Genomic DNA, 72,089 nt, shown 5'->3' with positions numbered 1-72,089 from the left:
AGTTAGACTATACCATATTGAAATAAAAATGAATTATTTGGTATCTCAGTCTTTAGTCTTCTCAGTAATATCACTATAATAGGACTGAAGAAATAAATTAAGCTTTTAGTACCCTTGGAATGAACTCAAGACCCGGACGTAATACAATGTGCAAACACTGACATACTGTATAAATACTGTGAACAATAAAGTAAATACATGTTTTGCCAATTTATACAAACCAGGCCATAGAAACTAAAAAGGGCACATAACTTCAATAAATAGATGACTTTAACAAAAAAAAAAACTTTAAAGACTTTCTGGCAATACAACAAACTACTTTAAAACAATGCGCAAGTTGCAATAAAAGTTACATTTCGCTGAAGTTGTACTGACTCTAAACTGAAGTTTACTTCTCTAAACTGACGCTCATTATAATTTAACTATGCATTACAGATGTGTCAGGAGTAGTAAGGAGAGGACCCATTAAAATTTTAAAAATCTGTTTGGGTTCTGTTTTGGGAGGATCGTCACTCCCAATGACATCAACGGAGTGCCAAAATGGCGGCACCCTGCCCTGCGTGCATGCATAAAATGTACATAGTTTGAGGGTCATGTCATCTCTGTCTATGAGCAATCGCCCTGCCTGGAAGTCAGATTGGTCATGAATGGTCAGAGATCACAAGACCCTCCATTTTAATTTTGTAGAGGGGTAATTCTCTATGTAATGCACTGATGTACATAAAAAGATGTAACAAGTGTCTTCTCTTTCTGTACAGTTCTATATATTCATCATTCATTGTATACATAAAATATATACATAGTAAAGAATTCAGTAGCCTTCAAAATACACCCTGAATAAATATATATATATAATAGGTAATAAATAGAGATGAGCGAACATACTCGTCCGAGCTTGATGCTCGTTCGAGCATTAGCGTACTAGAAACTGCTCGTTGCTCTGGCCAGATCAGGTGACCCTGGAATAGACCAGCCCCTGCCCGCGCTGCTCGCGTCATTCTCTGTCTGGATGCCGCTAGGGAGAGAGCTGCTGCTGGTCAGGGAAAGCGTTAGGGTGTTCTATTAGAATAGTGTTAGGCAGGAGTGATTCTACAAGAACCCAACAGTCCTTCTTAGGGCTACAATAACGTTTTATTTTCCTTTTTTTGGTTTGCTTGTGGCTGGGCTTGCTGGCATTAGTAGTGCAGCTAGTACCATATTGTGAGGAATTTGCAGGGAGACTTGTGTTTAGCTCTTAGTGACACACATATCCACCTCAAACACCGAAGTGGGACAATTTATTAGGGGTTTGATTTGAATTACGCCGAGTCTGCTGATTTATTTTTTTTTTACGTTTATTTCTTTTTAGAACTCACAGTAATCTGCCAAAGCAGTGTGCTTTGAGTGTGGGCTAAAAAATAGCCATAGGAGAACCCCAACGGCTTACTTAGGCCTACAATAGCGTTATATTTTCCTTTTTTTTTTGGTTTGCTTGTGGCTGGGCTTGCTGGCATTAGTAGTGCAGCTAGTACCATATTGTGAGGAATTTGCTGGGAGACTTGCGACCGTTGTGTTTAGCTCTTAGTGACACACATATCCACCTCAAACACCGAAGTGGGACAATTTATTAGGGGTTTGATTTGAATTAGACAGAGTCTGCTGATTTATTTATTTTTTACGTTTATTTATCTTATAACTCAAAGTCATCTGGCACAGCACAAAATCCAGTTGTGTGCTGTCAGTGTAGGTTAGAAACTAGCCATAGCAATAGGATAGCATCGTTTTGTTTAAAAAAAAACCCACAAAAAACACAAAAAAAAAAAATTGAAGTTTACACTTTAATTTTGAAAATGTTTAACCCGAGGGCTGGGGTAGAGGACGAGGGCGTGGACGTGGGCGTCCAACTACTGCAGGGGTCAGAGGCCGTGGTCCTGGGCGGGGTGAGACACCACCTGCTGATGAGGGAGCAGGGGAACGCCGCAGAGCTACACTCCCTAGGTTCATCATGTCTCAAGTTACTGGGACTCGTGGTAGACAGAGCCGGATCATCATTGGCGCTATTGGAGCGCTAGCGCCGGGCCCCCGGATCCGGATTTATTGGTTGGGGGCCCCCGGCCTGGCGCTCCAATAGCGCCGATGTTCATGCTCCTGCTGGGGCCCCGTCACTTGCCTCGGTAGACAGGCAGGGGCCTCTGTCCATCCGGACAGGAAGCTCCTGCCCGTCACTGTATAGTAATAGTGCTCGGCCGCTCGAGCACTATTACTGGAGCGATGTGCGCCGGGGTTGTCTTCCGGCCACATCGCTCCATGAACTAGGATGCGCGGCCGCGCACCCTTTTGCTGCCTGGCCGCGGGCTGAAGAAAGAAGATGCGGGAGCCTGAGGTGAGTACAGGTTTTTTTGTTTTTAATCAAATAGCAGTTAAAACATGGTGGGGGCTTATTAAAACATGGGGGCAGAACATTATAATTTTCATTGTGGGGGGGGGGGGGCAGCATACAATTTAATTCCTTGTGGGGGGGCAGCGTATCATTTAATCCATTGTGGGGGGGGGCAGCATATTATTTAATTCCTTGTGGGGGGGCAGCATATCATATAATCCATTGTGGGGGGGGGGGGCAGCATATCATATAATCCATTGTGGAGGGGCAGCATATCATATAATCCATTGTGGGGGGGCAGCATATCATATAATCCATTGTGGGGGGGGCAGCATATCATGTAATCCATTGTGGGGGGCAGCATATCATTTAATTCCTTGGTGGGGGGGGGGGCAGCATATCAAATAATTCATTGTGTGGGGGGGGGGCAGCATATCATATAATTCATTGTGGGGGGCAGCATATCATTTAATTCCTGTTTGGGGGGGGAGCATATCATTTAATTCCTTGGTGGGGGGAGGGCAGCATATCATATAATTCATTGTGGGGGGCAGCATATCATTTAATTCCTGTTTGGGGGGGAGCATATCAAATAATTCATTGTGGGGGAGCAGCATATCATTTAATTCCTTGTGGGGGGCAGCATATCAAATAATTCATTGTGGGGGGGGCAGCATATCATTTAATTCATTGTGGGGGGAGGGCAGCATATCAAATAATTCATTGTGGGGGGAGGGCAGCATATCAAATAATTCATTGTGGGGGCAGCATATCATTTAATTCATTGTGGGGGGGCAGCATATCAAATAATTCCTTGTGGGGGGCAGCATATCAAATAATTCATTGTGGGGGGGCAGCATTTCATTTAATTCCTTGTGGGGGGTGGGGGAGCATATCAAATAATTCATTGTGGGGGGGGGCAGCATATCAAATAATTCATTGTGGGGGGGCAGCATATCAAATAATTCATTGTGGGGGGCAGCATATCATTTAATTCATTGTGGGGGGGCAGCATATCAAATAATTCCTTGTGGGGGGCAGCATATCAAATAATTCATTGTGGGGGGGCAGCATATCATTTAATTCCTTGTGGGGGGTGGGGGAGCATATCAAATAATTCATTGTGGGGGGGGCAGCATATCAAATAATTCATTGTGGGGAGGGCAGCATATCAAATAATTCCTTGTGGGGGGCAGCATATCAAATAATTCATTGTGGGGGGGGGGCAGCATATCATATAATTCATTGTGGGGGGGAGCAGCATATCAAATAATTCATTGTGGGGGGCAGCATATCATTTAATTCCTTGGTGGGGGGGGGGCAGCATATCAAATAATTCATTGTGGGGGGGGCAGCATATCAAATAATTCATTGTGGGGGGCAGCATATCAAATAATTCATTGTGGGGGGCAGCATATCATTTAATTCCTTGGTGGGGGGGCAGCATATCATTTAATTCATTGTGGGGGGGAAGCATATCATTTAATTCATTGTGGGGGGGAAGCATATCATTTAATTCATTGTGGGGGAGCAGCGTATCAAATAATGTGTGTATTAACCCCATGTGCTGTGACATCACTGTGTGTGTATTAACCCTGTGCCTAATAAATTCCTAAGGGGGGCTTACCTAATGATTTATTAAAGGAGAGCCCTGCCTAATACATTTCTAAGGGAGAGACCTACCTAATGAAGCTCTATGGGGAACCCTTTGTCTAGCATTATGGGTGCACAGTGTGGTCAGTTGTGGTGTGAGCAGTATATATGTAAGGGGTACAGTGTGGACAGTTGTGGTGTGAGGGGTATATATGATATATGTGGGGGCACATAGTGGTCAGTTGTGGTGTGAGGGGTATATATGATATATGTGGGAGCACAGTGTGGTCAGTTGTGGTGTGAGGGGTATATATGATATATGTGGGGGCACAGTGTGTACAGTTGTGATGTGAGGGGTATATATGATATATGTGGAGGCACAGTGTGGTCAGTTGTGGTGTGAGGGGTATATATGATATATGTGTGAGCACAGTGTGGTCAGTTGTGGTGTGAGGGGTATATATGATATATGTGGAGGCACAGTGTGGTCAGTTGTGGTGTGAGGGGTATATATGATATATGTGTGAGCACAGTGTGGTCAATTGTGGTGTGAGGGGTATATATGATATATGTGGAGGCACAGTGTGGTCAGTTGTGGTGTGAGGGGTATATATGATATATGTGGGGGCACAGTGTGTACAGTTGTGGTGTGAGGGGTATATATGATATATGTGGGGGCACAGTGTGGTCAGTTGTGGTGTGAGGGGTATATATGATATATGTGGGGGCACAGTGTGGTCAGTTGTGGTGTGAGGGGTATATATGATATATGTGGGGGCACAGTGTGTACAGTTGTGATGTGAGGGGTATATATGATATATGTGGAGGCACAGTGTGGTCAGTTGTGGTGTGAGGGGTATATATGATATATGTGTGAGCACAGTGTGGTCAGTTGTGGTGTGAGGGGTATATATGATATATGTGGAGGCACAGTGTGGTCAGTTGTGGTGTGAGGGGTATATATGATATATGTGTGAGCACAGTGTGGTCAATTGTGGTGTGAGGGGTATATATGATATATGTGGAGGCACAGTGTGGTCAGTTGTGGTGTGAGGGGTATATATGATATATGTGGGGGCACAGTGTGTACAGTTGTGGTGTGAGGGGTATATATGATATATGTGGGGGCACAGTGTGGTCAGTTGTGGTGTGAGGGGTATATATGATATATGTGGGGGCACAGTGTGGTCAGTTGTGGTGTGAGGGGTATATATGATATATGTGGAGACACAGTGTGGTCAGTTGTGGTGTGAGGGGTATATATGATATATGTGGGGGCACAGTGTGTACAGTTGTGGTGTGAGGGGTATATATGATATATGTGGGGGCACAGTGTGGTCAGTTGTGGTGTGAGGGGTATATATGATATATGTGTGAGCACAGTGTGGTCAGTTGTGGTGTGAGGGGTATATATGATATATGTGGAGGCACAGTGTGGTCAGTTGTGGTGTGAGGGGTATATATGATATATGTGGAGGCACAGTGTGGTCAGTTGTGGTGTGAGGGGTATATATGATATATGTGGGGGCACAGTGTGGTCAGTTGTGGTGTGAGGGGTATATATGATATATGTGGGGCACAGTGTGGTCAGTTGTGGTGTGAGGGGTATATATGATATATGTGGGGGTACAGTGTGGTCAGCTGTATGGGATATATATGATAAATGTGGGGGCACAGTGTGGTCAGTTGTGGTATGAGGGGTATATATGATATATATGGGGGCACATAGTGGTCAGTTGTGGTGTGAGGGGTATATATGATATATGTGGGGGTACAGTGTGGTCAGCTGTATGGGATATATATGATAAATGTGGGGGCACAATGTGGTCAGTTGTGTATGTGAGGGTCAGATGTGAGGAGTATATAGGATGATGTCAACCATGTCTGTTTTATAAACCCGCAGAGAGTCATGGATGGAAGAAGTCTCCAGGAAGATCAGAAAGAAAGGAAGAGACAACATCAGGGACGTCACCTGTAAGTCATTGGATGACACTGCGGTCTCTGTGCAGGACGGGTATCTACTACTATATGGTCACTATATGCTGGTACATACTGGTCTGTTTGTAGGGTATCATTTAGTATTGAAGTATTATCCAGTTATTATGTAGTGGTGACAATCCTGATGTAATGTTATTATTTGGGCCTTGTACTGAGGTGTCATTAGTGATATTGTCCTTTGCTCGTGGTGTTTGTATAATAATATGGCAGTAAAGATCATCAGTAGGTGGAGTTTATATGTGGTAAATTATTGGTAATACTGCTCTGTGTATAGAGTCTTGTGCTCAGTATCAGGATGTTGGTATTTTCTTTATGTTGTGGTGATGCTGTGTGCTGCATTTTGGAGGGATCATTTATAAATAGTTGCGCTATTGTTTGGAATATTGGTCTTATGGTAGTTTTAATTGGTAACAGTATTGTGGTATCATTTTAAAATAGTATGGCGGGAGTATTTTTTGGTTTCTACTATCTCTAGAGCTTTTAAACAGTATAACTATGAGGAACCTTTTTACTTATATCGTTGTGGGAGGGGGCCCCGTATTGGCTGCAGAGCTGGGGGGGGCCCATCCTAAAGGAGGTGCTCCATACCACTGAGACCCTTAATCTGGCCCTGGTGGTAGAGCACTGTTGAGGCCAGAACAGTGCGAAGAGGTGATGTCGTGGATTGCGGACAATGCTTCTAGCCATTTTTCCACCAGTCAGTCTTCCACGCAGTCCACCCATGTCACCGAAATCAGCACTCCTCCAGCTCCTCCACCTCAGCCTCCTTCCCCCCAGTCTGCCCCCTCCCAGCAAAATTTGGCATTTGAACCGGCATACTCTGAAGAACTGTTTTCTGGACCCTTCCCACAGTCACAAACCACTTGTCCGGTTGCTGCTGAGCAATTTTCCGATGCCCAGGTTTTCCACCGGTCGCAGTCTGTGGGTGATGATGACATTATTGACGTAGTGGAAGAAGTGTGTAAGGAGGTGTCGGACGATGAGGAGACACGGTTGTCAGACAGTGGTGAAGTTGTTGTCAGGGCAGGAAGTCCAAGGGGGGAGCAGACTGAGGGATTGGAGGATGATGAGGTGACAGACCCAAGCTGGGTTGATAGGCCAGGTGAACACAGTGCTTCTGAGACGGAGGCGAGTCCTATAGCAGAACAGGTTGGAAGAGGCAGTGGTGGGGCCAGACGGAGAGGCAGGGCCAGAGCTGGTGCATCGGGCGAGGGCTATATTTTCAGAAGTCTGGACGTTCTTTAAAGAAACACCGGATGACCGACGGACTGTGGTGTGCAACCTTTGCCAAACCAGGATCAGCAGGGGTTCCACCACTACTAGCTTAACTACCACCAGTATGCGCAGGCATATGAATGCTAAACACCCCACTCAATGGCACCAAGCCCGTTCACCTCCGGCCGGGCACACCACTGCTCCTTCCCCTGTGTCATCTGCTAGTCAGCCCCCTGCCCAGGACCACGGCCCAAACACCTCCCGTGTGAAAACCCCATCTTCGCCTCCACGATCCTCCACAGCATCCATCAGCTTTCAGCTCTCCATACCCCAGACGCTGAAGCGCAAAAGGAAGTATAGCGCAACCCACCCACACGCCCAAGCCCTCAACGTCCACATCTCCAAGTTGCTTAGCCTGGAGATGCTGCCCTATAGGCTGGTAGAGACCGAGGCCTTCCGAAACCTCATGGCGGTGGCCGCCCCTCGGTATTCGGTCCCCAGCCGCCACTACTTTTCCCGATGTGCCGTCCCAGCCCTGCACAAGCACGTGTCAGAGAACATCATCCGTGCCCTTTCTGACAAGGTCCACCTGACCACGGACACGTGGACGAGTGCTGCCGGGCAGGGCCACTATATATCGCTGACGGCACATTGGGTTAACTTGGTGGAGGCTGGGACCGAGTCTGACCCTGGGGCTGCTCATATACTGGTCTCAAAGGCCCCAAAGGCCTACTATGCCTCCTCCTCCTCCCACCCCTCCTCCACCTCCTCCTCCGAATTACCATCCGTGGGCATGGCGCCATCAGTCGGTAGCTCTAGGCACAGCAGCAGTGCCGTCGCTAAGCGACAGCAGGCGGTGCTCAAACTGCTGAGCCTAGGCAATAAAAGGCACACCGCCCAAGAGCTTTTACAGGGCATCACGGCGCAGACTGATCTGTGTCTGGCACCGCTGAACCTGAAGCCAGGCATGGTTGTGTGTGACAACGGCCATAAACTGGTGGCGGCTCTGCAACTCGGCAGACTGACACATGTGCCATGCCTGGCCCATGTGTTAAATCTCATACTTCAGCGTTTCCTCAAGACATACCCCAATCTGTCTGATTTGCTCACGAAGGTGCGCCGCATCTGTGCGTATTTCAGGAAGTCCAGCACAGATGCTGCCACTCTCAGGGCAGCACAGATGCTGCCACTCTCAGGGCAGCGCAGAGCCGCCTCCAACTGCCCGCTCACCGACTGTTGTGCGACGTGCCCACGAGGTGGAATTCAACATTAACCATGTTATCCAGAGTTTACCAGCAGTGCAGAGCGATTGTAGACTGCCAGATGTCAACTTCCACCAGAACTGGTAGTCAGGTCAGTCAGCTTCCTCAAGTCTACAATGAGGAGTGGACGTGGATGTCTGATATCTGTCAGGTGCTGAGAAACTTTGAGGAGTCAACACAGATGGTCAGTGGCGATGCTGCCATCATCAGCCTCACCATCCCGCTGCTTGGCCTGTTGAAAAACTCTCTGGTCAGCATGAAGTCGGAAGCTTTGCGCTCGTCACAAGAGACGGGGGAAGAAGATTCCCTTGTTGATAGCCAAAGCACCCTTAGGTCTGTTTCTCAGCGCATATCGGAGGAGGTGGAGGAGGATGAGGAGGAAGAGGAGGAGAATGTTGGCGAGACAGAAGAGGGGACCATTGTTCAGTCCTTCACTGTTCAGCATGTATGGGCAGAAGAAGAGGAGTTGGAGGAGGAGGAAATGGGCAGTCAGGCCAGTGAGGGGAGTGAATTCTTGCGCGTTGGGACTCTGGCGCATATGGCAGATTTCATGCTAGGCTGCCTATCCCGTGACCCTCGCGTTCAAAGAATTTATTCCAGCACCGATTACAGGGTATTCACTCTCCTGGACCCACGGTACAAGCAAAATCTTTCCACTCTCATCCCTGGAGAGGAAAGGAGTGTGAGAATACCAGCAGGCCCTGGTGCACAAGCTGAAACAGTATTTCCCTTCTGACAGTGCTAGCGGCAGAGGGCGTACTTCTGCGGGACAAGTAGCGAGGGAGAGTAGGCGAGCAGGCAGCTTTTCCAGCACTGGCAGGGGTACGCTTTACAAGGCCTTTGCCAGTTATATGTCACCCTAGCAATACACTGTCACCTGTCCGCAGTCTCGGCAGAGTAGGGCTGATCTTTACAGAAAGATGGTGAGGGAGTACGTAGCTGACCATACCATCGTCCTAAATTATTACACAGCTCCCTACAACTACTGAGTTTCAAAGCTGGACATGTGGCACGAACTGGCGCTGTACGCCTTGGAGGTTCTTGCCTGCCCTGCCGCTAGCGTGTTGTCCGAGTGGGTGTTCAGTGCAGCTGGTGGCATCATCACCGATAAGCGTACACGCCTGTCGACTGACAGCGCTGACAGGCTGATGCTTATCAAGATGAATAAAGCCTGGATTTCTCCGGATTTTCATTCTCCACCAGGTGAAAGAAGCTCAACCTGAATAATGTATGCACTCCTCCTCCTCATTGTCCTCCTTCTCCTCCTCTTTGTACACTAAAGCATAGGAAACTGGCTATTTTTTGCCAGGGCCAACTGGCTCTAGCTATAGTACTCTATATATTAAATTTTTCTGGAGGGCCACCTACCCGGTCCTCTGTTTTAAGCAATTTTTGGGAGTGCCACATACAGGCACTCAATTTATTTAATTTTTCTGGAGGACCACCTACCTGCTCCTCTGGTTTGAAAACTTTTTTGGACTGCCACATACAGGCACTATCCAAATTAAATTGTCTCCATAGCAGCCTCCACATGTCGTCTTTTCAGCTGGCTCCACACGTTGTCTCCATTGCTACCTCCACACGTCATCGCCATAGCTGCCTCCAAAGTCGTCCATATAGCTGCCTCCATACATGGTCTCCTTATCAAACGAACTGTGTCAGGCAGAATTTTGGGTTGTTTTCATGGATTCCACATCAAACTTGTTAACTTTGTCGCCACCCTGCTGTGTAATCCACAAAATATACTGGCAAACTTTTATCATTTACCGATATTATTTTAGCGCTTCTTGCGCATCTGTTTACATTCCCCTCACCCGCCATATCCTAAAATTATAAGAACGCTACTACACTTGATCTTATACAAAAGGTTCTTAGAAGTGCTGTTTGGGGAGTAGCCTAGAGACAGGGGCTTGGATTGGCGAAAGCTCGCCTGGCAGCGGAGCGCCATCTCCATCTCAAGATCCAACTAACATAGTTTTAACTGCAGCACCTTTAATCTACTACTAGTTCACTGCCTCCATACATGGTCCCCTTATCAAACGAGCTGTGTCAGGCAGAATTTTGGGTTGTTTTCATGGCTTCCACATCAAACTTGTTAACTTTGTTGCCACCCTGCTGTGTAATCCACAAAATATACTGGCAAACTTTTATCATTTACCGATATTATTTTAGCGCTTCTTGCGCATCTGTTTACATTCCCCTCACCCGCCATATCCTAAACTTATAAGAACGCTACTACACTTGATCTTATACAAAAGGTTCTTAGAAGTGCTGTTTGGGGAGTAGCCGAGAGACAGGGGCTTGGATTGGCGAAAGCTCGCCTGGCAGCGGAGCGCCAGCTCCATCTCAAGATCCAACTAACATAGTTTTAACTGCAGCACCTTTAATCTACTACTAGTTCACTGCCTCCATACATCGTCCCCTTATCAAACGAGCTGTGTCAGGCAGATTTTTCAGGTGTTTCACCAGATACATAGTGGAACTCGGCCCATCTGTCGCCGCCATGCTGCAAAAATTATGGGCAACAGCATGGCCATGACAGAGTGACCGAATGAGGCTAGATAGGATCTAAAACATGCAATAATTGACCCTGACACTATAGGGGACGGCATGCAGAGGCAGCGGCAGCAGTGGCAGGCTAGAGAGTCTCATGGCGACATACCCTAAATGGACTCAGGTTTCACCAAAGGAGGTGAAATGATTTCCTTTGTGAACAAAAGGTTGACGGTATATTTAGTCGTTAACACAGCATGGTGGCGACATAGTGACCAAGTTCCATAACGTATCTGGTGAAACACCCTGACACAGCTCTTTTGATAAGGGGACGACATGTGGAGGCAGCCATGGAGACGACTTCCATGATTAAGAGCGACAGTATGGGGCATTCATATTGCGCTGCTATGATTGCAACTTCGGGTCTCCAGCATGGCGGCGACAGATGGGCCGAGTTCCACTATGTATCTGGTGAAACACCTGAAAATTCTGCCTGACACAGCTCGTTTGATAAGGGGATGATGTGCTGCATATCCTCTCGTGCTCCAGCGTCTGGGGTATAGAGAGTTGAAATGGGACATTGGTGGACGCTGTGGAGGATCGTGGAGGCAAAATGGACAGGAAACAGCAAGGGCAGCATGCATGGATGCCTCTGAGGCTGCCTAATCTTGGGATGGAGCTGGCGATCCACTGCCAGGCGAGATTTCGCCTGTCCAAGCCCCTGTCTCTCGGCTCCTCCCCACCCAAAATGGGCCTGGGGGCCAGAACCGTTTACTTTGAAAAAATTATAATTTTCAAAGCAGGCCGGGTCGTTTGAATATTTCACCTAGGAATAATGGATTAGCATAGTGGTTCTATTTTTAATTGTTTTTACGGAAATGGTTCCATGATTAAGAGCGACAGTATGGGGCATCCATATTGCGCTGCTATGATTGCAACTTCAGGTCTCCAGCATGGCGGCGACAGATGGGCCACGTTCCACTATGTATCTGGTGAAACACCTGAAAATTCTGCCTGACACAGCTCGTTTGATAAGGGGACCATGTATGGAGGCAGTGAACTAGTAGTAGATTAAAGGTACTGCAGTTAAAACTATGTTAGTTGGATCTTGAGATGGAGCTGGCGCTCCGCTGCCAGGCGAGCTTTCGCCAATCCAAGCCCCTGTGTCTAGGCTACTCCCCAAATAGCACTTCTAAGAACCTTTTGTATAAGATCAAGTGTAGTAGCGTTCTTATAAGTTTGGGATATGGCGGGTGAGGGGAATGTAAACAGATGCGCAAGAGGCGTTGAAATAATATCGGTAAATGATAAAAGTTTGCCAGTATATTTTGTGGATTACACAGCAGGGTGGCGACAAAGTTAACAGGTTTGATGTGGAATCCATGAAAACAACCCAAAATTCTGCCTGACACAGTTCGTTTGATAAGGAGACCATGTATGGAGGCAGCTATATGGACGACTTTTGGAGGCAGCTATGGCGATGATGTGTGGAGGTAGCAATGGAGACAACGTGTGGAGCCAGCTGAAAAGACGACATGTGGAGGCTGCTATGGAGACAATTTAATTTGGATAGTGCCTGTATGTGGCAGTCCAAAAAAGTTTTCAAACCAGAGGAGCAGGTAGGTGGTCCTCCAGAAAAATTAAATAAATTGAGTGCCTGTATATGGCAGTCCAAAAAAGTTTTCAAACCAGAGGAGCAGGTAGGTGGTCCTCCAGAGAAATTAAATAGATTGAGTGCCTGTATGTGGCACTCCCAAAAATTGCTTAAAACAGAGGACCGGGTAGGTGGCCCTCCAGAAAAATTAAATACATAGAGTACTATAGCTAGAGCCAGTTGGCCCTGGCAAAAAATAGCCAGTTTCCTCTGCTTTAGTGTACAAAGAGGAGGAGAAGGAGGACAATGAGGAGGAGGAGTGCATACATTATTCAGGTTGAGCTTCTTTCACCTGGTGGAGAATGAAAATCCGGAGAAATCCAGGCTTTATTCATCTTGATAAGCGTCAGCCTGTCAGCGCTGTCAGTCGACAGGCGTTTTCGCTTATCGGTGATGATGCCACCAGCGGCACTGAAAACAAGGGAATCTTCTTCCCCCGTCTCTTGTGACGAGCGCAAAGCTTCCGACTTCATGCTGACCAGAGAGTTTTTCAACAGGCCAAGCAGCGGGATGGTGAGGCTGATGATGGCGGCATCGCCACTGACCATCTGTGTTGACTCCTCGAAGTTACTCAGCACCTGACAGATATCAGACATCCACGTCCACTCCTCATTGTAGACTTGAGGAAGCTGACTGACCTGACTACCAGTTCTGGTGGAAGTTGACATCTGGCAGTCTACAATCGCTCTGCGCTGCTGGTAAACTCTGGAGACCATGGTTAATGTTGAATTCTACCTCGTGGGCACGTCGCACAACAGTCGGTGAGCGGGCAGTTGGAGGCGGCGCTGCGCTGCCCTGAGAGTGGCAGCATCTGTGCTGGACTTCCTGAAATGTGCACAGATGCGGCGCACCTTCGTGAGCAAATCAGACAGATTGGGGTATGTCTTGAGGAAACGCTGAACTATGAGATTTAAAACATGGGCCAGGCATGGCACATGTGTCAGTCTGCCGAGTTGCAGAGCCGCCACCAGGTTACGGCTGTTGTCACACACAACCATGCCTGGCTTCAGGTTCAGCGGTGCCAGCCACAGATCGGTCTGCGCCGTGATGCCCTGTAATAGCTCTTGGGCGGTGTGCCTTTTATCGCCTAGGCTCAGCAGTTTGAGCACCGCCTGCTGTCGCTTAGCGACGGCACTGCTGCTGTGCCTAGAGCTACCAACTGATGGCGCCATGCCCATGGATGGTAGTTCGGAGGAGGAGGTGGAGGAGGGGTGGGAGGAGGAGAAGGCATAGTAGGCCTGAAAGACCTGGACCGAGGTAGGCCCCGCAATCCTCGGCGTCGGCAGTATATGAGCAGCTTCAGGGTCAGCCTCGGTCCCAAAAAAGAAATTTCCAGATCCAGCTAGGTGCAGATTAAAATCGCCTTTATTCGATTTTCAGGGCATCCATCAGATAAAATACAGGTGGCATGGTATAATCGTCAACGCGTTTCTAGCACATACAAGTGCTCTTAATCATGCCTCCACCAAGTTAACCCAATGTGCTGTCAGCGATATATAGTGGCCCTGTCCGGCAGCACTCGTCCACGTGTCCGTGGTCAGGTGGACCTTGTCAGAAACGGCGTTGGTCAGGGCACAGATGATGTTCTCTGACACGTGCTTGTGCAGGGCTGGGACGGCACATCGGGAAAAGTAGTGGAGGCTGGGGACCGAATACCGAGGGGCGGCCGCCGCCAAGAGGTTTCGAAAGACTTCGGTCTCTACCAGCCTATAGGGCAGCATCTCCAGGCTAAGCAACTTGGAGATGTGGACGTTGAGGGCTTGGGCGTGTGGGTGGGTTGCGCTATACTTCCTTTTGCGCTCAAGCGTCTGGGGTATGGAGAGCTGAACGCTGGTGGATGCTGTGGAGGATCGTGGAGGCGAAGATGGGGTTTTCGCACAGGAGGTGTTTGGGCCGTGGTCCTGGGCAGGGGGCTGACTAGCAGATGACACAGGGGATGGAGCAGTGGTGTGCCCGGCCGGAGGTGAACGGGCTTGGTGCCATTGAGTGGGGTGTTTAGCATTCATATGCCTGCGCATACTGGTGGTAGTTAAGCTAGTAGTGGTGGAACCCCTGCTGATCCTGGTTTGGCAAAGGTTGCACACCACAGTCCGTCGGTCATCCGGTGTTTCTTTAAAGAACCTCCAGACTTCTGAAAATCTAGCCCTCGCCACGGGAACTTGACTACGGGCAACATTTGGCGCTGATGCACCAGCTCTGGCCCTGCCTCTCCGTCTGGCCCCACCACTGCCTCTCCCAACCTGTTCTGCTATAGGACTCACCTCCGTCTCAGAAGCACTGTGTTCACCCGGCCTATCAACCCAGCTTGGGTCTGTCACCTCATTATCCTCCAATCCCTCAGTCTGCTCCCCCCTCGGACTTCCTGCCCTGACAACAACTTCACCACTCTCTGACAACCGTGTCTCCTCATCGTCCGACACCTCTTTACACACTTCTTCCACTACGTCAATAATGTCATCATCACCCACAGACTGCGACCGGTGGAAAACCTGGGCATCGGAAAATTGCTCAGCAGCAACCGGACAAGTGGTTTGTGACTGTGGGAAGGGTCCAGAAAACAGTTCCTCAGAGTATGCCGGTTCAAATGCCAAATTTTGCTGGCAGGGTGCAGACTGGGGGGAAGGAGGCTGAGGTGGAGGAGCTGGAGGAGTGCTGATTTCGGTGACATGGGTGGACTGCGTGGAAGACTGACTGGTGGACAAATGGCTAGAAGCATTTTCCGCAATCCACGACATCACCTCTTCGCACTGTTCTGGCCTCAACAGTGCTCTACCACGAGTCCCAGTAACTTGAGACATGATGAACCTAGGGAGTGTAGCTCTGCGGCGTTCCCCTGCTCCCTCATCAGCAGGTGGTGTCTCACCCCGCCCAGGACCACAGCCTCTGACCCCTGCAGTAGTTGGACACCCACGTCCACGCCCTCTTCCTCTACCCCTAGCCCTCGGGTTAAACATTTTCAAAATTTAAGTGTAAACTTCAAATTTTTTTTTTTGTGTTTTTTTTTTTAAACAAAACGATGCTATCCTATTGCTATGGCTAGTTTCTAACCTACACTGACAGCACACAACTGGATTTTGTGCTGTGCCAGATGAATTTGAGTTATAAGATAAATAAATCAGCAGACTGTGCCTAATTCAAATCAAACCCCTAATAAATTGTCCCACTTCGGTGTTTGAGGTGGATATGTGTGTCACTAAGAGCTAAACACAAGTCTCCCTGCAAATTACTCACAATATGGTATTAGCTGCACTACTAATGCCAGCAAGCCCAGCCACAAGCAAACCAAAAAAAAAGGAAAATATAACGCTATTGTAGGCCTAAATAAGCCGTTGGGGTTCTCCTATGGCTATGTCCTAGCCCACACTCAAAGCACACTGCTTTGGCAGATTACTGTGAGTTCTAAAAAGAAATAAAGATAAAAAAAAATAAATCAGCAGACTCTGCCTAATTCAAATCAAACCCCTAATAAATTGTCCCACTTCAGTGTTTGAGGTGGATATGTGTGTCACTAAGAGCTAAACACAAGTCTCCCTGCAAATTACTCACAATATGGTACTAGCTGCACTACTAATGCCAGCAAGCCCAGCCACAAGCAAACCAAAAAAAAGGAAAATATAACGCTATTGTAGGCCTAAATAAGCCGTTGGGGTTCTCCTATGGCTATTTTCTAGCCTACAGTGAAAGCACACTGCTTTGGCAGATTACTGTGAGTTCTAAAAAGAAATAAACGTAAAAAAAAATAAATCAGCAGACTCGGCGTAATTCAAATCAAACCCCTAATAAATTGTCCCACTTTGGTGTTTGAGGTGGATATGTGTGTCACTAAGAGCTAAACACAAGTCTCCCTGCAAATTCCTCACAATATGGTACTAGCTGCACTACTAATAGCAGCAAGCCCAGCCACAAGCAAACCAAAAAAAGGAAAATAAAACGTTATTGTAGCCCTAAGAAGGACTGTTGGGTTCTTGTAGAATCACTCCTGCCTAACACTATTCTAATAGAACACCCTAACGCTTTCCCTTATCTCTAAAAATAACATTAAAATTATAAAGTTATAAAGCAGTTCCAGTTTCTCATTGTCTAAATTTAATATTTCACCATCACTCTATAGAAAATAAAAGGGTATTCCATAACTCCCAATTACCTTATACAGGCAGTCCCCGGGTTACGTACAAGATAGGGTCCGGAGGTTTGTTCTTAAGTTGAATTTATATGTAAGTCGAAATATTTTATAATTGTAGATCCAGACAAAAAAATTTTTGGTCCCAGTGACAATTGTAGTTTAAACATTTTTTGCTGTAATGGGACCAGGGATTATCAATAAAGCTTCATTACAGACACCTTACAGCTGATTATTGCAATATGGGACTATAGTAAAGCAGGGAGTCTGTCTGTAACTATGGGTTGTCTGTAAGTCGGGTGTTCTTAAGTAGGGGACCTCCTGTATATATAGTTGTTATGAGGAGTGGAACATTTAATTTAAGTTGGATGAGTCCAAAACTTTTTGTTCTCTTGTAGTAAGGGTACAGCTAAGAGTAGTTCCTTAAAACTCATTCTGGGATTACATAAAGCTTGCACACATGGCAGACTAAATTTATGGCTTATGTTGCACCATGCCTAAATATGCATCCATTGAAGCCCCCTTTATAGTAAAGTTGAAATGTATTTCTATATGCTATGACACCCCACTCTTATATCCTATAACCCCACTTCTATATACCTATTGTTTAATTTTTAAAAAATCCCTGCTATTAAATGGGTTTGCCCATGAGAGAAGGTTCTCAAATTTTAACCCTCTAGTCATGTTTACATAATAAAGATCATTTTTGACTCCTTACTTTCTAATTTTACTCAGTGGTGGGCTTCAAAGTGTGGATGGGAACTCTTCTGTGCTATGAAATGCTGTGTGCTGACAATGTGTAATTGTAATTGTAATTGTACACGCCAGGACTGATAGAGACTGGTTGAAATCAGGGCTGCATCTGCCATGAGGCGAGATGAAAATCTCGCCTCAGACAGCAGATTGTGGGTCACTGTAAAGGGCGGCGAAATTCGGGGCGATTCGGGAGTCCATTAACGCCCGAATCGCCCACCAGCTAAATAAATTGTGCCTATCTCTTTAAGACACAGGCGCGATTTATATGCGGAGCGACGCAGCGCCTTTCCGGCTGCTGTGTCACTCCGTTCTAATCAGTGACACTGCAGGTGAGTATGATTTTATTATTTTTCATGCACTTTCATTAATTCTATGTGGCTGATAAGGGGGAGTGGGGGCCATAATTGTCATATACTGTGTGTGTGGGGTGGTATACATTATACGTGGCCATACTTGTTTTATACTGTGGGGGGGGGGGGTGTATACATTATATGGGGCCATAATTGTCATATACTGGGGGGTGCTGTATGCATTATATGTGGCCATAATTGTTTTATACTGTGTGTGGGGGGTATATATTATTTGGGGCCTTAATTGTCATATACTGGGGGGGCTGCTGTTTACATTATATGTGGCCATAATTGTTTTATACTGGGGGGGGGGGTTTGATATATTATATGTGGCCATAATTGTTTTATAGGGCTGTATGTGGGGTACAATATATTACTTAGCTGGGGGGCTGTATATGGGATACAGTATATTACTAAGCTGGGGGGCTGTATATGGGGTACAGTATATTACTTAGCTGGGAGGCTGTATATGGGATACAGTATATTACTAAGCTGGGGGGGCTGTATATGGGGTACAGTATATTACTTAGCTGGGGGGCTGTATATGGGGTACAGTATATTACTAAGCTGGGGGGCTGTATATGTGATATAGTATATTACTAAGCTGGGGGCTGTATATGGGATACAGTATATTACTAAGCTGGGGGGCAGTATATGGGATATAGTATATTACTGAGCGGGGGAACTGTATATCCGATACTGTATATTACTAAGCTGGGGGCTGTATATTAGGGGGTGCTATATATTTACATTAATCAGCAAGTAGCACTGAATATAAAATCACATGTAACATAATAACAGGGTGGGATATATTAGTTATAGGATACAGATTACTTTGCATCATTCAAACCAAATGTTGGGGGGGGGGTCTGTATTAATAAATTGGGGGTGTTGTATATATATATATATATATATTGTGCTGTGCATGCTATAATTCCAGTAGATATATATATATATATAATGAAGGGATGTTTTATATGTGTGGGGTAGCGTGCGGTCAGTTGTGTTGTGAGGGGTATATATTATTTAGGAGCCCAGTGTTGTTATCCAAGAGACTTCATACTGTAAGTGACTGTGGTATTTTTAGGGACGCCGGGTGGAGATGCTGCGCGGAGCTGAAGATATCTGCCCGTGAATTCAGCAGTGATACGTCATGGATTGGAGAACCTGGAATAAAGTCCTCCTGATGGAAGAGATTGTCATCCATAAGGTACTAGATGCCACTAATGCCTCTCAGATCCTGTAGTCAGTCACACAGTGTCAGAGAGCTGTCTGTAGGGATGTTAATTGTTAGTAAAGTTTTCAGCATTTACTTAACAGGGAGCAAGCGGGGACGGGCAGCATTTTAATATTCGCCTCAGGCAACAAATATGCTAGAATTGGCTCTGGTTGAAATTATATCTGTGAAATTCAGAATTATTTTTAATAACATTGAATTAAAGAATGTGTTATTTTGTTATCCTGAGTATATTTAAGAATCTTGTCTTCATGGAAGTACCCCTTTAAGGGAGCCTACAACTGGACACCTAGATTTAGGACTTACAGTGCCTAATGGCAAATATGGCTCTTCTTGCAGCAGCAGGCGATGGTCTACTGAGTTGTATGGTAACAGAATAGCAGATGAGATTTTATAAAACCTTATCCACATAAGCTGCAGCACAAAGTGACTCTAGTTGAAATAATGAATTGCATTGCACAGCAATTTGATTGAAAGCAGTGAAAAAAGCAGGGATTCCGGCAGGCGCTCTAATGTGAAAACATGGTTGAGGCTTTCAGCAATTCATATGTGACCCCAATAAAGGGTTTATTCAAACATACAGGTTACATTGTGGATTATGCTGCAATTTTCACTGTTTTCTAAGCAGGCAAAGTCAAAGAGTGAAGCTCAAAAATACCTAAAGCGGGTTATGCTGTGATGTCTGTAAAGAATACATGGTGGCAAAAAGTAACTAATGCAAAACCTCAAATCTCTAAGCTAAGACACCTGTTCACCATGTCCTTTCCCTTGGTTGATTGCAATACACATATCATGGGGAGATGTATCTTTTCACATTAAAGTTTGTCAGTCTAGTTTCTGTTTTGGATTTTTTCTAAGTCTAATTTTCTTAAGTGTTTTTTCCTAATGTTAGTTAGGGCTTGTGCTTGTTAGGCCAACATGTTTGACTGGTATCTATCCTAAACCTCTGTACCACAAGTTGTGGTGTAAATAAGGAAAATTTGCAAAAAAATGTACAAAAAACAAACTTTGCAAAAAGTGCCGAGGCCCAGAGCTGCTGGGAGGGCCCAAATAAGGCTTTACATGGGGCTGGGGGAAGCTGTTTCTAATGAATTCATAAGAGGTGAGGGGGCTGTATATATAAGAACCATGAGCTGGCTGTTTGGGATGATAAACTATGGAATATTTTAGGGAACAGGAGACTGTTCAAGTTTCTGAATTTTTAATGCCGCCATGTGACTTCACTGCAAAGGGGCCTACTGAGGCCTGCTCTGTCGCCCAGTGGCCTATGTTTGTCTTTTTGCATACTAACTATCTATCATATCATATCTGTCATAGTTGTCTATCATACTAACCATTTAACATCTATTAAGTTTCTATAGTATGTTACCTTATAGAAATAAAACAAAGTTACCGGCTCATCCATGTATCATTAGTGAGTTTGCACTGCCCACTCATAGCACTGATATTGAATGTAAAAATATTCAGCAATGTAAATATTCAACAGAGCTAACCTACGAATGAAACATGACTTTTTTTCCTATACAATAAAAACAAATTTCTTTTCATTTACTCAAAATTGTGTACAAGAATGTAAAAAGTAAAGTCTCACCGGTTCCCAAGTAATCCTATTACAATGCTTTCATCAACTGATGCCAAAGAAAGTATGACTTAATGTTTGTTTCTACAAATAGATTTTTCAATATTCAATTGAATAGTAAGAGCAAAATATAAGAAAAAATGGACACTTAAGAGAATCATTATTAAAATAAACCGCACGCATTTGAGGAAGGGTCAGAATGTAAGAGGTCTCCCCATGGATAGTTAAGGACGCCTTCTAGGCGTGTGGAGACTTAAAGCCATAGATGCTCCACTAGGGAATTCTGGGAAGAATGCAAATATGTTTTCCATTTAAGACCTTGGAAAATGTATTTGCATACTTCCCACATTTGAGGAAGCCAGCCTGCATTGAAGGTGGTGCTGCACATTTAACAGCTCTTTGTTAAATGGTTAAAGGGCACCTACCACCACAAATCTACCTATAAAGGTAGATTGGGTGGTAGGTGGATCAATGGGACGTGAGGATAGCCCTTTTAAGGGCTAATCCTCACGTCCCCACACTTTTTTGATAACTTTTATTATCCCTATATTCAAATTTACTTATGCGGCTACTGGGCCGTGGAGTAGCCGCATCTGAGGTTACACGAGGCGGAGCAGTGAGCGCGCAGGCGCGGGCCTGCTCTTCTGCGCATGCGCAGACGGCAGGATCGCCGGACGAGGGCTGAAGATGGGTGAGTGGGAGGGGTAAAGTGGCTACCGGGGCGTGGAGTAGCCGCCTCGTGTAACCTCAGATGCGGCTACTCCACGCCCCAGTAGCCGCATAAGTAAATTTGAATATAGGGATAATAAAAGTTATCAAAAAAGTGTGGGGACGTGAGGATTAGCCCTTAAAAGGGCTATCCTCACGTCCCATTGATCCACCTACCACCCAATCTACCTTTATAGGTAGATTTGTGGTGGTAGGTTCCCTTTAAGAATTCTTGTCTCCTGAATTCTCCCAAAGGACTAGTAATATTAGGAGGGATTGACGCTGCATATTTTTGGCCACATAACTCACACACAACCGATTATTTCTACACCTACTGTGCTGAGTCTACCAGTAGTCTCCTACAAGCCCTACAATACCTTGTCTCTTCCTGACTGTTCCTGCCACAACTGTGTCTGTGCTCCTCTTATTGCTAATGAAAAGAAGGTGACCTCAATGGCGAGAAAATAGAAGTGACATGATTTATATTCTGCTCAGGCAAAATCTGCATCAGAGGCAGTAGTGGATTATAATATACATGGTTTGGGTGGTAGCCCAAGGCCCATGGCCACCCAAACCACCCACCAAGTGTTATACTTAGAAGAACCTTCACCAGTGAAATCTTACTACATCTGTTCCTGCTCTCAATATACATTTACATAAGAGCCGAATCAGTACGAGAGATATATCAGAAAGGATCAGAAGCTCATGCTGAGTAAAGTCTTTTGCTAATCTTTTACAACTGCTTGAACTGAAACAAAGTCTTGTATCGGACAATTAAGATGGAGCTCCGCAATTCAGTGACATACACACTACACAGCACAGACGTAAGTCATCTAGGACATGCCCAGTCCACATCACTAGATGCAGACAGAGCACAACATCCCAGTGTGTACTGCTGCAGATTCTCCACAAGCGTGAGTAAATACTATATCACATGTATCAATTTCTCTCCTACACGCATAAGTAATGTTTTAACCCCTCCATATACATACATAATAAAGTTTAAAAAATACAAAAGCCTTCTACATGTTGCAAACCAAACAATATATTGCTACTTTTTGTATCAATATGCAACAGTCAATAAAGTTTGATGTTGAACTATAAAAAATACAAAAGCCTCCTTAAAAATCTGTACAATAAAACAAAACCATAATTTGACCTACACGGTGAACATCGTAAAAAAAAAAAAAAAAAAACAAGACTTGCCAAAACTGTTGATTTTAAATCAAATCCCTCCACAATAATATTTCAAAAAGTGATCAAAAAAGTTATGTGGCCCATAATGATACAACTAAATAAAACAACTCTTCTGGCAAACAATAAGCCTCCAACCAGCTCTGTCAACCGAAAAAAAGCAGAAATGATCACCTATGGCAATAGGTTAAAACAAACGAGAGTAAACTGTATAAATGAGGTATCGTATTCATCGTAGTGACCCAAAGAATAACTATAACATATTATTTTCACAGTATGGTGATCGGCGCCTGAAAGTATGCTAAAAATCCCAAACCAAAATTAATGATTTTCTTTTCCTCTACCCGGAAAGACTTACCGTAATAAATTCTCTTCAATAAGATATCGATGCCCAAATTAAAGTATACACTCACCGGCCACTTTATTAGGTACACCTGTCCAACTGCTCGTTAACACTTAATTTCTAATCAGCCAATCACATGGCGGCAACTCAGTGCATTTAGGCATGTAGACATGGTCAAGAAAATCTCCTGCAGTTCAAACCGAGCATCAGTATGGGGAAGAAAGGTGATTTGAGTGCCTTTGAACGTGGCATGGTTGTTGGTGCCAGAAGGGCTGGTCTGAGTATTTCAGAAACTGCTGATCTACTGGGATTTTCACGCACAACCATCTCTAGGGTTTACAGAGAATGGTCCGAAAAAGAAAAAACATCCAGTGAGCGGCAGTTCTGTGGGCGGAAATGCCTTGCTGATGCCAGAGGTCTGAGGAGAATGGGCAGACTGGTTCGAGCTCCTAGAAAGGCAACAGTGACTCAAATCGCCACCCGTTACAACCAAGGTAGGCAGAAGAGCATCTCTGAACACACAGTACGTCGAACTTTGAGGCAGATGGGCTACAGCAGCAGAAGACCACACCGGGTGCCACTCCTTTCAGCTAAGAACAGGAAACTGAGGCTACAATTTGCACAAGCTCATCGAAATTGGACAGTAGAAGATTGGAAAAACGTTGCCTGGTCTGATGAGTCTCGATTTCTGCTGCGACATTCGGATGGTAGGGTCAGAATTTGGCGTCAGCAACATGAAAGCATGGATCCATCCTGTCTTGTATCAACGGTTCAGGCTGGTGGTGGTGGTGTCATGGTATGGGGAATATTTTCTTGGCACTCTTTGGGCCCCTTGGTACCAATTGAGCATCGTTGCAACGCCACAGCCTACCTGAGAATTGTTGCTGACCATGTCCATCCCTTTATGACCACAATGTACCCAACATCTGATGGCTACTTTCAGCAGGATAATGCGCCATGTCATAAAGCTGGAATCATCTCAGACTGGTTTCTTGAACATGACAATGAGTTCACTGTACTCAAATGGCCTCCACAGTCACCAGATCTCAATCCAATAGAGCATCTTTGGGATGTGGTGGAACAGGAGATTCGCATCATGGATGTGCAGCCGACAAATCTGCGGCAACTGTGTGATGCCATCATGTCAATATGGACCAAAATCTCTGAGGAATGCTTCCAGCACCTTGTTGAATCTATGCCATGAAGAATTGAGGCAGTTCTGAAGGCAAAAGGGGGTCCAACCCGTTACTAGCATGGTGTACCTAATAAAGTGGCCAGTGAGTGTATGTGAAGTGCATCTCATCCCGCAAAAAAATAAACCCTCAAGTATAACTTTTATAGCCTGTACAATATGACAAAGTAAATTGACTCTGACTGGTGCTCTTTCTCCTCAATTAATTGCTGAATGCCCACACTGAATGTTACCACCACATATGGGGTACTGGCACACACAGGAAAAATCGGGTAAAAAATCTTTGCAGTGCATTCTGGCATTTTAGCCTTTGTGACTGTGTAAATTTTTTGAAAAATACATTCATTTAGCCAAAAAAATTACAATTTCAAAATCGCACCTCCATTTTGTTTTAAACCATGTGAAACACTGAAGGGTTAACAAAGTTCAGAAAAGTAGTTTTATGCTGCTTGAGGGGTTTAGTTTCTATAATGGATTGATTTATGGGGTTTTACTATTATTAAAGCCTCTCAAAGTCACTTAAAACCCAAGCAGTTCCCTGAAAACATGAAAAATCACACCTAAAGTTCTAAGCATCCTAATCTCCTACAAAAATAAGAAGACGTATAAAAAACCATTCCAACATAAAGCAGACATTAGGGAAATGTTAGTTATCAATCTATTTGGGTACTCTGTCTGGAAAGCAGAATATTTGAAACTTTGAAAATGGAAACAATTTCTGAATTTTTGAGAAATTTCCTTTTTTTTTATAATGGTTTTGTAGTTTTAACTAACTTGAAGTACATTTCAAATCAATCTGTAAATCACTTGGATATGTTAAAGCGACACATGCCAGATTTGAAAAAATGGCCAAGTCGTTAAAGAAACTCTACCATTTGTTTTTATGCATTGTGAACCAAACATACCTTGAGAATGCTGTAGCTACACTGATGCAGAAACATATCTTGTTTAATACCTGAACCGAATGGTTGTGCTCAAAAACAATTATGGAAATAAAATTGAAGAGTTAAGTAAGACTGAGGTAATCCACTTTTATAAAGTGGTGTATATAGCCATTTGCAGTACACCATTTTCTGGGTTTTTTTGCAAGCTATACATATTGATTTGGTATATCAATGTATGTTCCCTTGTACAGGCAGGCCCCTGGTTATGCACAGGATAGGTTCTGTAGGTTAGTTCTTAAGTTGAATTTGTATGCAAGTCGGAACCATATAATTTATAATTGTAACCCCAGCCAAATTTTTTTTTCGTCTCTGTGACAATTGGATTTTGAAAATGCTGGATTGTCATAAGAACCAGGATTAACACTAAAGCTTAATTGCAAACACCTTTAATAACTGTTTAGCTGTTTATTTTAGCCTAGGACTAAAATACAGTAAATTACCAATTACCAGAGGTCCGTTTGTAACAAGGGGTTGTCTGTAAGTCGGGTGTTTTATAAGTAGGGGACCGCCTGTATGTGGAATGGCTCCTGGGATATCACATTGAGATATGGAATGTTCTGTTTTGTTCCAAAAAAGTTTTATTCAATGCAATGTTTCAACAGTTGCTATCTGCTATTGTAATCCCTTAAAATAAATCTACTATTTGATTCTATGCTTTATGAACCAAACATGCCTAGAGTGTGTAACACTCTAAAATACATGACCGCGGCCTGTAAGGGGTTAATATACAGCTGACAGCCACTGCTTCTGGTGCCGGCTCTGTTTGTGAGCCGGTGCCAGAAGCAGGACGTTATAGAACGTCCCATGCTGGAAATATCTTGCCGCAAGGAATGTACTAGAACGTCCTGGTGCGAGTAGGGGCTAATTCATTATTTTTATTACAAAAACTTTATTAAAAATACATTTTTTTACTTTTTAACAGAATCACTTGTTCAAGCTGTAATTTATATAACACATGCTCAGTTTGTGACAGCCGGGTCCTGTCTTCTAGCAGCACCCAGAGAACAACTGTGCAGTCCCGGGGCACTGGCAGACCCCTGTGGCTGCCATCGGAGCAGTGGAACCCCGGTAAGCGCCGCGGGAGGGGGGTCCAATTCACTTGTGATGGCCCATACATGCCGCGGTGGAATCTCTGTTCTCTCGTCGGCTCTGTTCAGGAGCCAGCGCCAGAAGCTTGACGTAATAGTACTGCAGAATGCAGGAACGCACCTCCCGCCATGCAGTACTATTACGTCAAATGTCGGTAAGGGATTAAACTTATATATATATATATATATATATATATATATATATATATATATATATATACATATCCATGCATGGGGCCAGATTTATGTTATCTTTGTGTGTTATTGCGATTTTTTTTGCGATTTTTTTGCACTTTTTTGTGGCTAATTTAACGTAGCCACTTTTCACTTGTGTTGTGTTTTGCGAGTCTGTTTTTTTGCAACTTTTCCTGCAGTTGCAACTTTTCAAATCCAAAAGTCGCTGCCAGCAGAATGCTATAAATTCACTTCAGCTGCCTCATTCCTCTGTTTCCAATGGACAATCATGAAGAGACGCCACATTCTGACGCTCATTGCAGATGAAGCAGCTACACAACCATCTTCACAAGCATCTACTTCTTCTACAATGGATCCACACCTCCAACGCCAAGAACACCACTTGCTAATTTTTCGCAAATTTGTCCAAATGTCTTCCCCTGGTGACTTTGAATCTGGGAACAGTAGTTCGGACAATCAATCAAATGTTGTGGAGTCTGCCAAATGATGGAAGTGTAGCTTTACACATGTTGAAAAGCATTATCTTGTTTCTAAGGTAAGTCTTGTTTGATTTTAACATTCACTTCCTTTTTTTTAAAATGTCTTGTCTAGTCCATGCATGTGTCTTGTTTGTTCATGGTGGATGCTTTATAAACTTTTTTTTTGTATTTTTTGAAGATCGTTTTGTATATTGTTTAATGGAGTATAATTTAATTTATTTTATAGGTTTTCCATTATAATAATCTCCTTTTTGGCCAAAAATATGCGGCAACATCAGCCAATATAAAAATGACTTCTGGAAACAGATACTGAATGCCATTAATGTCATGGGTATTGAGAAACTATAGATGAGTTATAAAAGAAATGCCATGATGCACGACGGAGGTGTAAAAATAAATTAGCACAATCTTACTCCGATAGTCAAGATGCAGCTGGATCAACATCTGAAACGGTTATTCTTGATGAAACTGAAGAGATGATCTCCACAACTCTTACTGTGCAACAAGTTTGTGGTGTTGGTGACCAAGATTTACTTAAGCGGCATGTCGCTGCAGGTTTTAATTTTTTTATTTGTGTTTTCCCCTTTGAGAAAATGCCTTATTCATTTATGTTTGTATCTGCAGGTCCAATTTTTCAGTTGGAGGAAGAACAGAGCATTGAACATCAAACACCTGCTGATCAACCACGTGTTGGATCAGATGACGAGACAATACATGTTGGACCATCACCGAATATTCCTAATTCTCCAGAAGGATATCTCTATCATTCAGCAATTTTTGGACAAAAATTTGGAAAACAACTCAAAAATGTTGAATTCTCTTCTTGAAGTTCAAAAAGAAATATCAACTTCTTTGAAACAAATTTTGAATATTTTTGATGAGGGCCTTTCTGGAATCCTCTCTGATCTTCACAAAATTAGTAAAAACATGTATAAGCATCAGCTATGCTTTGCTGCACCTTCGAATTCCCCAATGGCATCGGCCCATAATGTCAATGTAGTACATGAAAATCCTTATAATGTGCTATCTGATGTTTTCATTTTGAGCCCCAATGAGTCTGATCATGCTTCTGTCGATGGTTGTCTTGTTACTAATCCACAGGTGAGTCCTAAGCATAAAAAAAATTGTTTCGAGATTTTAAAATACATGTATGTCAATTTCTTGTTGTCTTTATAAATAAAAAAACATTGATGTCTCTTTGAATCAATACCAAAAACAAAAAATAATTTTGATTGTATGCTCTTCTTTTGTATTTATTTTATCCACATTAGGATTCATGTAATATAATATTTAGGTAATAGTTTGTGCATACCCTTGGGTTGGATCAGCTAAAACTGTTCACCCTGTTGATGTTATTTTAAAAATGACCAAAAAATTCGTCTTGCCTTTTGATGTAATGTATCTTCGTCTTTTAGAATTGAACTTTGCTGGGAAGTAGTGACAGTGCCTAGAATGGCATTAACATGTAGCCCTTGTTGCAGTATCATTTTTTAAATATGTTTGAGGTACACTTTTTATAGATTCCAAGGTACACTTTTTATAGATTCCACTTAAAAACTGAACTATGAGCTGATTACTTTACTAAGCAGCTCTTAGTGCCATTTTAAGGGTGACCAGTCCTCTTTAAGCGCTAACATTTTAAATGAAATAGCAATGTGTGTTGTTATTGGCTCAATAATTTTACCATCATAACACAACTACACATACATACATTAGCATTCATTATGCAAAATTTTCAATCAATAAATGTAACATTCAAAAACATTGTTATGTATATTGTGTTGTGTATGTGAATTTGTAGTTTCATTTTCCTTTGGATATTAGGCAAATGTGTCTATTTTAACATGATCAACACACATTTAACCTTATGCCAAAATTGATTGTACAAGTAAATCTTACAACAGGATCACATAACATTTTGTGAAAATGCACTTACCAAGAAGAAGACCGGTTCCAAAGTCGCGGGGGTTGGCGGCTCTATGCGGATGTATTACTGGGGGGTTGGTGGCTGTATGCGGATGTATTACTGGGGGGTTGGCGGGTGTATGCGGATGTAGTACTAGTCGGAACGTAGATAGTGAGCAGGAGGATGTGTATGTATGCTATATGCAGTGGGGGGCCTCCACAAGATTTTGTGTCCAGGGGCCCCCACCAACCTTAATCCGGCCCTGGTTCTGCCAGTGAAAGCTATTGGCAGTAAGTGCAGCCCATGACAACTTAAGGCAGCGGCAGCATGCAGTGCATGCTGACTGGACTATTCTGCCCCCAACACTGGTTGACTGAGCTCGCCGCTAGCCAAACCCTAGCCAATCAGTGTTGGGTCAAAGAAACAACACTCCCCCCGACCACCAAGTGTTCTGTATAGAGCTGAATCTGACAGAACACTTGTACTGTCGGCACGGGAGTCATCCTTTAGCACCAGGTAACAGTGTCTCCTAATAAAGTCTCCCCATTAATTCTCCCCAAACACAGTACACTATTAAAACTTCACCAAATGTCACACAATGACCCCTAATAAAAGTATCCCCTACATAGTCCCCTTAGGCTACATTCACAAGAATGTGTGCCCACTGTACCGTAGCATGGTGGGCACACGTCGGTGCCCTAGAGAGGAGGAGGTGGTGAGCGCTGCTCGCCCTACCCCGTTCCAAAGCGAAACATGGGGCACAGAGCTGCTCCGTACGGTGCCGTTACTTTACTGTTACTATATTAAATATTTTAGCACACTATTTGGGGAAAAAATATTTTTTCTTATTTTTCCTCCTCTAAAACCTAGGTGCGTCTTATGGTCCAGAGCGTCTTATAGTCCGAAAAATACGGTAGCTTTGCTTTGCGACTGTCGCAAAAATTCTTTGCAGTTGGCGCAATTTTGCGGCATTTTTCCCGCCTTGCGTTGAGCCTTTTTGCGACAAATTCGACAAGCACATTGCAGTGTAATGACGAACATTCCTATAAATGTCGCAGTACGGCATCAGAACGTGCAGGAAGGCATCAGAGGATATCAGCAATAAAGAAGAAGGCAGGAAACCAAAAAAATAGTAAGAGACAACATAGATTTACAGATAACCATTACCTACAAGAAGAAAGAGCAAAAATATTTAGAAACAGGCATAAAGCAAAGATTGTGCCATAACAACATTACACTAATGTGACCATGTTATTATTGCATTAATAGGACTACAGAGAGGGACAGCAAGAGAACATGTCGCAAAAAAAGGCAAGCAGACGTCAAGGTGAGAAAAATTGGTCAAACATGTCCTAACGTCTAATTATTGAATCAGCAATAAAAATGGTTAACAGTGTCTATGTATTTAAAATACACATGATTCAGACTAGTAATGTTGAGTAATGTTAGATAAACTCAGCAAATAAATATTTTTCTTTAGAACATTTTTGCACTTTCAGTTTGGCTCATGCACCAACATTCTCAGGGGCTTGGCACATTCTTTTCACTGGTATATAACAAGTGTCTGCAGCACATTTTCGCCTAGGTTGCACAATCTTTTGCATCAAAAATGCTCCCAACGTGTGTGCCTTGCACACTGTTAAACATTCATCAATACAAAAAGCCACCCTAATTGTCAAATGCATGTGGCAAGAGATTTCTGAACATTTTGAAACATTTATGCTAAACCGGAAGCTATATGAACTACACACACACAAAATGCACATACTATAAACTGAAATGATTTTGCTAAAGATCAGCATTGTGTGCTCACATCAAGACAACAATATTTAAAGAAGAACAGAGATTATGTACAAGGATACAACAAAACAATTACATTTTCAAAAAATGCAAATCGAAGGGTTTTTGGATTACTAAAAAGCAGATTAAGATGACTGGACATTTCAGGAGGAGCCATGCTGTATCGACCAGAAATGATCGAGCTGTGATCAGTATGACAGTGTGCATGCTTGTCTTTTGATAAAATCGGTAGAGTGTATGATGATGCATCACCATCCCTTCTCGAGCCAGCCATGTGCTTGCATGCCATATGTACAGTACATGTGGCATGTGATCATATGTTTTTTTTTTTTGTCTAAAATATTAATGTGCTTGTTTGATCATATGATCATGATTAGAGATGAGCGAGTATACTCGTCCGAGCTTGATGCTCGTTCGAGTATTAAGGTACTCGAAACGGCTCGTTGCTCGGACGAGTATTTCCCCTGCTCGAGATCGAGCATTTAATTAAAAAAACACAGTGAAGAACAATGAAGAATAGAATAAAAACAGTGAACACAGTGAACACAGGATCATTTAAGTGAAAAACACAGTGAAAAACACAGTGAAGAATAGATTACAGATGTTCGGCACATCTGCTTACTTGTCGGGAGATACGCGCGGAACGGTGCGAACAAAATAGTATGTGAAGAACAATATATATGTGTGAAGAACACATTGCAGAACACGGTGAGCAGGACAGAGACAACGAGGAGCAGCACAGAGACACCGGGGAGCAGCACAGAGACACCGGGGAGCAGCACGGAGACATGGGGCAGCGGCAGCATGGAGACATCAGGCAGCGGCACGGAGCGGCGCGGAGACATCGGGGCACAGAGACATCGGGGCACGGAGACATCGGGGAGCGGCGGGGAGCCGCATGGAGACATCGTTGCACGGAGACATCGGGGAGCGGCACGGAGACATCGGGGCACGAAGACATCGGGGCACGGAGACATCGGGGCACGGAGACATCAGGGCACGGAGACAGCGGGGCACGGAGACAGCGGGGCACGGAGACATCGGGGCACGGAGACAGCGGGGCACGGAGACAGCGGGGCACGGAGACATCGGGGCACGGAGAGAGCGGGGCACGGAGACAGCGGGGCACGGAGACAGCGGGGCACAGAGACAGCGGGGCACGGAGACAGCGGGACACGGAGACAGCGGGGCACGGAGACATCGGGGAGCGGCGGGGAGCCGCACGGAGACATCGTTGCACGGAGACATCGGGGAGCGGCACGGAGCGGCACGGAGACATCGGGGCACGGAGACATCGGGGCACGGAGACAGCGGGGCACGGAGACAGCGGGGCACGGAGACATCGGGGCACGGAGACAGCGGGGCACGGAGACATCGGGGCACGGAGACAGCGGGGCACGGAGACAGCGGGGCACGGAGACAGCGGGGCACGGAGACAGCGGGGCACGGAGACAGCGTATCTCCCGACAAGTAAGCAGATGTGCCAAACATCTGCAATCTATTCTTCACTGTGTTTTTCACTTAAATGATCCTATTCTTCACTGTTCTTCACATCTGCTAACTTGTCGGGAGATAATATACGCGCGGAACAGTGAAGAATAGATTGCAGATGTTTGCATACATCTGCTAACTTATCAGAAGACATTCTTTTTCAATTAATTAACACATTTTATTCCCGAACCATGGTCCCTTTGAAAAATGCTCGGGTCTCCCATTGACTTCAATGGGGCTCGTTATTCGAGACGAGCACTCGAGCATCTGGAAAAGTTCGTCTCGAATAACGAGCACTCGAGCATTTTAGTGCTCGCTCATCTCTAATCATGATTCATATTTTCGGGCCTCGAAAATGATCCTTTTTTTCAACCTTCTTTTTGTTTGCTTATACTAAAAAGGGTTCACCATTCCAAGAAGAAGAGCCAAACCATTCAATCCAGAGAAAAAATTTTGATATGATTTTTTATTTTAATTCAAGAGGCTATGAGAAATGCAAGGCTGGTGAGGTGCTTGAAAGAAAACATCAAATTCTATTAAACCTCTCAAAGCGTCTTTTAAAAAACTAAAGCTGACCCAGAAAAAGATAAGCACACCGAAGAAGAAGACATTGTCGACAGCATCCAAGTAATTAACCGATTTTGATTTGTCCACATACAACACATTTGGCTCAAAAAAAATTACCGTACAGACTCCTGTATATGGCAAGTTTTAAAGCTCAACAAATGTGATTTTAAAAAAAAACTTGGCTTATACACAAGTCCAGAAAATAAATCAATTTACACATACACCTTTCTGCATCCCCGATGCTCGTCGTGGGTCCTCTTCTGTCTTCTTTCTGCTGTAACAGCGGCTCTGCCGGTCAACGCATACTATGATGCGACCAATGTCTGGCAAATTGCATAGCAGCGTCTCTGCTGCCTGTTACAGCATAGAGAAGACAGAAGAGTACCCTTGACGAGCATGGAGGATGCAGTAAGGTGGTTATGTAATTGTGGTTTATTTATATGTGTTTTACAAACTGCTGGCTGGATGTACAGGGGACAGGCTGGCTATATACTACAGGAGGCTGGTTGGCTGTATACTACAGGGGGCTGGCTATATACTGGTAGGTTGTGACCAATGCATTTCACACCCTCGCCTTATCCTCTAGTTAATAGTTTTTGAACATTGTTATTGTTTTAGATTATGGGCCTCGGCTTAAACTGAAGTCTACATGGTTATAAATTTTTTAATTATCTTAAGAATCAGAGTGTCAATGAAGGCAATGATGACTTGGTCACTTTGAACCTTGAACCTGTTACTACTGAAGCAGACACTGCAACAAGCAGTGGTGCCATTGTCACCATCAGCACACTGAACTGTGGAACATTTGTATAGAATTATTGCAGGAAGTCAAAATATTGAGAACACAAGTCAAAAGAATTGAAGGCCGTGGAAACAATTAGAAACAAAATGTTGACTTAAAAAAAAAAAATTTATTTCTCATTCCTCTTGATTTTTCGAGTTTCCGTTTACACAGCACATTCTCAGATTGGGTTGACGTTACCAGTGGAGTGCCACAGGGGTCAGTATTGGGGCCACTTCTTTTTAATATTTTTATTAATGACCTTGTAGTGGGTTTACACAGTCAAGTTTCAATATTTGCAGATGATACTAAGCTGTGTAAAGTAATAAATACTGTGGTCGATAGTTTAGCATTACAGAGGGATTTGTGGAAGCTTGAGGAGTGGGCAGAGAAATGGTTGAAGAGGTTTAATGTAGATAAATGTAAAGTTATGCGCTTGGGCCATGGAAACAAAAAGTATAATTATGTTCTAAACGGTCAATTACTTGGTAAAACTGGAGCTGAAAAGGACTTGGAGGTATTGGTGGATGATAAACTTAATTTTAGTGACCAGAGCCAGGCGGCTGCTGCTAAAGCTGCACTGTGTTCACCCGGCCTATCAACCCAGCTTGGGTCTGTCACCTCATCATCCTCCAATCCCTCAGTCTCGTCCCCGCTCGGACTTCCTGCCCTTACACCAACTTCACCACTGTCTGATAACCGTGTCTCCTCATCGTCCGACACCTCTTTACACACTTCTTCCACTACGTCAACAATGTCATCATCACCCACAGACTGCGACCGGTGGAAAACCTGGGCATCGGAAAAGAGCTCAGCAGCAACTGGACAAGTGGTTTGTGACTCTGGGAAGGGTCCAGAAAACAGTTCCTCAGAGTACGCCGGTTCAAATGCCAAATTTTCCTGGGAGGGGGCAGACTGGGGGGAAGGAGGCTGAGGTGGAGGAGTGCCGATTTCGGTGACATGGGTGGACTGCGTGGAAGACTGACTGGTGGACAAATGGCTAGAAGCATTGTCCGCAATCCACAACATCAACTGTTCGCATTGTTCTGGCCTCAACAGTGCTCTACCACGAGTCCCAGTAACTTGAGACATGAACCTAGGGAGTGTAGCTCTGCGGCGTTCCCCTGCTCCCTCATCAGCAGGTGGTGTCTCACCCCGCCCAGGACCATGGCCTCTGACCCCTGCAGTAGTTGGACGCCCACGTCCACGCCCTCGTCCTCTACCCCTAGCCCTCGGGTTCAACATTTTCAAAATTAAAGTGTAAACTGTAAATTTTTGGGGATTTTTTTTTTTTTGTTTGTGTTTTTTGTGGTTTTTTTTTTTTTTTTACAAAACGATGCTATCCTATTGCTATGGCTAGTTTCTAACCTACACTGACAGCACACAACTGGATTTTGTGCTGTGCCTGATGACTTTGAGTTATAAAAAAAAATTAAAGTTGAAAAAAAAATCAGCTGTGCCTAGACTGTGCCTAATTCAATCAAACCCCTAATAAATTGTCCCACTTAGGTGTTTGAGATGTGTGTGTCACTAAGAGTTGAATATAACGTTCGCAAGTCTCCCTGCAAATTTCTCACAATATGGTACTAGCTGCACTACTAGTGCCAGCAAGGCCAGCCACAAGCAAATCAACAAAATATATATATATATACACTCACCGGCCACTTTATTAGGTACACCATGCTAGTAACGGGTTGGACCCCCTTTTGCCTTCAGAACTGCCTCAATTCTTCGTGGCATAGATTCAACAACGTGCTGGAAGCATTCCTCAGAGATTTTGGTCCATATTGACACGATGGCATCACACAGTTGCCGCAGATTTGTCGGCTGCACATCCATGATGCGAATCTCCTGTTCCACCACATCCCAAAGATGCTCTATTGGATTGAGATCAGGTGACTGTGGAGGCCATTTGAGTACAGTGAACTCATTGTCATGTTCAAGAAACCAGTCTGAGATGATTCCAGCTTTATGACATGGCGCATTATCCTGCTGAAAGTAGCCATCAGATGTTGGGTACATTGTGGTCATAAAGGGATGGACATGGTCAGCAACAATACTCAGATAGGCTGTGGCGTTGCAACGATGCTCAATTGGTACCAAGGGGCCCAAAGAGTGCCAAGAAAATATTCCCCACACCATGACATCACCACCACCACCACCAGCCTGAACCGTTGATACAAGGCAGGATGGATCCATGCTTTCATGTTGTTGGCGCCAAATTCTGACCCTACCATCCGAATGTCACAGCAGAAATCGAGACTCATCAGACCAGGCAACGTTTTTCCAATCTTCTACTGTCCAATTTCGATGAGCTTGTGCAAATTGTAGCCTCAGTTTCCTGTTCTTAGCTGAAAGGAGTGGCACCCGGTGTGGTCTTCTGCTGCTGTAGCCCATCTGCCTCAAAGTTCGACGTACTGTGCATTCAGAGATGCTCTTCTGCCTACCTTGGTTGTAACGGGTGGCGATTTGAGTCACTGTTGCCTTTCTATCAGCTCGAACCAGTCTGCCCATTCTCCTCTGACCTCTGGCATCAACAAGGCATTTCCGCCCACAGAACTGCCGCTCATTGGATGTTTTTTCTTTTTCGGACCATTCTCTGTAAACCCTAGAGATGGTTGTGCGTGAAAATCCCAGTAGATCAGCAGTTTCTGAAATACTCAGACCAGCCCTTCTGGCACCAACAACCATGCCACGTGGCACTCAAATCACCTTTCTTCCCCATACTGATGCTCGGTTTGAACTGCAGGAGATTTTCTTGACCATGTCTACATGCCTAAATGCACTGAGTTGCCGCCATGTGATTGGCTGATTAGAAATTAAGTGTTGACAAGCAGTTGGACAGGTGTACCTAATAAAGTGGCCGGTGAGTGTATATATATATAAGGCTATTGTAGGCCTAAGAAAGTCGGTTGGGTTCTTTCTTGTATGTCTAGTTTCTAACAGCACACAAGAACTGGATTTTAAGTCACTTTAAGTTTTGAAAAAAAAAAAAAATCGTCAGACTGTGCCTAATTCAATCAAACCCCTAATAAATTGTCCCACTTAGGTGTTTGAGATGGATATGTGTGTCACTAAGAGCTAAATATAATGTTCCCAACTCTCCCTGCAAATTCCTCACAATATGGTACTAGCTGCACTACTAGTGCCAGCAAGCCCAGCCACAAGCAAACAAAAAATAAAATAAAATATAACGCTATTCTAGCCCTAACAAGGGCTGTTGGGTTCTTGTAGAATCACTCCTGCCTAAAAGTAAGCTAATATAACACCCTAACGCTATCCCTGCAGCAGCAGCAGCTCTCTCCCTAACGGCATCCAGACAGAGAATGATCCGAGCAGCGCAGGCAGGGGCTAGTCTATTCCAGGGTCACCTGATCAGGCCAGCCAACCACTGCTATCGACGTGTAAGGGTACCACGTCATGCTGGGTGGAGTGCAGAGTCTCCTGGCTTGTGATTGGCTCTGTTTCTGGCCGCCAAAAATCAAAACGGCGGGAGATGCCATTTTCTCGAGCGGGCGAAGTATTCGTCCGAGCAACGAGCAGTTACGAGTACGCTAATGCTCGAACGAGCATCAAGCTCGGACAAGTGTGTTCGCTCATCTCTAATTACAATGTAATTGTTTGTTATAACTTACCTTGCACCTTGTTTTGGATTCATTTAAAAAAACAACATGTGCCTTGTCTGTGTTCCTCACTCCTCAGAGCTTTGCTCCTGTACAGCTCCACCTCCTGCTCCTTCTCAGAGGTCACAGCCTGGTGAGATAACAGCAGTGGGGGAGGGACAGAGCAGTACAGGAGCACAAAGATGGAGGCAGCCTGCAGCTCAGACAAGTTTCAGTCACATGTTTTTTAAAATGCATCCAAACCAAAGCCCAACCCTTGTAACTACCCCAGGATTTTGTCGGAATGCAAGAGTAAGTTCTAACACAAAATTATATTGTAATGCAAATGCTTAGAAAAGGCAGAGAGGCATTTTTGCACTGCTGGTGTCATGGGCTTTTACAATCTTTACAGTCTTTATTGAAAATAAGGTCCCTGGTGACAGGTTCCCTTGAAACTTTGTCAAAGTGTATTTTACACAAAAGATGTATTTTGATGCTTTTTCTAAGTGTCTTTTTTACATCAAAAATGTATATTTTTGCTTTTGGAAAGTGTCTATTTCACAGACAAAGGGGGTCATTTACTAAGGGCCCGAATCGCGTTTTTACAGTGGGTTACCCGAATTTTTCAGTTTTGCGCCCATTTTCCCTGTATTGCCCCGGGTTTTTGGTGCACGCGATTGGATTGTGGCGCATCAGCGCCAGCATGCACGCTACGGAAATTGGGGGGCGTGGCCGAACGAAAACCCGACGGATTCGGAAAAACCACTGCATTTTTTAAAAAAAAGTGTCGCTGGACACACGCTTACCTTCACCCAGCAATGGATCGTGAACTCCGGCGGACCTCAGCACAGCAGGGACACCTGGTGGACGTTGGAGGAACTGCCTTAGTGAATCGCCGGAAGACCCGAATCCACCGCAGAGAATGTGCCGCTGGATCGCGAATGGACGGGGTAAGTAAATCTGCCCCAATATGTATATAACCATTTTTTCTAAGTTTGAGATAATGTACTATGTAAGTTTATTTGTTTCCAGGTGTATTTTTGTCAAATTAAACCAAAAAATAATATTGGTCAATGTTTAATTTCTGCAAATAAATTATTCATGGACAATGTTTGTATATTTTGGATCACAAATGGTATTACTTCATATTCTTTAAAAATGGATGCATAGATAGATCAAAGGTATATATTGCATAAAAAATCGAACAAAGGTAGAAAACAACACTTTTCTGTGTTTCCCCAAATTTGTATTGTCAAAAAGCAAAATAAAAAAAAACATTTGTGTCATATCATTAATAATGTATTTTTTTAAGTAAAAAACTTTTGTTCCAAAAAACGACTATTACATATTTGTATGTGAAATCCATAAAAAAGGTGATATTTTGCTCGGGGCCATACAATCAGCCATTGGGAAAAAAAATCCAACAAACAGCTATTTAGCAGTAAGGCCAAAAAATGGTTTCAACTGAAAGCAAGCCAGAATTGTCGTTGAATTGATAGTGTTTTGGGTCATTGCGCCTCACAAGTTGAGGAGCACTTTTGCACATTTTTTTGCACAAAAATTAAAATGTTGCATCTGATAAATCAGGCAAATGAAGTCTCCAACATCTGGATGCGAGTGATAGATATAGCGCAAGGAGGAAAAATCCATGAGCCACAAAAAAATGGAAATCTCCTATTTACCCATCTACCAACTGATCTTCTATCTCTCTTCTACTGTAACGTCCGTGCCAAAAGGTCCCTCTATCCGCAGTTAGGTGGCGTTTTTTTGTGTGTGAACTGTGGCTTAGTGTTCTGTGTTTGGATTAATTGAGCCACACCCTGCTCCTTTCATTTCATCCATGCCCAGCAAGGGTTACTAGCCTGATGGACAGTTCTCCCAGTGTGCTGAACTGCTTTATATGCCTGCCTACTCCCATCAGACCTTGCTGGTTATTCAGTCTGATCTCTGTGTCTAGGGCTATTGCTATTTTGTTTGCTATTCTGTGTATTGACTGCTTTGCCTTCCGACTATTCTATTTACTATTCTGTACCTTTGCCACCATCTTGGTTTTGACCTGGTTTGTTCGACTCTTGTCTGTCTGTATCTGTTGCTTGTCCCTCAGTGTCATTTATCTTCTAGTCTCAGACAGTGTGAACACTGGTCTATATCTGTATTCTGGTTACCTGTCCGCTCCACCATCCAGCAGCTGCCAGACGAAGTAAGTCTTCCCTGTCACCTTGTACTGTAATTTAGGGACCCTTAGTTAGGTTCCAGATAGCGCCCTTGTCAGGGCGGCTTATCTGCTGCAGGCAGGGCCTCAGCCAGCAGGGGTGTCACAGGGGTAGTTTGCCACTACTTACCTAGTCTGACAGCTACCGCCAAGCCAGGTTGTGGTTGCGCTGTTGCTGGACAGGTTCTGACATCTACTGTATCTATTTCTCATATCTATTTTTCATATCTATCTATCAATCTTCTATCAACTATCTATCTACTTTATGTTTATGCATTTTTAAATCTATCTATAAATCTATATTATCCTTCATATTTATCTTCTATCATCAACCCTGCCAATGCATAGGCTAGGTCAGGGGTCGGGAACCTTTTTGTTTGAGAGAGCCATGAACACCACATATTTTAAAATGTAATTCTGTGAGAGCCATACAATATGCCCATGCCCTCCAGTAGATAGGTAGCCATGGAACATGCCCCCTAGTAGATAGGTAGCCACAGTACATGCCCCCCCCCCAGTAGATAGGTAGCCACAGCACTTCCTCTCTAGTAGATAGGTAGCCAGATCACATGGCCCCCAGTAAATAGGTAGCCACAGAACATGGCCCCCCACTAGATAGGTAGCCTCAGTACATGCCCCCAGCAAATAGGGGGCCCGAGTATATGCCTCCCAGTGCATATGTAGCCACAGAACATGCAGCCCAGTGCATATGTAGCCACAGCACGTGCACCCAAATAGACAGGTAGCTCCAGCACATGCCCTTTAGTAGATAGGTAGCCACAGCACTTGCCCCCCAGTATATTGGTAACCACGGCACATGCCCCCCAGTAGATAGGTAGCACCATCACATTCCTACTAGTAAATAGGTAAAAAATACAGCAATAACAGCTATGTGCTGCACACCTCTCTCATGGAGCTACAAACAGTCAAGGGTTGATCCAGTAAACCCAAATTGTAAAACATAGAAAATAAGTTCTGACCGGAGCTCCCGATTCCCTTGCTTCCGTGTGTCTTTCTCTTCCAATATGTCACTCACAAAATAGAGTAGTTCACACTACTCCAGCACAAATTCCTGAATCCTCCGATAAGAATATACCGCTATTCAGACCAACACTCCTGCGTTTTTCTTGTGACCACCTCCGTATGCAACATATGTTCCGGTAGATCGCTGGAAGAAATTCACCCGCAGATAGCGTAGTACAGTTTAACACTCAGGATTTATTTAGGTTGAAAACATACTCACAAAAGAGCGATAAAAATGCGCATATAAAACTCCAATATGGGACGCAAGCTGCACGTTCTCGCCCGACCCTGGGTTTCGCCCCAGAAGAAGCCAAACCGGGCGAAACGTGCAGCTGGCGTCCCATATTGGAGTTTTAGATGTGTTAAACTGTACTACGCTATCTGCGGGTGAATTTCTTCCAGCGATCTACCGGAACATATGTTGCATACAGAGGAGGTCACAAGAAAAACGCAGGAGTGTTGGTCTGAATAGGGGTATATTCTTATCGGAGGATTCAGGAATTTGTGCTGGAGGAGTGTGAACTACTCTATTTTGTGAGTGACATATTGGAAGAGAAAGACACACGGAGGCCAGGGAACCGGGAGCTCCGGTCAGAACTTATTTTCTATAGTAAATAGGTAGCCACAGCAAATGCCCCCCCCCCCCAGTAGATAGGTAGCCACAGCACATGACCCCCCAGTAGATAGGTAGTCATATCACATGCCCCCCAGTAAATAGGTAGTCACAGCACATGCTCTACAAGTAGATAGGTAGCCACAGCACATGCTCCCCAATAGATAGCTGGCCACAGCACATGCCCAAGGTAGATAGGTAGTCATAGCAAATGATCCTCGTAGGTAGGTAGCCACAGCAAATACCCACCAGTAGACAGGTAGCCCCATCACATGCCCCAGGCCCCAGGCCCCAGTAGATAGGTAGTCAAAGCACATACTTGCCCCCAGTAGATAGGTAGCGCCAGTACTCCCGTGATCTTCTCTATGACCCAGGTGCCGCTGCTATCGTTGCTTAGGCAATGGTGCCTGGGTCATAGAGAGGAATGGATGACACAGTGTACTCTATGACACAGGTGCTGTTACCTAAGCAATGGTGTGCCTATGGCACCTTGGTCACACAAAGGACGCAGGCAGTGGTAACATCCAGTGATCATCGCTGTGTGTGTCTTAGATGTACACACTGCCGATTGCTATTAATCAATGATTTGTCTCAGAGCCAGATGCAGCCATCAAAAGAGCCACATCTGGCTCCCGAGCCATAGGTTCCCTACCCCTGGACTAGGTCTTTGTTGCGAATAGCGTCCTCTCATTGTCAGGATCTATCTGGTGAGCCTCCGCAACTTATCCAGAAGCTACTGCTGGGTAAACTTAGTAATTGCAGCTTGAAGCCACTTCCTGGTCAGGCAAGAGTTAAGCATGTGAAATGTTGTTGTCCAATGATATTCCTTGTGCTATTGTAAAGCAAGCTGGATGGAGGGTGCTACCACCTGACCAAGGCAGTATAAAACCCTTGGTGGACGGGAGCACAGGGCCCTGCAGTTTAGTCAGCAAAGTAAGCAGGGGATTGTGCAGCTCCTGCAGAGCTGCCATCCAGACACATTACCAGGAAGCAGAGGTGTCTTACCCTTAGGGCAAGTCCAGAGACCAACCCCTGAGCAGAGGTCCACCATCTGGACTCGGCTCCATCTTTTTCAGCCCAGCCTGAGGCTGCGGTCACATGCTGCGTTTTGTTTAATGCATGCGTTTTCATCTGAAGAGCAGATTTACCTAATTACATGGTTGTACATGGTTGTAATTACAAGGCCATTACCTACTGTTTAGAGATAAATAAAGAACTGTGAGTTGATTTGCACAACTTGCCTCCGTGTAATCCCTGGATCAGGCTGCACCACCATCAAGGACTCCTCAACCTCCATCATCCAGGGACTCCTATATACACCTTAGGGGTTGCCCCGGGAAGAAACCAGTGCATCAGCCTCTCCCTCCATATTTCTTTTACACACTACCTGCTGGAGACCTACCAGGCTGTAGGCCCGTCCTCCAGTCCCATTACTAAGCACCGTGACCAAAGCGTCCCCAAGCCAGCCACTCCATTATTCTGGGCCCTGGCGCTGATTAGATGAAAAGTTATGTTTTCTTCCAATTGTTCAATGATTTTTGATTATTTATGTCTCAAAGTATCTGTCTCACTGCAATCAACATCTATGACATGTTGGTAGAGGTACTATATGATTCATCCTATACTTGGGCTGCAAGGAATATTGCAACATAAATAGGTAATATAAGGACAAGAGGTTCACGTTTTAGTTTCTCTGGAGTTTTGAATCTTTTTATGCAGACATAGTTATTACAAACAATAGGACATTGTAATAAGGACATGTCATTCTAAAATGATGACTTACATGTTCCATCTAATTGCATTAAGCAGGGCACGCTGCCACAGCAAATGATTGATACACTTTACAGAACATTGTACTGTTGACACACATATTGTAATGACCAACATAATTAACTAAGTAATAAAACATAAAAATGATTGTTGTTCTTTGGAATGAAAAGAATTACATTAGGTGATTACCGCACTTTTTAATCAAATTATTGCTATTCCTATTGCTATTGAAAGAAACTTTATGAACAAGGCAAAAACTATGAAGCAAACATCAGTATTATGAGTGGTTCTTCATTTTAGCTAGAAGTAGAGAGTTTTATAGTAAATACATACAAGTGCCCTTTAAAGGTCTTTCATACAAAATCTGTGGTGTTCTTCCATATATGACAGCAGAAGAGGGGTTTCATTTTGGGAAAGAATATACCTTATATACTCGATTATAAGCCTAGTTTTTCAGCACAAAAAAATGTGCTGAAACCCCAAACTCGGCTTATACTCGAGTAAAAAATATATAGGTTTTACAAGGTTTTTGTGGTAAAATTAGGGGCCTCGGCTTATACTTGGGTCGGCTTATACTCGAGTATATACGGTAAGTGCTCATAGGGTAATGATGTTTACTTACCATAAATATATATAGATATAGAGGCGCTAGCGATGGGATGTTCACCAAACATATTTTTGCTAAATACTAGGCACAACTATAATTTAAGCGTTTGGAGCAATATTGGTTTTTCAGTGTCCGCAAGAGTGAAAGCCGTAAAATCCAAGCCCACAAGAAATGGGTGCAAATGCAATGCATTTTTTTACCAATTTCAGTGCATTTAGAATTTTTACCACTTCCCAGAACATGGCATGGAATATTAAATACTGTCACAATGAAAGTGGGGAGGTGGGGAGTGAAAAATGAAAACGCAAAAATGAAAAAGTGCCTGGTCGTCAAGGGGTTAATACCATCTGCAACTCAACTTAATCTTATGGTAACCCTCTTCAGACCAAAAAACACAGATTTTCCCCTATTTCTATCAATTTAACTTTATGTACCAACTAGAGATGAGCAGAACATGGAGTACCGGTCCAGGACAACCTGGATATATTGCCAGATTGATGGTCTTGAAGCCGATGAAGAAAATTGACAACCCTGGCCAATCACATCCATGACTAGCAGCTAAGGATTTTAATTTGCCGTCATTTTGATTTTTAGGTATTTATATTTTTACCAAAGTCTGGGATATCTCAAGTTATTTATTATAAAAGCTTTCAAACACAAGATCTTGATGAGTAAGTTGTGTATCAAAAAAATCACCTGCTTCCTATTGGCATAATGAATATTGATATTTAGTATTTACATCTTACAAAAATAAACTGACGTGTATGGTAATTATTAGAGATGAGCGAACATACTCGTCCGAGCTTGATGCTCGATCGAGCATTAGCGTACTCGTAACTGCTCGTTGCTCGGACGAGTATTTCGCCCGCTCGAGAAAATGGCAGCTCCCGCCGTTTTGCTTTTTGGCGGCCAGAAACAGAGCCAATCACAAGCCAGGAGACTCTGCACTCCACCCAGCATGACGTGGTACCCTTACACGTAGATAGCAGTGGTTGGCTGGCCAGATCAGGTGACCCTGGGATAGACTAGCCGCTGCCCGCGCTGCTCGGATCATTCTCTGTCTGGATGCCGCTAGGGAGAGAGCTGCTGCTGCTCAGGGAAAGCGTTAGGGTGTTCTATTAGCTTACTGTTAGGCAGGAGTGATTCTTAAAGAACCCAACAGCCCTTCTTAGGGCTACAATAACGTTATAATTTTTTTTTTTTTTTATTTGCAGCTAGTACCATATTGTGAGGAATTAGCAGGGGGACTTGCTACCGTTGTGTTTAGCTCTTAGTGACACACATATCCACCTCAAACACCAAAGTGGGAAAATTTATTAGGGGTTTGAGTAGAATTAGGCACAGTCTGCCAGTTTCTTTTTATTTTACGTTTATTTTTTTCATAACTCAGCGTCATCTCATCTGGCATAGTAGTGTGCTGTAATACTTGGCTAGAAAATAGCCATAGGAGAATACAAACGTCTTAATTACGCCTGCAGTAGCGTTATATATATTTGATTTCTGGTTGATCTGCTGGTGGCTGTACTTGCTGCAGTGCATCTACTATCAAATTGGGAGCAATTTGGAGTCAGACTTGCGACCACTGTGTTTTAGTGACGCACATATCCATCGCAAAGACCGAAGTGGGAAATTTTATTAGGGCCCGGGGTTGTATTTCAATTAGGCACAGTCTGCCAGTTTCTTTTTATTTTACGTTTATTTTTTTCATAACTCAGCGTCATCTCATCTGGCATAGTAGTGTGCTGTAATACTTGGCTAGAAAATAGCCATAGGAGAATACAAACGTCTTAATTACGCCTACAGTAGCGTTATATATATTTGATTTCTGGTTGATCTGCTGGTGGCTGTACTTGCTGCAGTGCATCTACTATCAAATTGAGAGCAATTTGGAGTCAGACTTGCGACCACTGTGTTTTAGTGACGCACATATCCATCGCAAAGACCGAAGTGGGAAAATTTATTAGGGCCCGGGGTTGTATTTCAACTAGGCACAGTCTGCCATTTCCTTTTTTATTTTACGTTTATTTTTTTCATAACTCAGCGTCATCTCATCTGGCATAGTAGTGTGCTGTAATACTTGGCTAGAAAATAGCCATAGGAGAATACAAACGTCTTAATTACGCCTGCAGTAGCGTTATATATATTTGATTTCTGGTTGATCTGCTGGTGGCTGTACTTGCTGCAGTGCATCTACTATCAAATTGGGAGCAATTTGGAGTCAGACTTGCGACCACTGTGTTTTAGTGACGCACATATCCATCGCAAAGACCGAAGTGGGAAATTTTATTAGGGCCCGGGGTTGTATTTCAATTAGGCACAGTCTGCCAGTTTCTTTTTATTTTACGTTTATTTTTTTCATAACTCAGCGTCATCTCATCTGGCATAGTAGTGTGCTGTAATACTTGGCTAGAAAATAGCCATAGGAGAATACAAACGTCTTAATTACGCCTACAGTAGCGTTATATATATTTGATTTCTGGTTGATCTGCTGGTGGCTGTACTTGCTGCAGTGCATCTACTATCAAATTGGGAGCAATTTGGAGTCAGACTTGCGACCACTGTGTTTTAGTGACGCACATATCCATCGCAAAGACCGAAGTGGGAAAATTTATTAGGGCCCGGGGTTGTATTTCAACTAGGCACAGTCTGCCATTTCCTTTTTTATTTTACGTTTATTTTTTTCATAACTCAGCGTCATCTCATCTGGCATAGTAGTGTGCTGTAATACTTGGCTAGAAAATAGCCATAGGAGAATACAAACGTCTTAATTACGCCTACAGTAGCGTTATATATATTTGATTTCTGGTTGATCTGCTGGTGGCTGTACTTGCTGCAGTGCATCTACTATCAAATTGGGAGCAATTTGGAGTCAGACTTGCGACCACTGTGTTTTAGTGACGCACATATCCATCGCAAAGACCGAAGTGGGAAAATTTATTAGGGCCCGGGGTTGTATTTCAACTAGGCACAGTCTGCCATTTCCTTTTTTATTTTACGTTTATTTTTTTCATAACTCAGCGTCATCTCATCTGGCATAGTAGTGTGCTGTAATACTTGGCTAGAAAATAGCCATAGCAATAGGATAGCATCGTTTGGTTTTAAAAACTAAAAAACACAAAAAAAAAAAAACCCACAAAACAACAAAAAAAAGTTAAAAAAAAATTAAAGTTATAACTTTCATTTTCAAAATGTTTAACCCGAGGGCTAGGGGTAGAGGACGAGGGCGGGGACGTGGGCGTCCAACTACTGCAGGGGTCAGAGGCCGTGGTCCTGGGCGGGGTGAGACACCACCTGCTTATGAGGGAGCAGGGGAACGCCGCAGAGCTACACTCCCTAGGTTCATGTCTGAAGTTACTGGGACTCGTGGTAGAGCACTGTTGAGGCCAGAACAGTGCGAACAGGTGATGTCGTGGATTGCCGACAATGCTTCGAGCAATTTGTCCACCAGTCAGTCTTCCACGCAGTCCACCCATGTCACCGAAATCGGCACTCCTCCAGCTCCTGCACCTCAGCCTCCTCCCCCCCAGTCTGCCCCCTCCCAGCAAAATTTGCCATTTGAACCGGCATACTCTGAGGAACTGTTTTCTGGACCCTTCCCACAGTCACAAACCACTTGTCCGGTTGCTGATGAGCAATTTTCTGATGCCCAGGTTTTCCACCAGTCGCAGTCTGTGGGTGATGATGACCTTGTTGACGTAGTGGAAGAAGTGTGTAAAGAGGTGTCCGACGATGAGGAGACACGGTTGTCAGACAGTGGGGAAGTTGTTGTCAGGGCAGGAAGTCCGAGGGGGGAGCAGACTGAGGGATCGGAGGATGATGAGGTGACAGACCCAAGCTGGGTTGAGAGGCCGGGTGAACACAGTGCTTCTGAGACGGAGGAGAGTCCTCGACCAGAACAGGTTGGAAGAGGCAGTGGTGGGGCCAGACGGAGAGGCAGGGCCAGAGCTGGTGCATCAGCGCCAAATGTGTCAACTAGTGAAGCTCCCGTGGCGAGGGCTCCTGCGGCGAGGGCTAGATTTTCAGAAGTCTGGAGGTTCTTTAAGGAAACACCGGATGACCGACGGACTGTGGTGTGCCACATTTGCCAAACCAGGATCAGCAGGGGTTCCACCACTACTAGCTTAACTACCACCAGTATGCGCAGGCATATGAATGCTAAACACCCCACTCAGTGGCAACAAGCGCGTTCACCTCCGGCCGTGCACACCACTGCTCCTTCCCCTGTGTCAGCTGATAGTCAGCCCCCTGCCCAGGACCCTGCCACAAAAACCCCATCGTCACCTCCACGATCCTCCACAGCATCCACCAGCGTTCAGCTCTCCATACCCCAGACGCTGGAGCGGAAACGCAAATATAGTGCAACCCACCCGCACGCCCAAGCCCTTAATGTGCACATTTCCTGATTGCTAAGCCTGGAGATGCTGCCCTATAGGCTAGTAGAGACCGAGGCCTTTCGCAGCCTCATGGCGGCGGCCGCCCCTCGGTATTCGGTCCCCAGCCGCCACTACTTTTCCCGATGTGCCGTCCCAGCCCTGCACCAGCACGTGTCAGACAACATAATCCGTGCCCTGACCAACGCCGTTTCTGACAAGGTCCACCTGACCACGGACACGTGGACGAGTGCTGCCGGGCAGGGCCACTATATATCGCTGACGGCACATTGGGTTAACTTGGTGGAGGCTGGGACCGAGTGTGACCCTGCGGCTGGTCATATACTGCCGACGCCGAGGATTGCGGGGCCTACCTCGGTCCAGGTGTTTGAGGCCTACTATGCCTCCTCCTCCTCCCACCCCTCCTCCACCTCCTCCTCCGAACGACCATCCGTGGGCATGGCGCCATCAGTCGGTAGCTCTAGGCACAGCAGCAGTGCCGTCGCTAAGCGACAGCAGGCGGTGCTCAAACTGCTGAGCCTAGGCGATAAAAGGCACACCGCCCAAGAACTATTACAGGGCATCACGGCGCAGACTGATCTGTGGCTGGCACCGCTGAACCTGAAGCCAGGCATGGTTGTGTGTGACAACGGCCGTAACCTGGTGGCGGCTCTGCAACTCGGCAGACTGACACATGTGCCATGCCTGGCCCATGTGTTAAATCTGATAGTTCAGCGTTTCCTCAAGACATACCCCAATCTGTCTGATTTGCTCACGAAGGTGCGCCGCATCTGTGCGCATTTCAGGAAGTCCAGCACAGATGCTGCCACTCTCAGGGCAGCGCAGCGCCGCCTCCAACTGCCCGCTCACCGACTGTTGTGCGACGTGCCCACGAGGTGGAATTCAACACTGACCATGTTATCCAGAGTTTACCAGCAGCGCCGAGCGATTGTAGACTGCCAGATGTCAACTTCCACCAGAACTGGTAGTCAGGTCAGTCAGCTTCCTCAAGTCTACAATGAGGAGTGGACGTGGATGTCTGATATCTGTCAGGTGCTGAGTAACTTTGAGGAGTCAACACAGATGGTAAGTGGCGATGCCGCCATCATCAGCCTCACCATCCCGCTGCTTGGCCTGTTGAAAAACTCTCTGGTCAGCATGAAGTCGGAAGCTTTGCGCTCCTCACAAGAGACAGGGGAAGAAGATTCCCTTGTTGATAGCCAAAGCACCCTTAGGTCTGTTTCTCAGCGCATATCGGAGGAGGTGGAGGTGGAGGAGGATGAGGAGGAAGAGGAGGAGAATGTTGGCGAGACACAAGAGGGGACCATTGTTGAGTCCTACACTGTTGAGCGTGTATGGGCAGAAGAAGAGGAGTTGGAGGAGTTGGAGGAGGAGGAAATGGACAGTCAGGCCAGTGAGGGGAGTGAATTCTTACGCGTTGGTACTCTGGCGCATATGGCAGATTTCATGCTAGGCTGCCTATCCCGTGACCCTCGCGTTCAAAGAATTTATTCCAGCACCGATTACTGGGTGTTCACTTTCCTGGACCCACGGTACAAGCAAAATCTTTCCACTCTCATCCCTGGAGAGGAAAGGAGTGTGAGAATGCATGAATACCAGCAGGCCCTGGTGCACAAGCTGAAACAGTATTTCCCTTCTGACAGCGCTAGCGGCAGAGTGCGTAGTTCTGCGGGACAAGTAGCGAGGGAGAGTAAGCGAGCAGGCAGCTTGTCCAGCACTGGCAAGGGTACGCTTTACAAGGCTTTTGCCAGCTTTATGTCACCCCAGCAAGACACTGTCACCTGTCCCCAGTCTCGGCAGAGTAGGGCTGATCTTTACAGAAAGATGGTGAGGGAGTACGTAGCTGACCATACCATCGTCCTAAATGATCACACAGCTCCCTACAACTACTGGGTTTCAAAGCTGGACATGTGGCACGAACTGGCGCTCTACGCCTTGGAGGTTCTTGCCTGCCCTGCCGCTAGCGTCTTGTCAGAGCGGGTTTTCAGTGCAGCTGGTGGCATCATCACCGATAAGCGTACACGCCTGTCGACTGACAGCGCTGACAGGCTGACGCTTATCAAGATGAATAAAGCATGGATTTCTCCTAATTTCAAATCTCCAGCAGGTGAAGGAAGCTCAACCTGAATAATTTATCCACTCCTCCTCCTCCTCATTTTCCTCCTTCTCCTCCTCTTTCTACAGTAAAGCAGAGGAAACTGGCTGTTTTTTGACAGGGCCCACTGGCTCTAGGTATAGTACTTTATGCATTTAATTTTTCTGGAGGGCCACCGACACGGTCCTCTGTTTTAAACAATTTTTGGGAGTGCCACATACAGGCACTCAATCTATTCAATTTTTCTGGAGGGCCACCTTTCCGGTCCTCTGTTTTAAACAATTTTTTGGGACTGCCACATACAGGCACTCAATCTATTCCATTTTCTGGAGGGCCACCTACCTGCTCCTCTGGTTTAAAAACTTTTTTGGACTGCCACATACAGGCACTCAATCTATTCCATTTTTCTGGAGGGCCACCTACCTGCTCCTCTGGTTTAAAAACTTTTTTGGACTGCCACATACAGGCACTCAATCTATTCCATTTTTCTGGAGGGCCACCTACCTGCTCCTCTGGTTTGAAAACTTTTTTGGACTGCCACATACAGGCACTCAATCTATTCCATTTTTCTGGAGGGCCACCTACCTGCTCCTCTGGTTTGAAACATTTTTTGGACTGCCACATACAGGCACTCAATCTATTCCATTTTTCTGGAGGGCCACCTACCTGCTCCTCTGGTTTGAAAAATTTTTTGGACTGCCACATACAGGCACTATCCAAATTGAATTGTCTCCATAGCAGCCTCCACACGTTGTCTCCATTGCTACCTCCAAAAGTCGTCCATATAGCTGCCTCCATACATCGTCCCTTTATCAAACGAGGTTTGTCAGGCCGAAATTTGGGTTGTTTTCATGGATTCCACATCAAAGTTGTTAACTTTGTCGCCACCCTGCTGTGTTATCCACAAAATACACTGGCAAACTTTTACCATTTACGGATATTATTTCAGCGCTTCTTGCGCATCTGTTTACATTCCCCTCACCCGCCATATCCTAAACTTATAAGAACGCTACTACACTTGATCTTATACAAAAGGTTCTTAGAAGTGCTGTTTGGGGAGTAGCCTAGAGACAGGGGCTTGGATTGGCGAAAGCTCGCCTAGCAGCGGAGCGCCAGCTCCATGCGCATCATGCGCTTCTTGCGCATCTGTTTACATTCCCCTCACCCGCCATATCCTAAACTTATAAGAACGCTACTACACTTGATCTTATACAAAAGGTTCTTAGAAGTGCTGTTTGGGGAGTAGCCTAGAGACAGGGGCTTGGATTGGCGAAAGCTCGCCTAGCAGCGGAGCGCCAGCTCCATGCGCATCATGCGCTTCTTGCGCATCTGTTTACATTCCCCTCACCCGCCATATTCCAAACTTATAAGAACGCTACTACACTTAACTTGGTGCAGGCTGGGACCGAGTCTGACCCTGGGGCTGGTCATATACTGCCGACGCAGAGGATTGCGGGGCCTACCTCGGTCCAGGTCTCAAAGGCCTACTATACCTCCAAATCCTCCCACCCCTCCTCCACCTCCTCCTCCTCCGAATTACCATCCGTGGGCATGGCGCCATCAGTCGGTAGCTCTAGGCACAGCAGCAGTGCCGTTGCTAAGCGACAGCAGGCGGTGCTCAAACTGCTGAGCCTAGGTGATAAAAGGCACACCGCCCAAGAGCTATTGCAGGGCATTCCACATCAAACTTGTTAACTTTGTCGCCACCCTGCTGTGTAAGCCACAAAATATACTGGAAAACTTTTTTCATTTACGGATATTATTTCAGCGCTTCTTGCGCAGATGTTTACATTCCCCTCACCCGCCATATCCCAAACTTATAAGAACGCTACTACACTTGATCTTATCCGAAAGGTTCTTAGAAGTGCTGTTTGGGGAGTAGCCTAGAGACAGGGGCTTGGATTGGCGAAAGCTCGCCTGGCAGCGGAGCGCCAGCTCCATGCCAAGAACCAACTAACATAGTTTTAACTGCAGTACCTTTAATCTACTACTAGTTCACTGCCTCCATACATCGTCCCCTTATCAAACGAGCTGTGTCAGGCAGAATTTTGGATTGTTTTCATGGCTTCCATGTTAACTTTGTCGCCACCCTGCTGTGTAATCCACAAAATATACTGGCAAACTTTTATCATGTACCAATATTATTTGAGCGCTTCTTGCTCACCTTCTTTGGTTCCTCTCTGCTACCCATTGGTTTGAAGCCTGAGTCCATTTAGGGTATGTCGCCATGCCACTCTCTAGCCTTCCGCTGCTGCCGCTGCCTCTGCATGCCGTCCCCTATAGTGTCAGGGTCAATTATTGGATGTTTTAGATGCTATCTAGCTTCATTCTGTCACTCTGTCATGGCCATGCTGTTGCCCATAATTTTGGCATAATGGTGCGATTAAGCAGCCTCAGAGGCATCCATGCATGCTGCCCCTGCTGTTTCCTGTCCATTTCCGTGGTGTTTCCATCCTTTTCTGAGGTTCCCAGGTGTTTGGCCAAGCTTCCCTGTGCAGAGCCTTGGTCCCTTTGAAAAATGCTCGAGTCTCCCATTGACTTCAATGGGGCTCGTTACTCGAAACGAGCACTCGAGCATCGGGAAAAGTTCGTCTCGAATAACGAGTACCCGAGCATTTTAGTGCTCGCTCATCTCTAGTAATTATATGTAGATTTCTGTTTGAAAACTTTCAGGTATGTCTCCTACTTCTCTCACCAAAAAGTAAAGGTCTCACTGCTAAGATGGTCAACCATATTCACTATAGTGGGACTAATCTCTCTGTTACCCATTCACTAAGTGTGTTCTGCCTCCAGAGCCCTTATGTCAATTACATAAAACTGCATCAAAAAAATAAAAAGTAGCCGATTAAACTAGACCTGTAAACAATCTTTTCTCACGATTTTGTAAATATAATTTTATCAGAATGTTTTGAATGTTTGAATTAGTACATAAAAGGGATCATCACAATGTGTCACCTTTCATTCAACAGTTAGTCATGGCATCTTCAGCATAATAGGCTTCTACCTTGTTGGGTTAAGGGAATCAAATATTTGGAGACATTATTGGATTAGGAGTCGGTGTGTGAAGAAAAAACATTGCTGATGCTTCTGGTCAGTGAGAAGAGGAGCTATAGAGAACGCTGGTCCTGGTGGGAATGGGAGACACACCTGTTTCAGAAAGTGAATCCTTTCTTATTTACTATTTTGTCACCTTAGACATCATTTTGATGTGATCGCCATCTTTGGAATAAGGTTCCCAGAAATACTTTACATTATAACTAGGGGAACACACCCACTGCGCACACAATTGCTGTGGTTATTGCTTCAGGGAATGGCACGATATAGAGTTTCCTAATCTCCTCTGTAAACATGTCATGTGTCAGATAATTTATTATCATCGCTCACATGGTATAAATAGTGTCTGATGAACACTGCGGGATTTGCACCTGTAATAACTGACAAGCTACAATGGTAAGTCCGCTACGTACTATTATATTGATGAGATAAGGGAAGACGTCTATAGGGATGCAAATACTAAGTGATGATCGATAGTAATAGATACCTACAAAGAAGGAACAGAAAAATCATATTTGCAAGTATTCATAGAAAAAGCCCCTTCATTAGGTGCCTTATAAGAGAAAACATCATGTTATACAAAGAGCAATACATCAATATAAGGGTTTTGTTACCGGTGGAAGGGCAACTGTGGTTTCTAAGATATGGTGTCACTGTGCTGTGTGGTCTGAGCTCTCCATAAACCAAGGACCATGGGGGAGATTTATCATAAGTCTCTTAGAGCAGAACTGTTCTAGTTGCCCCTGTCAACTAATCAGAATTCAGCTTTCATTTTCCCGCAGCAGTTTATAAAATTATAGCTGAGCTCTGATTGGTCTCCCTGGGCAATTAGAACAGTTTACTTCAGAAACTTGATGATAAATCTCCCCCCATATGTCAATGAATGATATATCATCATCCAATATCTCTCAGCATATAGACCTTCAGGTCAGTAACATTGTGCTCTGGTCCAATAATCCCACAGGTACCTGTATCTTTCTTGGAGTATTTGTCTCATCTTATTAATTTATCTTGGATTGCAATTTTTGTTAAGTTTCTGCAATATTGATTTCATCACAGGCGCTTAAAGCTAAATATCTTGTCATTTTAGAAACTGTTTCGTGAAAATATGTGATTTAAAAGACAAAACTTATAAAGTACAGGCAGTCCTCGGGTTATGTACAAGATAGGTTCCGCAGGTTTGTTCCTAAGTTGAATTTGTATGTAAGTCAGAACTGCACATTTTATAATTGTAACCCCAGCCAAAATTTTTTTGGGCTCTTTGATAATTGGATTTTAAAACTAGGTTGTCATAAGAACCAGGATTAGCAATAAAGCTTATTTGCTGACACCTTTGATAACCGTTACAGCTGATCATTGTAGTCTAGGGCTAAAGTACAGTAAATTACTAATATCCAGAGGTCTTTTTGTAACTAGGGGTAGTCTGTTCTTAAGTAGAGGACCGCCTGTACTTTAAAAGTATTTGAATGCATAATTGATATATTCGTCTTCTTTGTATCTGCAGAAAGTGCTTTTGGCTCTCGGTGTTGTGCTGGCTCTCTATCTTGAGCAGTGTAGTGCTTATTGCTCTTATGGTCAACTGTCATTGGATTCTAAAAGAAAACCAGGTAACACATTTCAATATTCCAAAAATAAATCTGTCATTTATTTATAGGGGAACCCTGGGTTGTGTATGACACAAATGCTGTATATGTCTGAGATTGTTTAGTTAAAAGAATTAGTTTGAATTAGGCTTCCTCAAAACAACAAATTTTGCGTGTGAAAAGTAGACATTTTTTTTCCGTTCTTTGTGGCCAATACGCAACTGACATCCATTTTTCATGGATCGTCATAAACTATAATCTGTGAGTAATCTGTGAAAAATGGTTCTGACTAGGACATGATATATGGATCGCGCAGTTCCACATGAGACATGGCCACAACATAATCTTGTACATAATTGTTGTGCTTCAGTTTGACATCACCATTTCTGCCTTTTAGCAGTAGGAGGATTAAAGTTGACTAATTGCAAGAAATGATATAAATTAGCCAAGAAAAACAATATGTACTGGTCATCTTCTGCTGTTCCATGGCACCAGCCATGAGGTGAGTTGAGCCTCTCGCATCAGACAGCACTACCTGCAGTAAGATGGGGGGCTGCATCAGAGGTGCAGTCTCCTGCCACAAAGCAGGTCCTGACACTTAAAAATGTCAATATGGGCGTAAGACATAAAATAACATAAAAATATATTTCTACTGCATGGGTTGAGTGGTGCGCCATTATATGGCTTTGCTCAGACAGGGGAAAGTTTAGGTTCACCCCTGATGGCAACTCTATGGATGTCCCTAGCAGTTCTACAGCAATGATGTCACTTGTAGCTAATAACTAACCTCAGCAATCACACTTGCAGTTCTTGTGGTGCATGGGTCAGTCTCTTTCAGTACTCCAGCCGTCATGTTACTACAACTCTCAGCATTCTCTAGTTACGTCCATGGGAATATAGCTTTGCTAGTATATATTATAGTAGTGGCAGCAGCACAGCAGTTTGAGTAGCAACTTGCTATATTGGAATTTTTCTTTTCTATTGAAGATGCTTTTTTAAATGTATTGCCTAACTTTGTATGTATCTTTCAGTCTGTATTCACAACGGAGAAGTTCATAAAATAGACACTGATTGGCCTTCAGGATGTGAAAAGTGCTCATGTCGAAAAACTGGCATGCAGTGTTGTGCAGAGTAAGTTGAAAAGTGTTTTGCTGATGTCACACTTTAAGATAAAATAAGTGACAACTTATAGCTATGATGTTTCAAGGATTTCTATGGGTGGGGAAGTAAGAGTTCTCATTATTTCCATATTTTTCAAGGATTTCTATGTCATTGGGGTCAATTATCTTTAGTCTGGGACTTGTCTAATTCTTTTTGGTCTTGGTTTTGGGCTTGTTTAAATTATCTTAGAGGGTGATATATTTGCCATTTCAGTTTGAATGTTTTTTTTCGGGAGTGACCCATACCATTCTAATGTATACGTCTGCCTCGGACTAGAGGATATTTGCGCAAAAGAATAGCGAATTTTTCATACATCCCCGTTTGGATTTTGAACATATATTAGGAGCAGCACTAAAAAAAAAGTTGTGGCAAACTTTGCTGGGTGGGTGAAAAAGTCTATGGGGCACATTTTCCATAAATACTCAAGTGTAAACCAACCCTAGTTTAAGACGAGGCACCTAATTTTCATACAAAAAACTGGGAAAACCTATTGATTCGAGTATAATCCTAGGATGGGAAACGCATTGGTCACAGTATATAGCCAGATAGATGCAGTTTGCCGGTGTAGTGTGCAGAGGACTCCAGATTTATTATTTCTGGCATTTCTTCATGAATCTGGCACTGCCTGCACTACTCCGACAGAGTGCACCAACTTTTTTTGGGTGCACCTTGAACCTAGGATGTGTGAAACATTTCAGACTTTGCATGATAACTGTGGTGCACGGTCTGACTGAGCACCAGGGCAAGGCACCTTTATGTGCAGAAATTTGTGTCGCGTGAAGAAAAATGCAGCCGCGACACTAAAGGGTGGGACACATTTGTGGAGTGGACTCATCTTAAATAAATGTTTGCACATAAAAGAACATGCAAAGTGATACAAAGAAAATTTTTTTTAATTACTTTAAAAACATGAATGTATTTTTCAAGTGGATGTTATATTCTGTTGCACAGAATAAGAAATGTGAACATACAATCTGGTGGTAGATACACTTTAATTTTTTTCATTTTTAATACATGCCGTTTACTGGAAATTGGGAAAAAATTACAAATGCAGTGAAATTGGTGGGAAAACACATTTGCAACATTTTCTTGTGGGCTTGGTTTTTATGTTTCACTTAGTGTTCCAAATAAATCTTCAGTTTGCCATTTTCTGGGGCTAATAACTTTTTCATACTTCAGTGTACGGAGCCGAGTGTGGTGCCATTTTTTGTTAGATAAGCTGACATTTTCATTGCTACCATTTTGAAAACTATAGGACCTCTTGATCACTTTTTATAAAATGTTTACATATATCTTGCAAAATGACGAAAAAGTAGCATTTTAGACATATGAACACTATTTTCCATAATTTGATAATTGATAATTTGATAGATCGGACATAAATACTTAGCACATTTTGGATTTTTATTGTTTATATACATTCTAGGAAAAGGGGGTTGATTTAAATTTTTTGATTTTTTTTTTTTTTTCTATTTTTCAGACCCTCTAGGGCAGGGGTCGCCAACCTTTTTGTATTTGGGGACTGGCTGTGGCCAAAAATGTTTTTTTTCTGTAGCCCCCTTTTTATACCACATATACTCAAGAGTAAGATGATCCTGCGTATAAGACAATTTTATCATAAAATACACTGAGAAACGTATTGACTTGACTGTAAGCCTAGGGTGGAAAATGCAGCAGTTACTGTCCACAGCAGAACCCCGTCAAAATGCACAGCCCCCAATAGTAATGTCCCTTGCACAGCTTCCATAGTAATGTCACCTGCACAGCCCCCAAAGTAATGTCCACTGCACAGCCCCCATAGTAATGTAATAATGTCCCCTGCACAGTCGCCCACAGTAATCTAGTAAAGTCCCCAGCTCAGCCTCTATAGCAGTGTTGGCGAACCTTTTAGAGCCTGAGTGCCCAAACTTCAACCAAAAGCCACTTATTTATAGCAAAGTGCCAGCACAGCAATTTAAGCAGTAATTTATTTCTCCTTGTTCTTTGACAACTTTCAATCGTTCAGCCTCCTAAGGACACCAACACAAGTGAAAGTAGGAGGGCAAATTCGCCTATCATTGTAGGAAGATTCTGTAGGAAGATTCTTTGAGTTCTGTCTGGTGAAATTCATGCTGGGGTAATGGCCCGAGTGCCCACACAGAGGGCTCCGAGTGCCGCCTCTGGCACCAGTGCCATAGGTTCGCCACCACTGCTCTATAGTAATGTCCCCGGCACAGCCCCCACAGTAATGAAGTAATGTCCCTATCTTAGCCCCTACAGTATTGTCGCCTGCCCAGCCCCCGCAGTAATGTTGCCTGCCCAGCCCCCGCAGTAATGTCCCCTACACAGCCCCCATAGTGATTTAGTAATGTCCCCTGCAAAACCCACAGTAATGTAGTAATGTCCCATGCACAGCCCCCGTAGTTTGTCCCCTGCACAGCCCCCTCAGTAATGAAGCAATGTCCCTTACACAGACCCCATAGTAATCTAGTAATATCCCCAGCCAAGCCACTTAAGTAATGTATTAATGTCCCCTGCACAGCCCCCTTAAAAATAAAAAGCTGTATACTCACCTCCAATGCTCTAGGTTCTTCTTCGCCCTGCGGCTTTCCGGCAGACAGCCATTGGAATATCTATGCGCTATTCCAGTGTACACACACTATGATGTAATCAGCTGTGTCATGGTGTGCACACAATGGAAGAATTCATAGATGTCCCACTGGCCATCTGCCGGGAAGTCACGGGCAGAAGAAAAATCTAGAGCCATGGGGAGAAGAGGAGAGTCACAGCTAAGTATGCAGCTTTTTATTTTCAAGTTTATTTGGACGTCATCCAGGTCTCTTGATTGATCCTACCGTATATTGCCATACTGCAGTGTGGCAGTATATAGGGACTTTACTGTTCATGTATTAGAATGTGCCACTGGCTCACTGCAACATATGATCAGAAACTATACAGCCTCGGCTCTTACAAAGACTGAAGGCTGTCAGGGAGATACGGAGAGAGCTTTTTACAGCCACTGGCAAAGCTAGCACCAATCGCAGGTGTTACCAGTGGGTGTTTGCTGCAGTATGCAGCAAACACTCACCTTGTAAGTAGAGGGCTTAAGAGCTCATACACTCGCAGCTGACGTGTGACATACCAATACATCACACATCAGTTAATGTTTCCATAAGCTTTACTGAATTTAGTTGGCAGAAACTATAGATGTGGTGGAATTGGCAAAAAACAAAAGTTGTGTCATACTCTGATGGACTTAAATTTTACAACTTTCAATGTCTGGAACCTCTGCTTTATTCTTTGGCTCAGTACGATCACACAGATGCCAAATTTATATAGTTTATCTAAAAAATGTACAAAAACTTTAAAAACCATAAAAAAAGCCATGTTCTGACACCCATAACTTTTTAATACTTCAGTGTACGCAGCTGTCTAAGGTGTCATTGTTTGCAGGACAGGATGTTGTTTTCATTGATACCAATTTCAAAAAAAAATTTTGAAAGCAAAATGGCGAAAAATTGGAGATTTGGACATTTAGGCACTGTTTTTATATGTTTTAATATTTATATTTTAATGTTTTTCTATTATTATATTTTGGGACAAGCCAATGCCTAATATCTTATAGCTTGTGATCTAGGGAAAGGAGGGTGATTTGAATTTTTTTTCTTCATACTATTTTTTCTTACTGATATTTCAGCCCCCCTGGGGTACTTGAACTCAAATACAGTTGTCTCAGAAATACTAATGACAGCTAAATACTAATGTAATTTCAAAATCTGCACCCTATGATGACGTCGCAGATCTGTTAGGGGCCACGGTCACGTTCAACGGCATCACCTAACAGGTTAACTGCAAAGATAGATCGTGGTAGTTCCCGGCATGGTGTCCCCTGTGTAATACAGCTGACACCCTCCAAGTATGGAGATGGATTGCCCCTTCACAACAGAAATAGGACACTTGCTGATCTGATAATAAAAGGATGATAAGTAAAAAAAAGAAATATCCCACAAAACATCTTTTCGGCCTGACATCTCCTTTTTTCTTACAGGATTGAAACTCCATCCATGTATGATAAAGAGAACTGTGAAGCTATTTTTCATGAGGATACCTGTAGCTACACCGTGACCAGAAAAGATAATCCATCTGTTAAATGTGAAGTCCTGGCAATGATTGGATGAGACATCTCACAATCTTCCTTCAGTCCAGCTAAAGGCTGTATTTATATGAGTTACTTCCATTAGTCTATTTTGAATCTTTGTAATCAGAGTGAAACTTTTAAAATTTTTAAAAAATTGCCTCATTTTGTGAAAAATTTAAAGATATATATACAGATTCCTATTCTTTCCTTGCTTGTCAATGCCTTTTCCCTGTTTACTTTTCAGTAGAAACTAACAGTTTTTCCATTTTTTCTTATTTGGAAAATTCCTTATCAAAAATGTGTTAAATAAATTTCAACGATGAAGCATAGTAATATCAAATTATTGCATTTTGTGGATGATTTTATAAAATGCATTTCAGGAAAATCTTATTAATATTAAGGGCCCTAGTGTTTGAGCGAAGCAGACGGATACAAGCTCCACACAGGGAACACAAGAAAACCTGTTAATATTGTACTTGTATAACTGCTCCCATAGTGATCTGTAGTGAGGACCTGTACTCTCCTCCAATGACATTTTAATCTGCCAATTAACTCATAGTCTGATGTGAAATGTTATAAATAGCAACGGACAGAACTGAACTGCAATGAGCAGACTACAGCCAGAAGTTCACACTCACAGTGCAAGGCGGCATTTGAAGGATTTCTAGGGGTAACACCCACGATTGGCGCCATCCCCAGTTAAAGTCATTTTAGGTTCTCTTAGGTTATGCCAAACCCATCAAACCTAATTGGATCCACTCATCATTAGTTGTAATGTGTGGCAGGAAGGCTCCAAATCTATCACAAGACTAGAGAAAGGGGTAGTTTAGGATCCAGAGCCCAGATTTAGAAGCCTGCAATATGTGCCCGCTCAGTATATAGATAGCCCCTGCATGTGCCCACTCAGTAAATAGTCAGCCCCAGCACATGTCCCCTCAGTATATAGATAGCCCCACCAGTCCACAGTCTGCCACCACCCCAGTTCACAGCAGATGCCCACCTTTAATGAAATGTCCTGCCAGATGTCCCGTTTAATGAAATGCTCTGCCAGACACCCCCTTAATAAAAGGTCCTTCCAGATGCCCCCCTTTAATTAAATGTCCTGCCAGATGCCCGCCTTTAATAAAATGTCCTTCAACACAGTCCCACTAGACCCCCTCCCCCACGATGGCGGCCCTGCACTGGAACGAAACTTAGCATGTCAGTTCAGACCTAGTTTCTAAGCATTCGGAACGGACATTCTAGCAAGCACATGAAGAGATTTAGATGGGAGTTGCATGCATCAAACTCTCTCTTGGAGAATAGGCCTTAGATCTGCAAATGGTAACGGGTATCACTTAGACTTAGACATCACTTAGGGATTTGTGTTCCTCCAATGGTTACCAATCTTTTCCATAATCTCATCATATGATCAGTGCTCACAGCTTTGCTACTCCCTCTTCATACTGTAAGTAGCTGCATCAGCCACTACAACATCCAAATTAGTCACAGCAGCCATATCTACCCCAGCTAGTAGTCACAGCAGCCCTCTTCTTCTACAGCACTCACGGTATCTTGTACCTTCTAAAGAAGTCATAGAGCCCTCTCCTTCCCCAATAATTACACCCATGCCTCTCTTTCCCCATAGTTTCAGCGGTGCTCTCCTAACCCCAGCAGTCACAGCAGTCTTCTCCTTCCCCAATTACCGTATATACTCGAGTATAAGCCGACCCGAGTATAAGCTGAGACCCCTAATTTTACCACCAAAAATTGGGAAAACCTCTTGACTCAAGTATAAGCCAAGGGTGGTAAATGCATTGATCACAGATCCCCCCAGTATATATCCAGCAAGCCCCCAGTAGTATATAGCCAGCAAGTCCCCCATAGTATATAGCAAGCAAGTCCCCAGTAGTATATAGCCAGCCTGCCCCCAGTAGTATACAGCCAGGCTGCCCTCAGTAGTATACAGCCAGCCTGCCCCCTGTAGTATACAGACAGCCCAATCTGCCCCCTGTAGTATACAACCAGCTCAGCCTGCCCCCAGTAGTATACAGCCATCCCAGCCTGCCCCCAGTAGTATACAGCCAGCCCAGCCTGCCCCCTGTAGTATACAGCCAGCCCAGCCTGTCCCCAGTAGTATACAGCCAGCCCAGCCTGTCCCCAGTAGTATACAGCCAGCTGAGCACTAAAAAAAAACTTATATACTCACCCTCCGGTGGCCCCAATGCGCAGCGCTGCTCCCCCCATGTCAGAGCGGCTCCTCTCCTGGCTACCTCCTCCCAGCCGGCAGGCGCATAGTATGTCGTCAGCAGCGGCCGTGTCATACTATGCGCCTGCCAGCAGGGAGAAAAACATGGCGCCGCCCAGCAGGATGTTACCGAAGACAGAAGAAGACAGAAGAGGACCCATGCTGACATCGGGAAAGCCGCGCTGACATCGGGGCCGCTGGAGGGTGAGTATATAAGTTGGTTTTTTTTTTAAAGTATATTTTTGCTGTATTGACATATTTTGTGCTGAAAAACTTGGCTTATACACGAGTAAATACGGTATTATAGAAACCTTCTCCTTCTACAGTACTGACATCATGAATCTGGCACTCTCTGCACTGCCCCGACCTTTTTTTTTACGGGGCATCTTAAACATGGGGTGTGCAATACACTTCTGTCGTACACTGCATGATGAATGTGACCATGTGAAGCATGGTCTGACTGTGCACAGGAACACCCATTTCAGTGCAGTATTTTGTGTACCGAACACATGTGCAAGCAGTTTGCACTGAAAAGAGTGTGCAAAGTCAGACAAAAAATTTGGGTATATATTAAGAATGGATGGCGGGGCTATAAATACTAAAACTGGACAGGCGGACTGTATGCAGTGGGTACAAAAAAGTATTTAGACCCCTTTATATTTTTTACTCTTTGTTTCATTGTGGCCAATTGGTAAGGTCAAAAAGGTTTTTTTTTTTATCAGTAATGTACATGTTTGCAAATTAATTAGACAAGAAAAATTTAAATATCCCTTTGCTCAGTATTGAGTAGAAGTTCCTTTTGAGCAAGTACAGCCATGAGTCTTTTGGGAATGATGCAACAAGTTTTTCACACCTGGATTTGGGGATCCTCTGCCTCTTCCTTGCAGATCCTATCCAGGGCCCTCAGGTTGGATGGTGAATGTTGGTGGAAGCCATTTTCAAGTCTCTCCAGAGATTGTTCCATATGACTATGTTTGTGCTTTGAAATGTAATATTATATTTGTATATGTCCCCTATGATTTGTAAAGCGCTACTGAATTTGATGGCGCAATATAAATAAAGATTATTATTATTATGCACAATTGGGCTTAGGTCCGGCCTCTGGCTGGGCCCGTCAGGAATGGTCACAGAGTTGTTGTGAAGCCGCTACGGTGTATTTTAGCTGTGTGCTTAGGGTAATTGTCTCCTTGGAATGTGAACCATCGGCACAGGCTGAGGTCCAGAGCACTCTGGAAGAGGTTTTCCTCCAGGATATTTCTGTACTTGGCCACATTCATCTTTCCTTCAATTGCAACCAATCATTCTGTCCCTGCCCCCATAGCATGATGCTGCCACCATCATGTGTCACTGTTGGGATTGTATTTGGCAGGTGATGAGTAGTGCCTGGTTTTCTCCACACATACTGCTTTCCTTCATCTGTTTTTTTTTTCCAGGATTATGGAGGCCCTTAAGTCCAATCAGTTTAATTAAACAAAGCTGGACTCCAATGAAGGAGAAGAAGTAAGTAGACAGCATGTGAATTAAATGAGTGTCACAGGGAGGGGTCTAAATACTTTTGTAGCACCATCTGCAGAAAGAGGGGAGGCAGCATCAGCGGTGCAGTCACCTGCTACAAAACAGAACTTGACACCTACAAATACAGTTTATTCAGGTGCCCCACATCCCGGATCCTGGGCACACCCGTGTCTCTCTCCATGGCGCTGCCCGGGTCCCCGCACCGAACTCACCTCTCCACGCTCCTGCTCCCATCTGGCCTGGCCCGCGTGTCCCCACTCCTTAGGGCACGCGTGCCGGCACTTGAAGATTTAAAGGGCCAGCGCACAGCTGATTAGCACTGGCACTTCCAGGTTTCCTTAAAAGCCGGCTGTTCACAGGATTCCCTGCTGGATCTTTGAGCTTCATGCCAATTAGAAAGCTTCCCTCCTGCGTTCCTGTTCTGCTCTCCTGTTGTGACCTCGGACTTGATCCTGACTCTGCAACTCTGCTGCCTGACTTGAACTTCTGCCTGCTTCTGACCACGAGACTGCTGTTGAATCTGTACCACGACCTCGGCTGCCACCATGGGTTAGTCTCACCTGTGGAACGACCTGGTGGTACCCCGCCACAGCAAGTCCATCCCGCTTTGCGACGGAATCTGGTGAAGACCAGGTGCCACTTAGACTCACTGACACACTGCATGAAAAATCCACATACTAAGACTGGGGAGGATGAGCTGTATATACTTATATTGGGGAGGTGAAGGCTGTATATACTATAACTTGGCAAAGGGAGGCTGTATATACTATAAATGCGGAGGAGGAGCCTCAATATACTAAGTCTGGGGATGGGAGGAGGCTGTATATACTAAGACTGAGAGGAGGCTGTATATAGTAAGACTGGGAAGTGGGGGGCTGTATATATTAAGACTGGGGAGGAGGTTGCAAATACTACAACTGTGGGGCTATATATAATATAACTGTGTAGGAATAGCTTTATAATACATTAGGAGGGACACAGTGGATAATTCATATGTGGGGGCAGTGTAGTCAGTTTGGCTGTGAGGGGTATATATTGTTTAGAAGCGGAGTGTTATACAGGTGATATTATACTGTAAGTGAAAACACATGACTGCAGTGTGGAGATGTGCTTGTGAGAATTAAAGACATCTGGCAACAAATTCAACATTGATAAACCATGGCCTCCTGATGGAGCAGCTGGTCACGTGTGTGGCACTAGATGCCACCATTGTCTACGACTGACCTACCAGTGTGTGAGAAAACATCAGCATATGTAGTGTCAGCCACAGTATTTAAGCACATGTATTGGGAAGCGTCTGCACTATTCTTCACGCAACACAAATTTCTGCACTGAAATGGGCGTTCCTGTGGGAAGTCGGACCGTGCAACACATTTAACATGCAAAGTCTGACATGCCCTTTGTTAAAGGTGCACCAAAAAAGTGGTGCACACTGTCACAGCTGTGCAGAGGGCGCCAGATTCATGAAGAACGTACACCACAAATCCTGAATCTGGTGCACCCTGCACTATACACAGGCAAATTGCAGATGGTGCATTTTGTACAATTTTAGTAGTAAATGTGGGCAGGGGCATTTTTAGACAAAGTGCCCTGGACAAAACTAAAAGTGGGGCCCCAAAATAAAACTATTTTAACAGTCAAATTCAGTAAGAGGCTCCTTTATCCCTGCCCAATAATAACACTTATGGGACTGTAGGAGAATTTTACAGGAAATGAGACAGACAGATGAGAGGTAGATGGATGATAGAAGATAAATATGAAAGATTATATATATTTATTGATAGATTTATAGATGCATAAATATAAAGATAGATACAGTAGAAAAGAGATAGAAGATCAAAAGCTAAAGAGATAAAAAGCTGGAGACAAAATAGACAAATTATAGCAGATAGATAACTAGACAGATAGATGAAGCATCTTCATTTAATAAAGGGATATTAACCGGTTAAGGACCGGGCCCTTTCCCGTTTTTTCATTTCCATTTTTCACTCCCCACCTTCAAAAATCTATAACTTTTTTACTTTTACACGTAAAAAGCTATGTGGCAGCTTGTTTTTTGCGTAACAAATTGCACTTCATAGTGATCACATTGAATATTCCATGCCATGTACTGGGAAGCAGGAAAAAAATTCCAAATGCAGTGAAAATGGTGAAAAAACGCATTTGTGTCGTATTCTTGTGGGCTTGGATATTACGGCTTTCACTTCATGCCACAAATGACACATCTAATTTATTCTTTGGGTCAATACGTTTACAGGGATACCAAATTTGTATAGGTTTTATAATGTTTTCATACATTTACAAAAATTAAAACCTCATGTACAAAATTTTTTTTTTATTTTGCCGTCTTCTAGTGCTTATAACTTTTTCATACTTTGTTGTATGGAGTTGATGGTGGTGTCATCTTTTGCGACTTTTGATGATGTTTTCAGTTATATTATTTTTAGGACTGTACGACCTTTTGATCACTTTTTATAGAATTTTTAATTTTTTTTTAAATGGCAAAAAAGTGCCAGTTTTGACTTTGGACGCGATTTTCCGTAACGGGGTTAAACGCAGTGAAAAACCGTTATCATATTTTGATAGATCTGGCATTTTCGGACGCGGCGATACCTAATGTGTTTATGATTTTTACTGTTTATTTATATTTATATCAGTTCTAGGGAAAGAGGGGTGATTTGAATTTTTAGGTTTTTTTATTATAATTTTTTTTTTTTGTATTTTTATTTTTACTATTTTTCAGACTCCCTAGGGTACTTTAACCCTAGGTTGTCTGATCGATTCTACCATATACTGCCATACTACAGTATGGCAGTATATGGGGATTTTACTCCTCATACATTACAATGTGCTGATAGCACATTGTAATGAATGGGTTAACCCGAAGTAGCTTCGGGTCTTCGTGAGACCCGAAGCTACCATGGCGACGCATCGCCGCTCCCCGATGCCGACACGGGGAGCGACGATCCTCGGAAAGATCCTCGGCGCCCATGCTCCGCCATCTGTTTGAAGCAAAAAAACCGGCACCGATCGCGGGTGTTACCGGTAAGCCTTTGCTGCAATATGCAGCAGAGACTTACCGGCTATGGAGAGGGCTCGGCCCGCGAGCCCTCTCTATACATCGGAACGCGACCGCCGCCGTGAATACACGGCGGGCGGGCGCGAACCGGTTAAAAGAGCAATACATACTTTGCCCACAAACATGAGGCCCTTTTAGGACAAGGGGTCCTGGGAAAAAGCCCAGTTTGCTGCCCCCTAACGCCGGCCCTGAATGTGGGCCAGTGTATCACAGAGAGTTGGTGCATTCTGAGCTTCTAAGTAAATGCTTTTTAAATATTGGTCTGTGAACTGAGTGGAAGGAATACAGAAGATGATCAGGGGCTGCTGGGGGGGCAGGTGGCATCTCAATCTTTTGCCTCAGGCAGCAAAAAGACAATAATCGGCCCTGCTAATAGATATTTATCCACCTGATGCGTTTCTGTTATCATTCCACTAGGGGGAGCCAGCCCATCAGATGTGCAGATAGTGTACTGTGTGCAAAACTACAACCGCCAGCAGACATATCAACCCTATAACAGGAGAATACTCTACCTATCTAGGGTTAGTTTATGACTGTCTATCTGGCGTGTAGCATAGTCTTTAGCACAAGTATGACCATACCAGTGCCGGAGACTATGCTGCACACCAGTTATGATATAGATAAAGCACAGGTCCCTCTATAGTCACTCAGAGATCATCTTTCCCAGTCCATCAGAATTATATTTCTTCCCACAAATAAGACAATAAATAGTAACATTTATTAAACATTCTGCCACTTTTATCTCACACTGACAATATATCACTATACTAATCAGGTGACATTTTACATTTTGTTAATTCTTTTTAGGTGGCATGAAAACAAAATTTGATTTCAATTTCAATGTTTTCAATGTGCAGTCAAGATGACAACTCTCCTTTGGGGCGGTACGATCGCAGAGATTTATAGTTTCGTTTTACCTCAATGCCTTAATAAAAAAAAATTTTAAAACTTTGCATAAAAATACACTATATAACCCATAATATTTTCATAGATATCATTTTGCCAAACTGTACAACCTTTTGATCACTTTTAATTAAGATTTTTACTTTAGGCGCTAAAGGAATAATTGTTTTTATATTTTGATAGATCAGATGTTTTTGGATGCAGCGATGCAAAACATGTTTATGATTTTACTTGTTTATTTATTTTATATGTGTTTTAGAGAAATGGGGTGATTTGAATTTTAAGGGTGGTTTATTAATTTTTAAAACTTTTTTTTCCCCATTCCTTACCCATCTTACAACTGGTGTAATCCCCCTGTTTGGTGTTCCTGGGATGCACAGGGCCGACCTCCTCTATAGGCGCACTGCGCATGTGCCACATCGCAGGAGCCAGTCTGAAAAATGCTCTGAAGAAGAGTCAAACAGAGAGGCTGCAAGGGGAATGTCACCGCAGATGTTCTTCTAGTACCTAGAAACATGTTTTTAAAAATTAAATACAAGAATCATTATAATATAATGACTTGTCGGGAGATACGCGCGGAACGGTGCGCCCAAAATAGCATGTGAAGAACAATATATATGTGTGTGAAGAACACATTGCAGATGTTTAAATACATCTGCAATGTGTTCTTCACACATATATATTGTTCTTCACATGCTATTTTGGGCACACCGTTCCGCGCGTATCTCCCGACAAGTAAGCAGATGTGCCGAACATCTGTAATCTATTCTGCACTGTGTTCTGCACTGTGTTTTTCTCTTAAATGATCTTGTGGTCACTGTGTTCACTGTGTTCACTGTTTTTATTCTATTCTTCACTGTTCTTCATTGTGTTTTTTTAATTAAATGATCGTTCTCGAGCAGGGGAAATACTGTTATTCTGGTCACCTAGCAACCCTTGCGTTTAAAACGCGTTGCACTCGCATTGCACTTGCAATGATTGCGAGTGCAATGCGTTCTTGATGCATCTCCATAGACTTGAATGGGGCGTCAAAACGAACGCAAGCACGCGCGTGAAAACCAACGCTAATGAAGAAAGACCCATTGAATACAATGGGAAAGAGTGCAATGCAAGTTCTGCGCGTCAAATGCACGCGCAGAACTCGCGCGTGAAAAACGCCAGTGTGGAAGGGGCCTAAATCAGTGGTGGAAGCTGAGGTAATCCTGGCTTCGAGGCTTCCAATGTCCACCCCATGCAATAGTAATATCATGTATTTTGTCTATGCAGGGTGTCACTCATGTATGAAGAATTATGGCTCCTTCCAGCACAGGATACGTCAGGATTCACACTATTTTTATTTAAATAGTCCTGACTTTTAGAGGTTGACAGCGACATTGAAGCTACCCCTCTTCTTGTAGATGTTGATGGTCCTCCTGAGTACCTGGATGATGTACAATAGTACAAGGAGAATTCATCTATGGAGAAAGCATTGTTGCAGTTGTTCTAGAAGGTCTAACCACCAGAAGAGGTATGGTAGTACATTGGGACTACCATATTACATACAGCTGTATCATTTGAGCCGTGGTGCCTAGAAACACAGTTCTGGTTTTATTTAACACCTCTTATATCACACTTCTATTTCGAGGTACCACAGAACTAAAGATATTAAAAGGGGTTGTCCACTTTAACCACATTCCAGCAAATAATTAATGTTGTTTGCGTAAAGAAAAATTGTACATATTTCCAAAATACTTTATTCTTGATGGTTTTCTAGATCTCTGATTCCCATCATGCAACAGGAAGCTTCATTGTTTACTTGCTGTAGATAAATACCGGTTGATGATCATGTGATATCACACAGGTGCACCGCTCGTTTGTATCACACAGAGTAATCAGAGCTGTGTGTTATAATGAGTTTATCTACAGGACTTCTTTTGCATGACAGTAAGAATAGATCTAAAAAAACCTTAAAGTGTAACTGAGCAAAAAAAAACAAACTAAAAAACATAATTCTGCTCCAGGTGTCCCTGGGAATCATTCCTCAAAATATTTTGCCTCCTGGTCCTCATTTAGTACGTTTTTTGGCCCATAGCAACCATGGTTTCCAGCTCTCAAAAAAACTACAATCAGCAAGATGGAGGGCGGGACTTCCTCCTGTCACCTCATCACAAGCACCTGCTGCTGACCAATGACACCACAGCTATCTATCTCATATCTATCTATCCATCTCTCATATCTATCTATCTATCTATCACATATCTATCTATCTATCTATCTATCACATATCTATCTATCTATCTCATATCTATCTATCTCATATCTATCTATCTATCTATTTCATATCTATCTATGTACCTAAGTAAAACTTCAGCACCGCACATGAGGCCACAGCTTGGAGTCTCTTCTTTCCTGCCACTTTGTGTGGAGTGTGAGGTGATGGGGGAGGGGAGGGCTGCAGTTTTTGTCTGTGTGGATTATTTGTGTATACAGGTGTAGGGAAAGCTGAGGGAAAGATAAGTGTAGGTGTTTGGTTAATACATTAGTCAGTGTTCCTGTCAGCACATGACTGCTGCCGACATGAGGTAATCAGCTGTGTGCAGGGAGGGTGATGGGGGCGTGTCTCTCCCTCCGTAGTCTCAGCTTCTTTCTGAAGACGGAATGTCCATAGTAACAGACATATGAGAGATGACTGACATCTAGGGGAAGTCTGCAGAATACAAGAGGAAGGAGCAAGATTCGGGTAACTAATCCAATTGCAAAAGGGCTTAAAATTACCTGCCCTACAACATATCAAAAGTTTTTTGAAATAACGGTTACACTTTAAAGAATAAATACAGAAAGTATATCGGAAAATTGTACAACTTTTCATTACACAAACAATATTGATTATATTTTGGAATGTGCATAAAGTGAACAACCCCTTTAAAGTTACAGTCGATCTCTACATACAGCTCCCACTCCTTACCGTAACTCTAACTTTGGATATCTCTTTGTCCTTTTGTCTATTGAAAGAGATATTTCCATCTTTACAATTAAACCAGAACTGTGTTTCTAGGTGCCATTTCTAAGAAGATATTGGGGAACATTTACTAAGGGTCCGCAGACACAAATCCGTCAGGGTTTTCCCGAATATTTCCGATTTGCCCGCACGCGATCGGTTTGTGGCAAAATCGCAACGGATTTCATGCAACAGAAATCGTGGGGCCTGGCCGTTGGACAACCCAAAAGATTCGGAAAAAACGCGTAATTTAAAAAAGTGTGTCGCAAAATTAAGCACTTACATGCACTGGGAAGAAGATGGTGAACTCCGGCGGACCTCGGCGCAGAAGGGACACCTGCAGGAAGTTGGACGCACAAGCTTGCTGAATCGCCGGAAGACACGAATCCTCGTCGTAGAACGCGTCACTGGATCGCGATAGGACCAGGTAGGTAAATGAGCCCCATTGTTGTTTTAGCGTACCCTGACTTTTCAGCTGAACGCAGCATAAAAAAGGAGATAGAGGGAGCTGACAGATGCATTGGTTACAAGCAGTTGCATGGAAAAAGAGGAGTTCATTCAAGGACAGTGCTATTGCTAGACATGAGAAATTGGGTTCAGTGATACACATCAAGTGATATTTGAATAAATAAAGATTTTTTTGTATCATTCTTTATTGAAGAGTTAGTTACAAGCATTACGCGGGATGAGCAGGTCCCTCAGATGACATATAGAGATGATAGCATATTTCAGTTCAAACAAGTGATTTTTTGATTTGAAGGCATACAGGTATAAAAACATAGTATGTATTGTCATCTGGTTAGGGTGGTATATGCAGGGGAACGCATATGCTGTATCATGTATTTCTAGTCTTCATAAGACGATGAGAGTACTCGGGGTTTACACTCAACCAATGAGCGTGCTCGGGACAAGGGAGTGGCTGCTACAAGCCTTCTAACCTTGGAAAGGAAGGGGAAGTAAAGGAGGGGAGGAGAAGTGGGCTACAAGTAAATTGAAAATGCAGAAGATTGTTTGAATGTCACCCATGGGGCTGCAGCTGTGCTGTGGGAGTCTGCTGTGAGTTCCTCTAGCCCAGTGGTGGCGAACCTATGGCACAGGTGCCAGAGGTGGCACTCTCTGTGGGCACCCAGGCTGTCACCCTAGCCCAGAGTTTGCTGATATGATTGAAAGCTCTGACAGAAGTTATAAGTTACTGCTTAAATTGCATGTTTGCACTTTGTAATAAACAATTGGGTTCTTGTTGTCGTTTGGGCACTCGCTCTCTAAAAGATTTACCATCACTGCTCTATCTGATGCAAAAGTGATATCTCTCCAAATCAATCGGATATCTGGGGGTCCTTGCAGATTTCCACTTCCTGGGGATTAGGGTACGAGCTCATCATATATCCCATTAGTGACCTCTTCACCTTGGATACTGGAATAGCTAATAAGGACAGTAAGAGTGCGGCAGGATCTTTCTCTAGACAATGCCCTGTCAGATCTCATATCAATTTGCGTACTTGGAGCCAATACGATTGCAATCTCGGGCATCCCCACCAGATGTGAGTCATGGTGCCCGGGGCACCTAAACATCACCAACATCTATCAGAGCAAGATGGGAATATCGCATGGAGCCTGGCAGGTACCCCTTGAGAGCACCTTGAAATTAGTCTCCTGTGCCCTGCATGGAACTGATAATTTGTGTCACAATTCGAAAGCTTTGAGCCATTCATCCAAAGTTTTATTCCATTCACTCTCCCAGAATGCTATATAAGGGGGTACAAAGATACAAAGGATTTTGGGTAGGAGCAGGCCAGTCCCCTTCGTGTCTACATAGAGAGAAGAACTACAGTATATTCATCCATTTTAACCCCTGT

The 72,089-nt window shown here is 44.0% G+C and overlaps 1 protein-coding gene across 1 annotated transcript; it reads left to right on the top strand.

Moving 5' to 3' along the window:
- Nucleotides 1-52,917: 52,917 nt before the first annotated feature.
- LOC140105711 (beta-microseminoprotein-like) lies at nucleotides 52,918-59,872 on the top strand. Its single transcript, XM_072129738.1, has 4 exons — nucleotides 52,918-53,067; nucleotides 54,176-54,278; nucleotides 55,286-55,385; nucleotides 59,443-59,872. The coding sequence occupies exons 1-4, from the start codon at nucleotides 53,065-53,067 to the stop codon at nucleotides 59,570-59,572; spliced, it is 336 nt and encodes a 111-aa protein (XP_071985839.1). The 5' UTR covers nucleotides 52,918-53,064; the 3' UTR covers nucleotides 59,573-59,872.
- The last annotated feature ends 12,217 nt before the right edge of the window (nucleotides 59,873-72,089 follow it).

The sequence above is a fragment of the Engystomops pustulosus genome, chromosome 11 (assembly GCF_040894005.1).
Source record: "Engystomops pustulosus chromosome 11, aEngPut4.maternal, whole genome shotgun sequence".
Lineage (NCBI taxonomy): Eukaryota > Metazoa > Chordata > Amphibia > Anura > Leptodactylidae > Engystomops > Engystomops pustulosus.
Note: the sequence above shows the minus strand (reverse complement) of the source record. Positions and strands in the feature narration are given on the sequence as shown.

Coding starts and splice junctions, on each gene's coding strand:
- LOC140105711 (XM_072129738.1), top strand. Junction 54,279..55,285: donor GGATTCTAAAAGAAAACCAG/GTAACACATTTC, acceptor TGTATCTTTCAG/TCTGTATTCACAACGGAGAA. Junction 55,386..59,442: donor GGCATGCAGTGTTGTGCAGA/GTAAGTTGAAAA, acceptor TTTTTCTTACAG/GATTGAAACTCCATCCATGT.